The sequence below is a fragment of the Hirundo rustica genome, chromosome 18 (assembly GCF_015227805.2).
Source record: "Hirundo rustica isolate bHirRus1 chromosome 18, bHirRus1.pri.v3, whole genome shotgun sequence".
Taxonomy (NCBI): Eukaryota; Metazoa; Chordata; class Aves; order Passeriformes; family Hirundinidae; genus Hirundo; species Hirundo rustica.
This window is the reverse complement of record NC_053467.1, coordinates 6,752,097-6,824,185: the sequence shown is the minus strand read 5'-3', so window position 1 is coordinate 6,824,185 and position 72,089 is coordinate 6,752,097.

Genomic DNA, 72,089 nt, shown 5'->3' with positions numbered 1-72,089 from the left:
TTTCTGTCCTGCCATGACTGCAGTTTATTTGAATTTGGTGGATCTCTTGCAATGAGATGGTTTTTGCTACAGTGGTGATATCCAGACCTCAGACAGCAATGGCAAGCTAATTTTGGAGATGACTGCATTCATTCTTGGGTATAATTTGGGAGATTTCTGCATTCTCTGGAAGAGAATTCACTTCCCTCATTACATTACATAGTCCCCATCCCCATGCTGAGTGTCTGATGAGGGATGCAATCTGTCCTCTTCAAATGAAGAACTTGTCTTACTCCTCTCCCCATCATTCACAATTTGAGAGGAGAGACAGACAAACAGTGAATTTTGAAAGTAAACTGAGTAGTTTATAAGACTTCGATAAAGACAGGACCTTGCACAAAGATGCCATTTATTCATATACTGCACAATAGTCAATTTTACCCTTTTACTAAGGACTTGTTATAGATTAGGTTGAATCAGTTTTGGATACCTTGGGAGCATATTTTTTTTAAAATCTATGGCTCTTCAATATAGTTTCATTTTTCAAGTGGTTAATCTCTTCTGCTTAGCATGACCATAATTTTCTTTCCCCTTAAGATTGACAAGTTATATTATATTGCTTCAGTACTTGTTCTACTTTTGGGGCTCAAATACATCATGCCAAACCACTGGGAAAGAGAAACAAATGTATTCCATCTTAATTCCTAGATTTCAGATTAAACATTTTATTCCACACACTCTAATAAAATGTGTGTGTTTATTCATCAAATCTGGAATTTATATTGTAAAAAGAATATCTACATTAAAAATTGCAGTCATTACAAAGCCCTGAAAAATTACAATTTAGGATTTTTTTTCCACGTCAATAATCCCATCTCTCTCACTTATTTAAAAAAAAAAAAAAAAAAAAAAAAAAACACACCAAACCCAGCAAGAAAGAACATTTCCTGACTTCCCAAAGGAATAATTATTTTAGTGATGTCACTGACAGTTGGCATGGAATAGACACAGAAATTGAATTTCCTTGTTTTCTCCTGGACACTCCCATAGTAAATAATTCCTGCCCCAGCACTTGGATACTGAAATGGAGCTAGTCCTCACTGGCTGCTCTGCTAACACCACTTAACCACCAAATATTTCAGTGCAAAAGAACCATTTGTCAGAGCTCCAACTATACAATTTGTTTTAATCTAATCAGCTTTTAATAAATTGTTGTACAAAACTTTCTTATTTGTAGTAAGTAAGATATGTAGAAGTGATAATGTCCTCATTTTGCTTCTCTAATCAATCATAAGTTGATGACTTAAGCAAATAATCTAGTTCATAAAACAGTGTGTGGTGAGTTTGTGAGGAGAACATCCATCAAAGTCAGGGATGGATGATTTTTATAATTTGCTGCTGTTGCTGCACTTTTTCTTGCATTAAACTTTAAGAAGTTAATGGCAAGATGGATTTTATCCCACATATCTCTTCTGTTCCTGTGGCCAGACATCACTGATAATGCAGTCAGATGAGAAGCAGAAGAAATCCAACAGTTTCCCAACAACATCCACTAGATTTGGCTCTTAAATATCTCTTAAATTGAGTCCCTGCTGTGGCCAACCCTGCCTGCAGGTGCTCCCAGTCTCTCCCCCTACAGCTGCTGCTGGTAGCACAGCTGGGTCAGAGGACACCCCCATCAGATCTGTTCAAGTGTTTTAAAGGGAATGCTTACTTCAGTAATGGGTAACAGGGAAAACAGTCACTGTGAGATGCAAAAAATCCATTAAAATCCATTAAGAGCCTCTGGGCTCTACCTGTCCATAATCTTGGATACCTGATACCATTCCTTGCCCTTGGGATGCTCTCAAGCACTTCAGGGTTTCCCTTTGTGGTCCCTGGGGTGGCTTCCACTGCTGCTAAAATGATGTCTCCAGCCAAAGATCTTGTGGGTTGGCCCCTTGGGAAGTTCTGGCTCAATTACAGTAAAACACTGTGTCATTATTCCTCTCATATATGCATAAATATTAATTATTAAAACTCAAAGGCAAATTGAGTTGGTTTCACTGGGTTTTGCTTTGTTATTCTGCAGTAATATTAATGTCCACTGCCAGCCTCAACTAATGAAAATGTCAGAGGATGTAAGAAAGTGTGTGCCTGGCTTACTGAGAGTCTAAAAATATAAAACTCTAAATGCAGCACCCTTGTAAAGGCTAAATATATTTTCTAATTTTCATGATGACTTGCTACTCTAAACATCATATTTCTGCAGTTTATATTAAATCCATCCTCTCAATCTTTTGAAACAAGACTTAGTACAATCACAGCGGCAACAGGCAATCTACTCTTATTTTCCTGTGTGTCTTTCTGTGTACCTGGGCTCCAAATATTGTTCCCAATCCATATTAAAAGTTTCTCTGTAGCCTGAGCATGGTTCATCCTCACTTGGTAACACCAAGTAGTTTAGAAGTGACAGCAATAAAAAGGGAACTACAGAGAGATGCTGGAGAGGCAGCTGGTAGGACACTGACTCTTCTATGAGCTGTGTACGGTTAGAAAAATAGATAAGAAAATAGGATCTATTTGCAATTAGAGAAAAATTTTATCTGGAAGTCATTAGTACACAGCAAATCTATACGTTGCCAGTGTCACTTCTGCTGTTGCTACACAGTGTTAGACAGCAGCAGGAGCTGCACAGGGCAGCACGCACAGGGCATTCTCAGCATGAGGAGATGGCAAGGAATGAGTTTATCAGAGTCTTTCAAGCCCCCAACTTTCAGCAGAAGAATAATTAATAACCTTCCCCTTTTGCTCTCCTCTCCTCTGGTCTCACACCAGTCAAATGTCAGCTCTAATATTCCCCCTCTACCTCTACTTGCTGTGTATTTAAATGTAGGAGTTTAAAATTACCAGTTTAGAACATTTTACTTTGTATTTCTGTCAATCATTACCCAACAAGCACAACAAGGAAGAGCACAGCCCTGAGATTCCAGAGTTGTCTGATGACTAAGATTTCACATCCTTGCTGGAAAATAAAACAGGGAAAGGCATATTCTGAATTGAAACCAAACTGCACGCCCTGGAAGTGATGCTTGTAGTCAAATATTTACATATGCTTGTCTCTGCAAATATTAGGGCTTTAGAGTGAAAGTCAAACAAAACCTTGGTAATGTGGATCTCATAAAGCTCTATGAGCATAGAAACATCTAAACCAGGATGCTCTAATTAATGCAAGTGGTAGAGGTGGGCGAGGAAGAACTAGTCTAGAAAGGACTGTTTTATTCCAAGCTGGTAGAATTCTATGCAAAACCATGTATTTATGTATTTATGGTTTGATTTTTCTCAGCTTGTTCATGCCAAGCAAGATACAACAGAAAAGAATTCTGTACTGCTCTTTATCTAACTGAAAAACTCAAAATAAGGACAAATAACTGGATATATTAAAGATATATCACTCTTTGCAAAATTATTCAGGTATTCTAACACCACATGCCAACAAACACAAAGAATTAATCTCTGACACAAATTTTACACAACATTTTGCGGGAAAACTAAGGGATTTTTTGATTTTATTTAAAATATACGTATCATTAACAAAGCCACATGTTATATTCAGGAGTTACATTAGAAGTATGTGAGCATCCATAGATCCAGGCTAACCTGTTTAAGTGCAATTATGTCCAATAAATTTACATAAAGTGATCTTTGCAACTGATTTAGAACCTACTGGAAAGGAAAACTAAGCATAAAACTAAACCTCTAGAAAGAACACCAGCCACAACTGGTGGATTTTTAAATATTATTATGTAACTCCTGTCAGCAACCTTTTATTCCCCAGCACCATTTTGACCAGCCTGCTGTACTAATATTTGTCAGCACCCAGGTGTTGATAAATTCAAAATGAATGAGAACTTCATGAGACATTGATGTTGATGGAGAAACTTTGTCGAGCAAGCAAAGAGAAGAAACACAAGGTGATATGGAGATAAATGTCACAGGCTGGCCCTGGCTAGCAAGCCCCCTGCCTGGCAGCCAGAGACTCCTCACCTGGATCTTTCCTCAGGAAGAGCAGCAACAAGGAAACCATCAAAGCTGTGATTGATAGGCCTGAAATAACCAACCCCATTTCAGTAATCCCAACAGGGTTTGCTGAGCCATTAAGTTCCCCTTTATGACTCTTCTCTTCTTTTGAGCCCTGACTGAGCTTTGCTCCTCACAGGCCAGGGGCTGAGGTAATTTGGATTGCACAGGGATGGGAGGGGGAAGAGCTATGCCAGCCAAGGGTGGCGTGGGCAGAGGAAGGGGAAGATGGTCCAGGGCTGGCCAGGGAAGCACATCTCAAAACACGTGCATATCTGTCTGTCAAAAAAAATTCTAGTCACTGCCAGGGAAAGTAAAGTCTCTCATTTAAACTGGATGGAAAGAGTTGATGTTTGCCATTCCAACTTAAGGACTAAAGTTTATTTTCTCTTTCCTTGAATGATTTTTTTATTGTACCCAAACCCTTTGCTTATTCCAAACTATGACACTGAAATACCAAAAGTATATAATGAGCTTTTTTTCCTCAGCTGGTGACTGCTTTTCAACAGGAAAAAGTGCTACTCCTGCATATAAATCCCTTGCAGAGAACTTTGGGATCACCCTCAATGAACAGTGCATATTCAACAGCTTTGCAAAATTGGGACCTGTGGAAATAAAGTGTAAAACAGTGTTGTGGGAAGATTTAAACTCCTTAAAAAGGGTTTACAGCCTTCTGCAAACTTCTGATTATGAAGAGGGGGCAAGAATGCAGGCACTAAGATACCAGAAGCCTACAAAAACTTCCTGATCTTGACCTTGGATTACAATTTGACATCACAATATCCCTGTGTTTGTATTCCTCTGTTCTTGTATGAAAGAAGAGTGGATTGAAACCACATGAAGTCTGACAGGGAAAGTGTTAATGCTTTTCTCTCAGTCTCTGTGGTAGAACAGGTCTCACTGGATCTGCACATTTTGTATCAACTCAAGGTTAGTAAACAGGCTTCAGCAACAGCTCCACAATGACTTTAATCCAGGGAGACATAGGATTTAATTTGACAACTTGCTTTTTATTGTGAGACAAATAGTCCTTCAATACCACAGAAAACTTGAGGAAAATGGGAAGCAGTGGGACTGGCTACCTCAGGACAGAGGCTGGGGAGCATCACACTTGGTCCTGGGGCTCACCTGCATTTCATGCCTTAGTTTCCATATGTTAATTTGTTCAAGGGAAAAAAACAAACAAACAAACAACAAAACAACCAAACAAAAACCCAGGCAGAATTCAGGCTCTTGTTGAAAAAGATCAAGAAGGGAGTTTTCACTGGAGCTGTTGTAGCAGACAAGCCAAACCTGGTAGATGAGACTGCACTAAACCCCTTGGTGAAGCTGATTCTTTGAACTTGTCACTCTTTGAACTGCAGATCCTGCTGCAGGGCCCTGTAAACCAGCACGTCCTCTGTCGTTCTTTGGGTTTATACAGGAGTACTTTGGCTGCCATCCCAAGCCAAATTATTTTATATATTATTTTATATATTATTTTATATATATATATAATATTATATATATATTATATATCCCAAGCTGGATGATTGAATGTATTTTAACTTACTGTCATATTTAATTAGTCAGCATGTACATAATACATCCATCAAAATGTTGCAACTTCTAGACAAAAAACCACAAACAAGAAACTTGCTAATGGAATAATAAGTTTTCTGCAATTAAAAAAAAGAAATGAGGGAACATGGGAAATACTTAGCTGTCACTTAAAAGTCTCTGTGTAATTGCCATGTGGTAAAATAAAGATCTATAGCTCAGGGCTGGGACAAGCCACATCAAATTCTGTATTCTTCTAAAAGAGGAGGTGAAAAGTGAATAGTTTACCCCTCCGGCCATTCTGTGGCTAGGATTATGCACAGGAGGGGATCTGCCAGTGACAGGGAACAGGCAGCCAGCTCATGACTGAGAACAGTAAAGCCACATTCTGAGGATCACCAGCTCAGGTGCCCCTTCCCACTATTGAGTTCTGGGGTGGGGACTGTCAGGGTGAAGAGCCCCAGCCTGGAGTTTCTGGAATCTACTCAGGGAGCCTGTGGCACAAGAAAGACTCACACCAGTCTTCTACAAACATTAAATCTCCTTTTGGTGTTTTGGAGAAGCAGGATCAGCTCTGCCAAGGGAAGAGAGGCTCAGAGAGGCATGGTGGGGGAGCAAGCAGAGAAAACATCTTAAATTATGCCCAGCCAGGGCTTCTGTGTTGTGGCAGATGGATGAAGACCTCTCCACCTATATTTTCTACTGGGCCATTTCTATTTTTCCTTTGTCTTATTAGGCTTTTTCTCTTGCTGGGCTGTGGAATAATGTTGCTCCTCCTGAGTGGCCTAGGTCTGCATACAAAATACCACATTACCTGGAGCACAAAATACAGGCACCATTTTTACAGCAGTGAGCCAAGTCTTTACACTGCTCCATGCAGGACAGACAGGTAGCTCCAGGCTAGGAGGCTGTTCCTGTGTTTTAAACAAAACAATGTGAAAGCTCACTATGCACAATGAAGTGAGGAGCTGCCTTTTTTTCATCCTTCAGACTCTCCTCACAGAAAGAGTATTTTAAGCCAGACCCAGGCAGTTAAAAGGAGCTGTCACCAGCACGATTAAGGATTTTCCCAGGTCAGAGACCTCCCCTGCTTAACAGAAAAAACCACTTTTCTACTGTCAGAAATCAAACTTAAAGAATCTGCGGCATCATCTGCAGCGTTTATGGCTCTGTACTTAACAAAGCTGCTAGACAAGTCCAGCGTCCTTTACAGCAACGTGGGAGGTCTGTCAGGTTTTGTTAAGGGCAAGAAATGTGACATTTATACTTAACACAGATTCTGTCCCCAGGTTCAGAGCTGATGGAATGCAGTTTGTGGGCTCTCTGATTCTTGTTTCTTTTGTTCTTTCTCACTGGTATCTGACCCACTTTCTCATTATGGACATTTCTTTCTTCCCTGTTCTATAAAACTCCAGTGAAAACAGCAGAGCCTGCTGCCTAGACACTGGTAATCATCCAAGCTGATGCACTTCCCTTTCAGTCTGTGGAGTTATTCATGCTCTTGACATACTAAATGTAATTTATTTTATGCAGTATAAGTGTTTCTGGATGACAAAAGCACACTCTAAGCAGTCTTGTTTTCCTATCTGATTCTCTCCCTGCAGGAACAGTACACATTAGGCAGTCTCAGGGCTCAGGACTCATTGCTCAAGTGCTGTCTCTGCTCCTGTTCACATCATGCCCTGTCCCAGCTATTCCAAGCCCTGATCCCCATGGCTGTAGGATGCTGCAGCTCTGCCACTCTCCTTTTCACCCTTCCCTTTTGTGTTATACAGGGACATGTGTCTGCAGGGAACAGAGAAATCTCTGCCTGCTCTAGGAGTTAACTCAGTGCCACAGACAGGCTGGGCTAATAAACAGAACCAGAGCCAGCAAGGAGCACTCCCACCCCAGGGAGACTTCAGCATCTCTACACTGCTAATTCTTTTTAAACTAACACTTCAGGAAGTAAATGTAGGGAAGAACTTGGCCACACCACTGTAATCCCAGACTAGCTGATAAATCCTGTTACATGCTGCCAAGAAATATTTACCCGGACTTGGAGAATCTAGTGGCACAAGCTGGACAGGCTTGCTTGCTGCAGTCAGGCTCAAATGCTGCCCAGAGAGGTGCAGGAGTTCTGCATTGCACAGGCACGTAGCCACCAGGAGCTATAGAAAGCACATCCCATCTTTCCCTATATCCAGTCAGGTGAAAAGAAAAATTTATTAACCTAATTTCATTATTATGTTTGTGAAACTTACAAACACATCCCTGAAGTCAGAGGTAGATGAAGACAGTATGTGGTCTACTGGTTAAGCATTGCTGGATTCTGAACAAATTTATGTTAATAGCTTGGACACATATTTGGAATGTGATTCTTGTTTTAGGTCAGTTTAATTTATCAAGCAACAAAGGAATTGTTTTCAGGTTTACCACAGTATTTAGCACTGTCAGTTTAAGTTATGGGTGTTCTGCTTGTAACAGAAAATAATTATTCCAATTGTGCTCTAAAATAAGTTAAATGCTCCTTTCTGTTGTGATATCAAATGTTTTGTTGGCACAGGAACAAGAATCTGGAATGAAAATGTGAATTTGCATTCACATTTTTAAGAGGCAATATTCATAGCCCAGAGAAATGCTCCTGGTTGTTTTCAATTCCCATTATCCCAAATTAGAACAACATGGCCCAACTTGCAGAAAAAGCACCCTTTGTATTGTCTGACCATTGGGGTGAAATATTCCGTGATGACTGCATTTATGTTCAGTGAAAACAAAACCCACCAAAATCTCAACATTTCTTTCAAGGCTTACAGCTGGTAGCACTGTCACTCAGGAATTTGCAAACAATGTGCTGACCTCCAGAAGAATACTAATAGCCCAAGAAGCACAACCATTTAAGGAAGGAGTAAGTATGACCTATCAGTTCTTTTCAGTCTTTAAGCCTTATCAGTTTTTATAGTTTGCATCATAATATTTTTGATTTCTCTCCTTTTTATGTTGTTTTCTTTTTTTCCTCTTATTTTAATTTGATCTGAACAGGTCAAGGATCTTGTAATAGCAATGCTTTCCCGATGATTCACTCAGCCCATTTCCCCGACTCTCAAGTCAGAAGAGTTTATTCTTCCTCTGCTCTGAGACAGAAGGATTCCCTTTAAAGCTCAGACTTCTTTAAGGAAAGGAAAAGAGAGACTCTGAAAGTACTTGGCTGCTTCAAACTGCAAATCACTCAGGAAAACTCTGTCTTGGAATCGATTCATCTTAAACAAGGTAACTTGAAAGGAAGGATGGTGAAGGAGAAGGTGTGAATTTAAGACTTAATTTTTTCCCGTAAAACAGCCGATATTTGACTCATTGTGTTGAGAGCTCTTTGCTTGAGGCAACACCAGTATTTCTGTACTTCTGAACTAATTTTATATACATGTCTTCTCAATAATTAGTTTTGCCTTCAAGCTCCTTTTAAAAATATGGGGCAAAAGAGGAGCAAAACTAACTACAGTGTATAATTTATTATAATTTCTACTTTTTGTTTAAATAGGTCTGTAAAATTCTGACTGAAGAAAGAACTCCTTTTAAAAAAATGGAATTAAGCTGCAAGCCATTTTTAAAATCAAAAGTTCCATGGTCAAAAAAAGAAAAAAAAAAGTAATCTAGCTACAATTTTAAAACTCTTTCCTTTAACCTCAAATCCATTCTCCATAAGTCAACTGAGCAATAAAGCCAAAGCAGTATTTAGTTACTGGGGATATATGAGACCCTGCTCATAATGTTCCTCTCTGTCATTTTTTGAATAGCAAAAAGATTTCACACTTTTTTTTTTTACCCTTTCCTTTGACTGAAGAATAGCTGTCACACTTTCCTTCCAGTTCACATTGTACTGATTTATTTTATTTTCCCTGTGCAACAGCAGAAACAGATTATCACATTCCAGAATCCCAGAGCAGCCTCATTTCTCTTTTGGATTCTCTGTGTCTATATTCTACCCACAGCAGGAACCACACCAGAGTACATTGATACTCTGTGTCCTAGTTGCAGCTGGGATGGAATTGATTTTTTTCTCTGTAGCTGAGTTGAGGGTTTAGAATGAAAATAATGTTGATAACCTTATTCATGATAGCAATTATATATTATGTTGTAGTCATTGCTAAGGATCCCCTTCTCGGAGTCAAAGACTTTGCAGTCTCTCAGGCTCTGCCAGAGAGCAGGTGCTCAGGAAGCTACGAGAGAGCACAGCCAGGACAACTGACCCAAACTGGCCACAGCGATATTCTACACCCTGGAGCATCCTGTCCAGTATAGGAACAGGGGACAGTTGTCTGGGAAGCACTGGTTGCTGCTGGGGATGGGCTGGGCAACCCTGAGTGACTGTGTGGGGCATCATTTGTCCTTTTTTGGGTTGCATTCCTCTCTATCTTTTCCCTGGTTTTATTATATTTTAAGGAGGAGCAGAATTTTTGTAGTAATTTTTTTGGAAATCTATCACTAAACTTCTCCCCACATGCAAAGATGGTTTGAGGGGTTTTTTGCACCAGATTTCACTCTAAGTGATGTGAACCAAAACTTGTCCTTTGTGCCTATACCACAGTAAAGTCACAGTTCCCAGCAACTGGATTGGGGTCTCCTAATGGCAGGAGAAATACACATCAGCCATCCAGAAATTATGCTTACCATATAGATTTTACACACTACACAAAGGAGAAGGGAGAAGGAAATCAAAACCACAAGCAAGGTAAGATTCAGCACCCTGACAGCTGCAAGATCAGAGCAGCATCTCTGAAGAGAGCACACAAACTTGTAACAAGCTGCAGTGACGCTGTTTACGTAAACGATGCCATTCTTAAATAGTTGTCTGAAACAGTTCTGTGATTAGAGATTATTGAGGTTTCCTAATATACTTGACTTTATCTCCCTGGGTAAGAGACTGCAGCAGAGCCTGAGGCTGCTGTTTCACTGCAAGCAGAAAAAAAAAAAAACCAAAAAAAACCAAACCAAAAATATAACCAGGCTGAAAAAGGATAAAAAAATACGTGCCTATTATTTTTGTCTTGGTTTCTTTTTATAATTACTAAGTCATGTCAACCTTAAACACTGCTGCTGCCATCACAACAGCTGTGGGATCAGCAGTGAGACTAGAATCCAGGGTTCTGGTCCTTTGTGAATACAAAACCCTAGCAGCCAAGGAGGATGTGTTTGTGCAGGCTTATGTGTCTGTGCAGGCACAAAATAAAAGAAGTATCTGATTTAGATACTTCGAGGGCAGAACATGGACTGCACTTGAAGAACAACCACAAGCCATTTGTAAAGCACAGAGCTGGCAGACAAACTTGCATTGCATGGAAACATCCTCTGTGTCTCATTTCACTGAGTAAAATCAAAACAAGGTGGGAATCTGACAAACTAGATCAATAATTACTATTGATAATGACAGTATCAACAGCCAGAGTCCCATCAGAGGAAAGGTTTGATCAGCATGAGTTGTGTTTCCTCCTATCAGCAGAGGGAAGGACGTGAAGGTGTCAGTGCTGTACTCAAAGACCACCATTATCTTGGAATATCTGCCAGGATCAATTCAGTTAAGATGCTTTGCTTCGGTTTATCTGTGCAAAAATTTACATTATCACACTGCAAGCACAGGGGTAGATCCATTGCCGTGAGAGAAAAAGCCATAATGACTCTGACTGATCTATTTTGGTACACGAACAGACTCAGAGCTGGAAAGAACCACAGTACTGAGCAAAAGATTTCAAAATATTCTGCTACTTGTGTAAGCTCTGCTGTATCAGAGACAGAAATCACAGCTGATCCTCCAGACAAGATCAGAGACTGTTTAACATCTCACAACAAAACTAAAACCTACACATTAATTAGGGCTCGGAAAGGAGAATGTTGTATTCATTTAAACTGGGGAAGTACATCAGAAACTGAAATGGATGTAAATGGATGGAACCTGGCTCTTAGAAAATAATCTGCATATATTTAATGACTACGGATGCCTTAGATTCCAAATTTTATGCCCCACTCAGAAGGACATTTCTAGGAGAAGACACTGTTACCTCACAGGAGAGGGGAAATTGGAAAAAATAAGTGCTCAGAAGTGCTCCTGCAAAGATCTGAGTTACTGTCTTCTTGGCCACCTGTCTATTCTCCTTTCCCTAATTACCTTGAGTAGGATCAGAAAAAAAGGCAGCCTGGATGTGGGTCAGAAATAAAACCAACAGTCCCATCTCATTGATGATGTTTGGCTTTGGAGACTGAGATGAAAGACGTTATACAAGAAGTTATTATTGCTTTTATTTTTCTCTCTCTTCCCCTTTGCTGTTGCCCTATGAAAAGATGACAGCTGAAATACTGACTCTTAATATAAAAAAGTATATTCAGCTCTTTGGGAGTGCAGAAAAAACTGAGGAACAGAAAATATAGTGAGTCGTTAGAAATGGCATAAACAACACAGCACATGATGCAATGTAACCATCATAGCCCAAATGCACTGAATTATCATTTCCTTCATTTAAGTGCTAATCAATTCATATTACTGTGAAATCAGCATTTTGGAAAATCTTCAGTTAATGCATTTTTGCAATGACCCTACATTAATTTTGGAATTGCAATAAGCTCTATGGCACTGCACAAGACCACCATGTTTTTGGAAAAAGGAAATTGATATTAGATTGTGTTCTTGATGCTATCCAGGATTTCTGGTAAGAAAGGAAAACAAATATTTACCTCATTATATGCACAAAATCATGAAAAATAATATATAATGATTGAAGTATTGATGAAATTCTGCATACCTCGAAATATGGAAAGATTCTGGAAATTACCTTAAAAATGCTGAGACAAAAGGATCTGACCAAGCAAGATGATTATTACATATGCTTATCAGAAAATAATACTCTACACTTCTCAGTGATTATCTTTAAAACCCCAGACTCAGTTAGAGTTGAGAGAGAGGCATCAGTACGACACAGAATAGTTACAACCCCCATGATGATGGGTTGATTTGTTTGTGGAGTTTTCCCTTGTGGGTCTCATATATAAAAAATAGACCAACTTACCTATTTCTGACAGGACAACATTCCAGGGCAGTTCCAAATGTATTCACCAAGCAGAAGAAATATTGCAATAAACCAAGAATAAAATTTCTTTAATACTATTTCCTCAGCAGAGGCTGCAATGTTTTGGATATACACCGAAAGCATAAGGCAGAGCTTATTATACCAGCTTATCTTCAAGTTTAGCCTCACTTCAAGTTTAATTTAAAAATTCCTATAAAGTTTCTAACAACTCATTATCAAGGCTTTTTTTTGAATTTTTTTTTTATTTGCTGTGGATGTATAATATTACAGAGCAATCCAACCAAGCAGCAAGTTTTTACTCACATCAAAGGGAGAATTTAGACTTTAGAGTTTAGAGTTTAGTTCCACGCTGTTTCTACATGAAAAGATTTACAAGTCCCATATAAAGAAGTGACAGTAAATATATTTGGAACTAAAATTTGATCTAAGTCAGCAGACAGATCCCAGTGGGTGTTGTCCCCCTGGTTCCACAGAGCTATTAGGAAAAAATGATCTATAGTTAACAGCTGAGGACTAAACGAGGACACAAGTAAATAACTCTCGGTTTTCAGTTCTGAGATTCAGGTGGTTTTAGAGTCTTTTTGCCTTCTGCAAAACTCTGAGCCAGACATAAAAAAAGAGATGGAGTCTTCAGGTTCTGATTTTTCAAGGTTGCGTGCTTTGTTTATTGTTTCTTATCTTACAATTTTCTCAGTGCCCAACAAAGGTCTGTGCAGCTGCTCGGGCATCTGGCGACTCCCCGACTCCTCCCGGACTGGGCTGTCGCTGTCTTTTATACTAATTGTTACGTGTCCTTTATTTATCATTATTTGCCAATACCTATCTCTTATACTAAAAAGGTCATCCTTACTTTGACCCAATCTCTTTAAACTACTTTGTGCCACCGTCACTGCAAAAAATGGAGTGAGGGAAAAAGAAAGAAGCAGGAGACAACGCCCCAAATCCTCCATCTTGCTCCCATTCACTTCCATACTAAAAACCCAAACCTACTGTTTTCTCACCCTGTGATAAGCTAAACTACTATCTTTCACACTCTTGAGGCCTGCAATCTTTCCCGCAGTGCAGGAAGCCTTTCCCATGGACTGAGATCAAAGCCAATGTCCCTCTGGGCTCTGGGCCAGGGTCCCAGACCCCCCTGTCCAGGTCTCTGACCCTCCAGGGCAGCCAAAGGAATGCCCTGGACTCCAACAATAACTTTTCTGCAGGGTGGGGTGACACGTTATGACTTTGCTCTGCATATCTGGTCGATGGCAGCTTTGCTACACAGGCTGAGCTGAAGTGTTGGTGGATGTCCCATCCCCTGGCAGGTTTGAAAAGAGCTTTGCTGGGCTGGCAGCACCCAGGAGGAGAATTCAGCAACAACAAAACAGAAAGAAAAAAGAAAAAAAAAAAAAAAAAAAAAAAAAAAAAAAAAAAAAAAAAAAAAAAGAACAATTTTTAATTTTAAAAAGGAAGATTATTTATGGTACTTGCAATCACACAAGCTGGTTAAAAAGCAAACCTCCTCCAAATCAGCAGCACTATGAGCCACAAACTGATCTGCAAGTTTACAGCAGGCTTATCTGAATGACCTGAATGACTTTTGCAGCTGCTGTGTCCCTGGTCCAGCCCCAATCCAGAGTCATCCTCCTCTCCTGACTTGCGAGTTGGATGCACTGAAGGTGAGTGTCAGATGAAGAGTCTGCTGAAGTGCACATTATACCCTTGAAAACAGAACCAAAAAATTTGTGAGCACCAATGATTTTGTGCTTAACTGGAGTTGGGAATGCTCCTTCAGCAAGAGCAGGACTTCAGAATGAGTTGGTTTAGCCCTCTGAGACCTCAGCTCACTGCTCCAGGGAGCTTCTGTCCCTGGCTTCACAACAGTTGCTGCTAATGCCAAATGCCAGGACAAAACCTAGAAGGTATTTTATAAAAGCCTGCAGTGGGACATTGGAAAATGTAGAACACTTTGGGGTCATTGAACAGTGACAGAGGGACACCAGCAGCATGATGGGCAATCCTGGGTCAAAAACTGTGTATCTGGATTATGTCAGAAAGTCACATACCAATCTTTGGGAGATTTTCCTTATGGTACCACTCCCTTCTGAGGCCTTCCCTGTCTGAACTGTAAGGGACAGCTTTTTTTTTTTTTTTTTTGTGTGTGTGTGTGTGTGTGTGTGTGTGTGTGTGTGTGTGTGTTAGCAGTGGGTACAACAAACATCCCCATGAGTGATGCTTTCAAATAATTAAATAAAACTGATACACAGGGTGTGATTGAAGTCAAATATGTTCTCCAAACTTACCAAGGTTGCAGGCTTAGTGCACTTATTATACTGTAATAAAAATGGAGTCTGGTGTTCATAAAATGAAGCAATAGATATTCCCCTGGTTTAGCTCCTTGTGACAGCTGGTGTCAGACAAAGGATTGTGTGAAAATTTCTGTATTGTAATGAAAATAGGTTATGCTAAACCACAACTATACTGTACAGGTTAAAGAAAAAAAATCTCAAGAAGCACAATTACTGGTGTAGATAAACCAGTATAAAAATCTTATTTTAGTCTGGGTATTTTCCATAGTATATTTTATCTTATATCTATTTATGCTTTATGCTTCTATGTAAGCACTTATGGTGCTTACTGCCCTGGGTGAATTGCCAAATGTTGGTCTAAGACTAAGAATTTATGCAAACCTTACATAGACAGGTGTGAGAACTCCTCAAGAGGATTGAACTGAATAGCAGTTTCAACCTGAAAATTTCTTTGCTTGCAGGTTTCAGATTCTTGTAGAAAACAGGTCTCATGATGTGGCACAGTGGGAGCTCTCCAACACAGACAAAAGAGCAAATATTAATATTTACATTTTGAAAACACAATGTGCATGTGCATCTTGACAACAAATAAAGTCAGCTGTGGCAAAAATCAATCTTTCAACAGGAAATTTATATGAAATATTCAACAGCAGGGAACAGTACCTTTCTGTGCATATGACCACTTTCTTATCTGAGGAAGCAGAGATCAGCAGTAAGGGAAACAGAATTGAGAGGGAGGTCTACTACTGCTTTAATGGCTCTTTATTGTCAGTTATTCCCTGGAGAGCCCCAGCACAGGGCTGACAGCCATGGGAGAGAATAATGCTGGAAAAAGTCCACTGGGTGTCTCCAGTTTCAGGAGGTGACAAAGCTAAGTGGAAGCCCTGCTAATGAGAGAGGCACACATGTCGGGTGATAAAAATCAAAATATAGTTTCTTTCTTTTCAGAGTTTGAGACAAATGTAGGCTTTCCATTAATATTGGAAACAGTGCCATAAAGCCATTTAGCTGGAAGGATGAACATGGGATCACTGCTACAGTCACTCCAACCTGTGCCTAGGTGAAAATTTTCAGCACAATTCTTGACAGAACACCTCTGGCCTTTCATGTACAGTGACCACTCACTGAGATGACAGATATCCATACCCCCAACTGCAGACACCTTACACATATAACAACTTCCTAAACAATTTTTTGACACTTTGATCTTCATTGGAAGAAGTCTGCTGTTAACTAATGTTCCAGATTAACGACTCCAAACAAAAGGCAAGAAGGGTAGGAAGGTTTTCTGTTCCTTGGCTGTTGCTGATTGATTTTATGAAACAAAAATATGTCTAGCAGTACTTAGAGTCATTAATATTTTGGAACTAAAATGTCTTGTTGGGAAATCAATATGGCAATATTTAAACATCATGTAAAGTAAAGAAAAAGGTAGATAATATGATGAACTTAAAGAAAATCAATAGAGTGTTCAAACATGACAGTAAAAGACTAAATAGAAGAACTACTTAGAGGACAAGTTATCCACCTACAGTGTTAACCACCATTCATTGCTGCTGTTTCCTACATCATTTACATAAGTGGAACATCCACTCTTTGAAATGACACTAACACAACAAACAGTACAACAGGGTAGTAGTTCCAGACTAATCCCTGGATTAGTCTGGAAAAAAAATCTCACCAGCACAGAATACAAAAGCCTACATTAATTATTCTGCATGTGGATGAAAAGAAAGCCCATCATATATGCAGGAGCCAAGGATGAGGAGGAATGAAAAAAGAGAAGCCAAGTGATGTTCTATGTCATAGGAATCATGAAGCATTTTTAACTACAGTTAAATCAGTGTTGACTGTGTAGACAAACAAAACTGGGTATTGGGGAATTGTCCAAACAAATTAAATGAATGCTCCACTGGACTGGAAGAACACAGCTGAGTCTGCCACTGGGGATGTGAGTGGTTACTCTGCCTTAATTCTGATTGTGGCCTGGCTTGGTTTGGATTCCCAGTGAGCTTCAGTTTATCACTACATTGACATCTGCTGGCCATAAAGGAACTCTCACAGCAGTCTACTGATTTACAGACAGGCTGAGCCTTTCATTTTATATCTTATTTTCTGTAATTTTATTTGAGCATACCTTTGACATAACTATGGTATAATTTACAGTTCCACAGGATGTCACCAAAATAACTGTAATAAATGCTTTCCTCATGGAAGATCTGAAAAGACACTTGCTGTACACTTCTGAATAGCCCCAAACCTTATAAGGTCCACCAATATTTCTATTTTGACAAGATCACTAAATAAACAAGTAAAAAGTTATGCCAAAAAACATTTTATGGGCTATTACATTGTTTCAGTCATCCTTAGATGCCATTAGAGTCTTGTACAGTTTTAAACATAAATATTTTGTGATTTGATTTTTCTTTTCTTTTATGCAATTTAAGCTAGCAAAGCCATTATTGCAAGCATGGGAATTGCACAATTGGGAAATCTGTCTTGCTGAGAGGAGAATCTGATCTAATATATTTTCATTTATTTTAATATATGCCATGTGTAAAAAGCAGAATTTAAACTAAGAGTTTAATATGCAAAGCAGGGAACAAACTTTTCATTTGAAGCTTTCACTCTCTTTTATATCATAAAATGGATTTGTCCTGGAGCCTAGGACAGGGTAAATACTAAAAATAAGGGTAATTTGGACTCAGGAATGGCTTATTTCTGTTCACTCTGTATTGAAATATCTACTCAGCTTGTGTCACCCAAATAAAAACTCACACACAAAAATCTCACAGACTCGATGAGACAATGTCACATCTTAAAAAGTGAAATTTATTGCAGTAAATTAACTTAAAAACTTAGCAAAGTACCATGTTTGCATATACTCCAACCTTACTCCATTAAACTTTGGGCAGTACGTAGATCAGTCTCAGAAAAAAAACCCACATGTGTATTTTAATCTCATCAGTATTTCACAGGTTAAAGTCTCCAAAACCTGCAAAGGCCCCAAACTCTGCCAGGCCTAGCCTAAGCAATAGATCCCTCAAATCTCAAAGCACTGCCTGTGCTACCATGGACAGAGAAGACAGGAAAATATTTCCTGCTTTGATTCTAGTTTTTTATTTATTTTGTCTAAGGTAAATGTGTACACTTTGACACTACTTCCAGTGTTCTGTTTCCAGACTGGTGGCCACAGTGTCGAGTGTACAAAAATCCAAGTTTTTCTAGCTAAAGGAAAGCTGCAGCCACACTGTTTCTCTCTCTGTCCTGCCCCCTGCAGAGAGCTTGCACAGCTGAAAACTCCAGCATCAGCCACATCACAGGGTGGAAAACAGTAACCCCAGGTACAATGGGAGGTACCACTTGCCTGTCATAAAGTGATGTAAAAGAGCTGGGTCTCTTTCTACAGGTGTAACACTGGAAAACAGTGGAGTTATTTCAGCCAGTGACACCTGTGTCACAAAGGGCCACAAGGTCTGAGCTTTAGGGGCACAGGGGAAGCCCAGAAAATCCTGCCAGTGGTTGTGATCTGTAATTGCTGCTAAAATCAGTGTGAGCTCTGTTTGCTCCCCCAGATGCCTCCACAGGCAGGAAAACTTACAGTTCATGGGGGAAAAAATATATATATTCCAAGTTCCTTAGGCAAGCTTTCCAGACAGCAGATAACCGTATTTCCTCTTTCTGCTCTCCACTCATTCTTCCATATATCAAAGCTGTATTAGGAAAATGGGAATGATGGGACTCCCATAAGATCAGAAAAAGCAAATGCATGATACAATTCAGAAGCAGGAAGAAAAACTGCAAAGTCACTCTGAGAGAAAAGTCCTCCTTACACACCAGTGATTCATAAAGATCAAGTCACTGAGACCTCCTCATGAATGGATCATTACTAGCTTATTTCTGCATAAAACCTTCCAGGAGGTGTGTGTGTGTGACATTTTAAATCTTCACATAAAATCAGTGCAGGGTATATGAATGCAGGTTCACAGCTTTTGGCAGCTACATCTATACAGCTAATATGTCTGTACATTATTTTATCAATTATTAACATGGAAAATCAACAGCCCTCTTTCAGAGTGATTTCTGAGCTTTTCCTTTTCAAATGGCCTGACTGATATCTTGGAATTTTGTTACCTCAGGGCTCATAAAACCTCTCAACATTTTCATCATCAGCTTCTCAGTGACTATAAATCTTTGCTTCTGTGTATTCTAAACCCAAGGTGTACTACCCCACTTTAGGAATATTTTAGGGATGGTTTTTATTGATGTGAGTCTCACTTTAGTTTCATCAGCTCTGTTGGGGAATTAGATTACAACTTGGGAGCAATGTTTTATTCAGAAAACAATATCTGCAAAATCGGGCTTTATTTCACATGGGTAATGTAGATATTGATGGTCTGATTTCTTGTCTGTGGCATGTTTTAGAATGTAAAGGATGGATATAACAAGTGAATGTGAAGAATTGCACCTTGTCATAACCTTGTGTAGGAGCATAATGGGAAACCTATAGACCAGCATGGCTTCAGTATTAATTAGGAACTCCTTGGGATCTTAAGGCAACACAGAGCTCCTAATTTTGTCAGTAAAATCTAGTCCATATTGAAATGGAACAAAAATTTGCTTTGTAATGGTTGTAATTTACATATCACTTGGAAAATACTCTGATTTGCATGTCCTCAGCAAATTAAAGATAAGCATCATGTGTGGTTGCATTGTGATAGCAACATAAAGGCAGGACAAGGAACAGAAACCTTTAGATAAGCATATAGTTATGAAAAAAAAAAATTTCTGGAAGCTCTGGGCCTGAGGATAATATTATTAAAAACCAATTATGAGTTACCTGACTCTTTAAAATTTCTGACTATGTGAGTGAGTTCCAGGTACAGAGCCAATACTGAAAACTACAAAAAAAAAAAAAAAAAAAAAAAAAAAACCAACAAAAAAAAAAAAAAAAAAAAAAAATATCGTAGGACTATATAGAAACCTCAATTACATGGCAGGGAAAGAGTTTTGTTTGGTATGTTCTGTGCACATGTGTCATTACAGCTTTGGTGTCTGTACATCAGAACGTGTTTTTATCATTCAATGACTACCTTATTTTTATTGCATCCTCATTCATATCTTCTCCCTTAGAATAATTTTTTCCACACTACGTATTTAATCACCTTCAATTTAACACTTCATTGATCCTTATGCAAAGTCAGAGGCATATTACTCTTGAAAAAGAGACAATTGCCATATTAATTTACTGCACCTTTCTCAAATATATTTGATCAGTTCTTGAACAAAATAGAACAGTTATAGCTTAGTGGAGCAATGCTGATTTACATCATATGAGTCGCTGTTCTGTTCTTAGATCACTTTTGTTGGGAATAGATTTTTTTGCAAAGGTAATAACTTGGAAAAATTCCTACAAGAGTAGAACGAAAAATAGTATTTGCTTTCCTTTCCTTCTTTTTAGCTACCTGACTAAATCTGCCAGAAAATCTACAACTTTTGATTGCAATGGGCAAACATTTCCAACTCTTACTTTTGAGGTCATGCACCAGCTGTTACAGAAAAGCAGAAAAAAACACAAATATTTTTTGACTCTACACTGACCTTTATTGTATGAACTCATTAGTACATATAAAACATCATGATATCTCTATCTTGGGAGAAGATATTAATCTTTCTGGTTAAAGATGCCTTATATCCAAGGTCATATTTTTCTGGATGTTGGAAGACATTGCAGGAAAAACACCATTCAGCACAGAAACCCTTCAATTCATTAACATTTTTGGAGAGACAAAAGAGGGATCACCTCCTCAGAACTCTGCATCTTGGGAATGAGTTCTATGACTGCAACTCACAGGAGTAAAAGCTCCAAAATCCCTATTGGAAATTAAAAACTGGATCAGGCAGATCCCTGGGGCATTTCAGAGGATATTTTGCTTATGTTCTCTGGAAGCAGCACATCTGAGACAAATGCACATCCTGACAGGGCAATGATTTAACATGACTTAACCTTCACCTTTAAGCATCTGAATGAAATACACAGGCATTTAATTGACATAATAGAAAGTTTTATGTTTGTTATTGATTAACACACTTACTAAAGGTCGACTAGTATTTCAAGCACTTTGCAAATACAGTATGTATTCTAATGATCCTGAAGAACTTGTAATTATTTTGTTAAATGTCAATTAAATGCAGAAACATTTCTTACCCACCTGAACCTGTATGTTACAAACTGTATAACTTTGTGTTTTATTGTTCCTCTAATTTTCAGACTATTACTTGGCAAATAGATTGACCTCTCATGTTAAATTGCAATACCGTGTTCAATTTGAGTTGGCTTAAAACCAATAAAAGACAGTCTATCAATCCTGTGCTTCACATGTGCGACCGCTTGGGAGAAAAGGGACATTTCCATACTGCAGGGAGGATTTTGGTAGTGGTTCAAACCAAGTAATTTAGAGACAAAGCTATTTATCCTCATCAGTAGCACTGTCTGAACTTACTGCAAGTTCTTGAGTGTTCCCTCCCTTTTGGGAGCTCTGCTCTCAGAGAAACCTTCTGAAGTAGGAGGTTTTTCTAGGGACAGTTAACATCAAAGTGTCTGCTTAGGGAAATCTAGACCATAGCCATTGAGCGTTTGGGGCCTGCCAAACCAAAACTGCCCTAGAATTCTTTTAAGTTTACATGAGCTCAAGCTCTAGATCCCCTCTTTCAAATCCTCCAGTGCGGTGGTGCGAGAACTGTTTTATTAAGTTTTTATAAGAAGTTTTATGTTATGGTTCAGTTCACTGTATCCCCAGTTCTGTAACAGTCCATCCCCTTTTGAATTTTCTGTATAACAAGGTGTTGTATGTCAATCATCCCACCCCCCACCTATCCGTGTCCATCCCCTCTCCCCCCCCCCCCTGCCCAACTCTGGGGCAGCCTGTCTATCACTTCGGGACCCGTCCCAAGATTGGGAAATCTCAGAGGGAGAGCGTCGAGTGATAGGTGTCAATGGTCAAAGGCTTGGAGGTGGATACTCCTTGTTGCCCCCTGAATCCCCTGATTTGTTAGCTTGTTGTAACCTACCCTGAACCCTCCCCCGCTTATAAGATGAAGAGATGAAGATTCAAACTCTCTCTGGCCTGCGGTTTGGACTGAATAAACATCTTCTAACCTGCCTAGCCGAGAGCCATCCTTTTCCTACTGCTGCTGCTGTCACAACACTACTTGGTCCAGCTGCTGCTGAGAAGCCGAGCCAGCAGGTAAAGATAACCTGCTTGCATACCCGGACTGAAAGCGTCCTGGTCGCTGTGCAGATCTGAGCCAGCCAGAGGCCAGCGTCCGCCCGGTGCAGAAGGAGCACAGCCACACTCCAGTTCTGCCGATTGCACATTTTTGGACACAATGATTTCGTAGCGACAGATTGCATGGGACAGTAGTAGTTTTTTGCCATTTACCACGGTAAGATTTTAATTTTAAAATGTAATATGTATGAATTCAGTATTTGCATTCACTCTTCACTCAAACAGGGCTGGTTTTCAAATTAGGAACTGCATCAAGACAGTTCAAAAAGCCTGTTTTCCTCTAAGGCAAGTGGAAATAAGTCAATAGATCTGAAAGTAACATTTACTACCTTCATCTGACTTATCAAGCTGGGCAGCCAAGCAGAATCAGTGCTGCTTTTCTGCTCTACATTCTGCCCACCTTCAAGGCATTAATACAACCTAAACTACAGATATTTGGAGACCAGTAAAAGTCTAAATCTTGCAGCAAAAGGCACTACTGAAACAATGATGCTCTTTATTGATTAGCTGCTAATTGTCAGCTTCTTGAGACCTGACTGTAAACCTACCCAGTTAAAGGTCAAGCACAAATTCCTTCCAAATGGGATTAGCAATAAAAACAACAAAACTGGGGCAGTTTGCAGTGTGTTGTTTCATTATAACTCCCCTGGGATCAGAATTGTCAATGGCAAAAGGGAAGTGAAGGCATGCTAATGAGGGATTCAGCTTTGTTTCAGCTGCCAAGGGGATATTCTGTTAGAAAATTCTGGTTCTGTGCTTGGCTTCTCTCCCAGGGCTGTGCAGGTCACTGTCACCTGACAGTTGTCAGTCTCACAATGGAAATAACTGCCTTTCTTCTCTAAATTGCCACTGGGCTGTGCTTAAACTGTGAAATTTTATTCATCTTGGGTAAGATGATAAAACTCAGCCTTGTCTTACCTGGGGGTGGAGGGCTGCTTTTCAGAATGCTGGTTTTATTTTAAATATTTTTATTTCATATGTACCTAAACACTTTTTGTATCTGCTCTGTCTCATATAGTGTTATAAATGCTAAAAAAAAAAAAAAAAAAAAAAAAAAAAATCCCAACCCTTAATATTTTTTAAGACTTTGAAGATTAGGGAGTCTTTAGAAATTCTCAGATGTCCTCATTGACTCTTCTATTCTTTGACAGAGCAAGATCAAGCATTTATTTCTTCTCACTTTCACAGTTCCACTTCCTGGCTGTATTTCTGCTCCCATTTCTGTTTGCAATGCACACCCCTCCTCCTGCTCCACCTCATTCCCCCACTCCTCAGCCCCAGCCCTTTGCATCTCCAGTGCTTTTCAGAGAGGCCTTTCAGGGATGGCTTTTTGAAGTCAGTCTCAGAGACCAATTTTTGAAGGTATATAGCATTTCTTTGCATACTTTCTTCTGGGACTGAATTAGCAAAAGGTTCTAGGAACCTCTCACATGTAGGTCCTTAGAGAGTATTTCAGCAGGCACTGGTTAAATGGGATACAGCTCCAAAAAGGCTCTCTCATCCTAAACTTACCAAACTGTTGCCAAATGGAGAATTCAGAACTCCCTTAGTGAGGTTTCTATCCAAGGGATGTATATTTGTGTATATATACAGTGATTGTACTGCTAATATGCATTAATCTGGTTTCTGAGCAGTACCATGAATTTAGGATTATGACATGATAATATTCCAGATGGTTATAAACACAGACATATTAAGTGAGCAAAAGATAATTAGAGATACAGGTAGAAAAATAGATAGTCAAGGCTTTCATGTAATTACTTGACCTAGATGTCAAAATCTGGCAACATTACTCATATTTTCTTTACTTCTCCTTTCCACCTCCTTCCCTCCTTCTCTCACCAAATATATCAGCTCCTATGGGCACTGGCCTTTGTGGACATGTGTTACTGCTGCTCTTGAGAAGATGAAGATCCAGCCCACTGGTATCTTCATAGTAAAATATTCAGTTGAACTGTGAAGTAAATTAGAACTGGAAGTTTGTGCCACAGTTAGATTCAGTTTGGAATAGCTCCTCTCTCCCTCTGTATCCTTAAATAATTCTGCAAAACAAAATATGCTCTCAGAACCCTCAACCCCTCCTCTCATGCCCCTAAATCAAAGCACTTCACACTTACTCCCTCTCTGCCATAAAAAACTCCCCCAGCTTTGCTCATATTGGATAGAGTAATAGATGTTTTCTATTCCCCAGGTATGACTGAAATCCTGTTTTCATGGAAATGTGGATATTCAAAAATGCACTCCCTTCTGCCAAGAAAAGAACAACCCTCCATAAACTTATTCATAAACACACAGAGAAGTGATAGTTGAAAAAATCATTCTGGGTATTTCCGATACATGTTGACATGAATTGTGTTCATTTTTTAAATGTATCAGTTTGTGCAAGAGAGCAGTTCATGGCACCACCAGCCTGCATTTAATAACCTGATAGAGCTGATTGAGGTGCTGGAAAGAATTGCTGTTCCATTTTAGCAGGCAGGGTTAAACTGATGTGCATGTGATTTTCCACACCAGGCTTATATCCAAGTTATCCAAGTGTTGCAGAAAGTTAAATTAATGCCTGCTGCAATGGCTGATGGATCCATTTCATGCCTACATGCATGCTCTTCAGTCCCTCTAAATGTTAATAGCAATTCCTTTTACTTTTGTATTTCCACTGTGGTAAGTCTCAATCCCAGTATTATTCCAGTTCAAATCTGTGACTAGGGGGTTACTTTTTACCACTAATAAACAAAGATTGATGCTTGATGCTGCTCATCCATTCATAAGTGCTCCTGTGCTATGATTGGGTTCTGACCAAAATTAAGACTGAAAGAGTAATTTCTCATCCTTCCAAGCACTGTTTTGCCTAGTCATGGTCAATAAAACAAGCAAAAATCATATATTTTCTGCCCTTGCTCTTGAATTCCTGAGATTTCAGCCCAGGAGCAGGACCATAATGATTTCTGTAACTGCCATTGTATTGCACATAGCAATCGACGCCTCTTGTGGCATCCAAACACTTGGAATTGCAGTGCAAGTGAAGAAAATGCATGGAAACAGGGTGAAAAAGCCACCCTAACTCACTTTCAAGGTCTGGCAAAAGCTGAAATAAACTTTGTCTGATCCCAAGGGGTTAAACATTGTCAAGGCAATGGAGTGAGAAAAGCAATGGAACTCTCAAAACAGGTGACTTGTTTTTATGCCGTTGCTGCTTCTAGGTCCCAAACTTTTCAGAAAGTCATGGAATTAACTCAGAAAGTGTGCTGGTAAACGTGTATTTGAGTTAAGTTGCTCATTGCTGCTTCTAGGTCCCGAACTTTTCAGAAAGTCATGGAATTAACTCAGAAAGCGCGCTGGTAAACATGTATTTGAGTTATGTTGCTCAATCTGCCCTGAGCTGCTGTTTTCAGGGGTTCTGTTACATGCCTGCAAGTGCTTGCAATTTGTACTGAGACTAATTGACCTTGCACTGCAGTTATTGAACACTGTGAATCATGTCAGTTTTGTTTACTTTGAAAATATATATATATATATATATATATATATATTTAGAGAGAGAGAGAGAGAGAGAGAGAGAGAGTGTGTGTAAGGATTTGAGGCTGGATACTGAATCACATATTAGATGTTATTTTTAAAAGCTCCCTTGTTTCTCCTAACCTCTCTTCCTATTATTCCCAAGGAAGAAAATGAAAACAAACTCCAGCCATCTATTCCCTTATACCATCATTCACTGGTGTTACCTTACTTGTCAAAACAACTCCTTCAAAGTGTTTATTCCTACCTCAATAAGAAGAAATAAGCTACAGATACACTCCAGGCCTTGGAGGTTTGTTTCATTCTGCTGATACTGCAAAGGAAAGTGGTGGTGGTTTTGACACCAGCAGGAATTCATTGAGACAGTCTCAATCATGCATGTCACCCTTTGGCTGTCACCTTCAACAGCTGCTACCTGGCTGTGCACCATGGAAGCCTCCAGCACTTCTGTCCTTCACAAGACTCAAATAATTCAGCCAAATAATAACTTGTGAGAGTTTGATGTAGAGGGAAGTCTCAGACATGTCAAATGAAATTACTTTTCTGTGGTTAAATGCAAACCCACTCTTGGTGCCTGCATGGACAAGGATGCTCTCCCAAACCTGGGATTTTGTTAAAGCACACGCAGTAAGTGATGGGGTGTCCACTGGCATTGATGTGTCACAGGCAGCACTCCCAATGTTACTGTCAAACAGAGTTAGCTAATATTTAATTATTACAGAGGTAACAACAGAAAGGTAGGGACACTCTTTACCTGGAGCAGCATTTTCCAGTACCAATTTCCAAAGTATAAACACTCACTAATAAAGACTTTATAGCTGCCACATCAAAAACTCTCTCATTGTGGAAATTTTAATGCCATAATCCTGCCAGGTCAAATCAGAAAACACACATGGAATGAAAAGTTGAAAAATTCAGCCAAAAAGTTTTGAAAACCTCAACCAAGCTGAATTTTCTCAACACTGAAGGATTCACACTAGAATAGAGGAATACACTTAATTGACTCCAACCTCTTGTCCAAGGTCAGGGAATAGGGGAAAAAAACATGAACAGAACACTCTGAGTGAAATAGCCTGAAATCTTCTTCTTATATTGCAGGCTTACCCTCAGGAAGAAATGGATTTCTACAACTAATGCAGGCCACATGGAAGAGCCCCTGTTCCTTTTACTTCTCAAATATGGGCTGTAACCGCCCCCCCCCCCCCCCCAGCTCAAATCCATTGCACTAACTACCCGCAGACTACCAACTTGTTCATGTTATGACCTGTCAAAAGGTCACTGCAGACTCACCTATTCCATGGTTTTAACTTCATTCTACTTCCCTTGTGGATACCAGTGCACCTCCTAAACCAAAGCACCTGAGCCTACATTGGAGGAATCTCCCTTAATCGGGACAAGTCCCTTCATGTTAGAAGGAGAAGAAGATGCCTCCTCCCTGAGTCCTTTAGTTGTATTCAAATGTACCCCAGTTCTGCTCTCTCAGTTGGCCCATGGGCCTCCCCACCCCTTTCTCCCTCATATGTCCTTCCCCTCTAGTATTCTCCCTTCCTCGAGACCCCATTGGCCCTGATTTAGTGCAAAACTCCCCATGTTCCGCCCCTGTTGGTTCTCCTTGTACTCTACCCTGTCTCTGCACCACTTTCTTCCCCACCCATTGGACCCTGTTCCCAGTTCCACCCCTGCTACCCCATATATAAACTCTGGTCCCTCCCTTGTGCCCCCATCTTCATCCCTGGACCCCTTCACGTGAAGGTAGAACAAAAACTTCTCCATGGAACTCTATACGAAGACCTTTCCCTTTCTTACTGCTGAGGGATTTATTACAGCTATCCAGTGTGAGTGTTAAATGATTGTGTTGGTGTGCCTGTGACTCCTGGCAGCTCTCCACTTGAGGACGCTTCCAGAAGGCTGCAGTACCCTCCACCTCCATCCACCACAACATACCCTTATGAAAATTATTCTTAAAAAGATAGAGATCAATATCTTCCCTAAAACCACCCCAGAAACTACTAGAGAGCTGAAACCTTTCTTCTCTAAAACAAAGCCATCCAACTAGAATAAACAGATTTTTTTTTTTTAAAGGATCATACCTTCTATTGAGAAAGAGCCAGGAAGCTGATGGTTGAATTCTTAAACCCACATAATTTAAATTATTGCCCCACACTGTTCTGATGGAATATTTATTAAGCAGGTGGGACCTACAGTTTAGGTTTTTAATTACTGGAAGTCGTCAGGTTGATTGTAATTTAATTTAATTTTTTTCCATGCTTTTTTAATTGGTTGCTTTTTTAATTAAATATTCCATTATAAGATATTTGCAATTAAACCTTTTTAAAATTGCTTTAATTTTAAATGTTGCACTTGTTGGCCTCTATTAATTAATCTTTTTTTCCTTGATGCACAGCTGTTTTAATGCCCTTAATGAGAAGCAGTAAATAACATCATTAATTTTCTCTTTATTGAAATTTATTTGCTTTAGTTATTTTGTTGCAGTCAAGCGTATGGTCAGGAAGTGTTATCTTCATCACAAACAACCAAGCACAGTAGACTCAAAACTCTGATAAAACAGTTTGTTTGGAAAGCAGGAAATTAAAATTACAAGCACAAGGTATGAATGAAGCAAAGAAATTTTTCTGTTTTAAGAGAAGTTTTCTTTTAAATTAATTTGCTTTATTTTTCAGGCTTCAGACTTTTTGTGGCACTTTCCTGGAAACTCTAATTTAACATTAGTGTTCAAGGTCAAATCTAATGTTTAAATTAACGATCTCACTGAAGTCAGACCCTAAGATCACAATCTTTGGAAAATTTGGTTCAGAACCCAAATTATGGGCTGTGTGGGATTTAACTCGATTCACTGCACTGTTGTTTCATAATAAAATTATCTGGAGGGATTGCATTCAAAATGCATAATTAAATAAAATATATAGAAATCCAAACCCAAAGCAGTGCTATACACAAGGAGATGAATCAGTAACTTAAATGTCATCAGCAATGTTCCATCTTCTTCCCTTGTTCCTGCTGCACAATTTATGGGATTTGAAATACCTGCTTAGGCAGCTGTTCTGGAGCATTTCATGCGACTTTCCCAGCCCAGCTGCAGACCTATGAGCTGTGTTTGCCTCATGTCCAAGTGCCTGCCTTGTTGATGGCTCCAGCCTTGGAATAGAATCAGTGAGATTTCCACCTGTGTAAGTGAGAGGACTTCTGTAAATCTTTCACACAAGCGGTTGGGGGAGTCTTCTATCAAATTTTGGCTCACATTTATTCCTGTTGGCCTGCAATGCATTTTTTGAAAAGGAAAGAACAAACAGGTACTTGTGTAATTCTTAATGACTGATGAATCTACTGTTGCATGGGAAAAGCACAATGTCACTTCACAAAATAACTGAGTACTTCTGCAGCAATATCTACTTGTTTTTTGAATTGTCCTGTTGAATTGTATTGTTATTTTCTGAGTTCTCTTTTTCTTTTCTTGGATGGAAAGGGGGATGAAATAACATTTTCCAGATCCAAATACCTGTTGTATTTTGTCAGTAAGAGATGTAGAAATTCAAACTCAAAGACCACACGCATTCTATGCCATATGCAAGCAACATATTATTTTTTAGTTATCTAAAAATTTTAAGTTTTCAGGATGCTTGTACAAGATAAAAAAGGTAACACTTTTTGATACTAAATGCTTTATTACAATCTGTGATCTTGTAAGGATGACTGATTTATTTGATGCGCAAATCTGGAGCATGTGGAAATACAGAGACAATATATTTAGGGTTATATTCTGTCAAGCACAGAGTACTGGTCTCAGTTTAGATAGAGCCTTATCTCTATGCATGTAAGTAGTTGAACTGATTTTAATGAGACTTTTAACATGCTTTTAAATGCCTTGACAAATAAGGGTCTCAATCTTCCCTACCTTGCAAACCCAAGCTAAATAGCAGGTTTATTAATACTTAATACTTGCCTCCCAGATACCTATCACAATGACAAGTGTGGATTACAACAAAGCTATTAAGAAACCAGCCTAAATCTCCAGGCTCCAGGCAGGAGATAAAGACAGCGTGGAAATGGGTAACATTCCCTGGCAAATGGGAGTATCCAAAGACAGTAACTGCTTTCTCCAGCTGTTACCACTCATGAGGAATGAGGCCACAACTCACACAGTGCCATTAGCTTGGCAAGGCAAGTGAAGTGCTTTAGTTACCACCTGTCCTAGCCAAACAGCCAGGAAGTTTTGGTGGTTTTTTGTTTTGGTTTGGTTTGGTTTTGTGGGTTTTTTTTTTGTTTGTTTTTGGGGTTTTGTTTGTTTGTTTGTTTTTGTTTTGTTTTGTTTTGTTTTGTTTGCTTGTTTGTTTTTTTCTGGAGGGTAAAAAATGTGGTGCATGTGGGGCTTTAAGGACTTTGAACCTCTGGAAAGGAAAACTCACACCTCATGCTGAGATCTCATTAAAAAAGCGGTTAAAACCTGTCACTCAGAACACTGCTAGGGTAAAAGAGGGGGGTTTTACCAATTCTGAGACCATCTGAGATTTTAAAACAAGAAAGAGATTTTACTTTTTGCAAGGTCTCAACACTTTTATATGGTCAATTAGAGGGTTCTCCTTTGACCGGGCCACGCTGGATGAGGCTCTGAGCAACCTGGTCTAGTGGGAGATGTCCTTGTCATGGCAGGGGGTTGGAACTGGATGGTTGTAAGGTCCCTTCCAACCCTTCCTATGATTTTATTCTATGATTCTATGATGGTATTGAAGTATTACATTGCAATGCTAAATTTTGTGTTTCTTTTTTTGTGGAATATTAATGAGTTTCTTCACTCCCAATAAATGTCCAAACACTGGCTAAAAAATGACAAAAATGACAGAGTTTTTTAGTCTGTGAACTCAGTTAAATGACACTTTGTCTTACAGCTCTGTGCAGTGTTTGAAGTAAGATCCCACTACAACTCAGTTCCCACTGCAAACATTTGGAGAAGACTCCTCATTCCTCAGACCCTGATGCACTTTTGTTACGATGCCACCAAGGTGAGGACCTGAGCTTGGCTGGACCTTAATACAAACACACTTACGATTGTCATGAACACACACTTGATGCACTTAATAAAGTGAAACCAGGTGAAGGTTCCAGGTCTTGATCAGACAGGGCCCATCAACTGGGTCTTTCCAAAATAATTACAGGATCTGTCCATTGGAAATTTCCTTCCAGATCCGTGGCCTATTGAACTAAACTAAATTATTAAAGTTGTGACTGTCAATGACAACACTGTTTTAACAGTCACCAATTGGATACAAAAAATAGCTTTCCTGGACAAGGGAATACCATGGATGACAGGACCTAGGAGTGAGATCACAGGAACAACTGTGGAACAGAGGACTGTGAGTCACTGAAAACCGATATAATCACGGACAAAGACCCTCTAACTAATTAAAGTTAGAAAGTGGCATGTTTATTCACCAGCGGACAGCACGGGAGTCATCTCCGAAAGGCGTGGCCACCCCAAACAAGGTTCTTTGTTCTCTATTTATTTTCCAAGTTCTTACATACAATACATATGCATAACCCCAGCACCTCCCATCCACGCTCTGTATTAAATTGAGGCTATCAGTCCTTCACGCGTGCGCAGTTCTTCTCTTGAATTGGGTCGGTGGTCCCAAATTGGGTCAGTGGTCTCAAAGGATGACATCAGGAGAGTTTTCATCAGGTCTCTGTGACCCTCTGGCATGATCCAAGGTCCCGTGGTTCGTTATTGATTGGTATAAAGTCCAGGTGCTGGCCATTGTTCTTACGGGTTTCAATCTGTTCTTACAATGGTTCACTTACTCTACTTTCTTCCATAAACATACTCAAAATATGACAATTAACTCTAGCCTAAGCATCTAATAATCATTAACCTACCACTTACTAATCTTACATTTTGATCAATATAAATTGCTTCTAACCCTTAGCTAATCTTAACTCTTTAAAATCATAATTCAGCTGGAACAAGACTCAAAATGAAAACTGCCTGCAGATTCAAAATACTTTCTGTGTCCTGCCAGAGATCTAACACGTGCTCACAAGGGGTCAAACCCTGCAACAGGAGATTGAGGGAGACTATGAAGTCTCCATTCTTGGAAATATGCAAAACCCAGCATAATCCGGAGGATCCTTCCACAGCTGACCCTGCTCCAAGCAAGGACTATTTGGTCTCCAGAGCTCCCTTCCAACCCTACTAATCCTATGCAGAGATATTTAGTAAGATTCTAAAAGCTATGAGTTATGAATTATGTCAGGGAATTGAGTAATATATTCTTAAATTCAGGGGGGACCTTTAATCTCCACTAGTCTCAAGGTGTCTTATAAACAACAGAAAATGTGAAACACTTCATGAGCATTTGAAATGCAGCCAATTCTGGGGTGAAATGTAGAACAGTTTAGTAGTTACCAAAAAACAAAAAAAAAAAAAACAACAGAAGCCAAAGAATGCCATATGCAACTGAAATTACTGGGGGAATTAGGTAGAAAGAATTTAATTATCCATGCTGGATTCTGGCCAGAGCTAAAAGTAAGCAGAAAGTCAGTGAAAGACCAGAACAAATTGATCTCATTACTCTTGCATTACTTGGATCTGCTTCTAAATGGAAACCTCTTTCCTGCGTCTCCTGGACTGATACTGTTCACATGTAGGTGTGTTCAAAAAGGTCATTTCACCACAAGTTAAAAACATAGGAAGCTGGTAACAAAGGCAGAGTCCCAGCCTGGGTTAAGATAGATTGGGATTTGATTCTCCTGCTCCTGTGGGTAGCAGAATTTTGTCTTCACTGAAGCTGCCTCTCCTGAGATTTGAAAGTGAAGTGAGTTGCACCATATAAGCCAATTAATAAATATTCACTGCTCTCTATAGAACACCAGAATTTTGCATGCAATGAACACATATGAACTACCAAAAGGCTGATACTAAGAAGATAAAATTTAGTTTCTCTTAGTAGGCACAAAACACAAATATGAACTATTGTGAGGAAAGTAAATGGAAGGTATTGTGAGGGAGAAGGCAACAAATTTAGGTGTAATTATGTTTACTCTCCAAAAGTTAGGAACAGTTTGGAACCCAGCTCTAAAATAAAAAAAGATTAGAGAACAGTGAGAGGGTTACTGAAGAAATAAGAGCAAAAACCCCATGTAAAACATGGGCAGTGTTCAGAGAAGGCTGAATAAAGATTTCCAATGTGAGTGACAACAAAGGGTGGTGGGGAGGAAGAAAACAGCAGCTGCACAGAATCTTTGGGGATTCTCCTTTGGTTATCAGCATTGTTCCAGAGCTTATGTCCTCCAGAAAACACATAAGCAATATCCAAGGAATATTTTTCTTCAAATTAATTGTCTTGGGTTGCAATATAAGATGTAACCAAAAGCATGTATTCCATTACCATCTGTTGAAACTGGATGGGGAGGTGTTTTCTTTATCTCTTCCATGATCCATCCTCCTTCTGGGGGATATCTTCTGTTAATGGGCCATTAAGGCTCACCCCATGATTGATAAAATTACGTCATCCCACTGGGAGATGTTCCACCCAGGGGAAGGAGCCCATCATTCCTATCTGGATATAATCTGAGATTCAGAACACCAGGACAGCCTGTTTCATCTGGATTCGCAGAGGAAGACTGGACCCATCTCACCACCTCTGGACCTTCAGAGGAAAACTGCACCCTTCTACAGGATCATAGCTTCAACAGAACCACATCTGGCACTCCAGGAGGTCTTAATGGGACTGCTACCAACACCCTGATCAACAGGGTGTTGGGTTGTATTCTGACTCTGTCAGTGTTTTCTTTTTTGTTTGTTTGCTTTTTTTTGCACTACTACATTTTTATTTTTAATATTCCCAGTAAAGAACTGTTATTTCTATTCCCGTATCTTTGCCTGAAAGCCCCATAATTTCAAAATTATAATAATTTGGAGGGAGGGGGGTTACATTCTCCATCCAAGGGAAGCTATAGCTTTCCCTTGCAGACACCTGTCTTCCTAAACCAAGACATTAATTTTCCCCTTTTTTGCAAAAATAACATAAAACACATTCATTAGAGAACCCTCAACCCCCCAAGGCCAAACCCACTTTCAGCCAGAGCTGATCTCTTACCCATTATCAGGCTTCCAGCAATGAATACTGTATTATTTCAGCAGCAAATCCTTGTACCTGACAAACAGCCAGCATTGTGCTACCGGAGGAGAGAATAAATGAAAAATAGAAAGATTTCGGTGAGGAAAGGTGAGAAAAATCATAAATAGTGTTCTGTTTCTTAAGTAAATACAATAATGCATCAGTTCTGAAGTGGCATTAGGAAGGCAGAAAATTTTGGTGCTGGATTCTTTAATACTACATCTTTCAATCCGTATTAATGTAGAGCTTTTCAATAAACACAAACATAAATCTCTGATGGCAAAAGCGAAGAGGAGCACACACCTCCTTGTCTCCCATAACGAAAGCTTTAACAAGGAGGAGGTTTTCAGGGATTCTGCACTGAAGTCCTGAGAGTGGGGTTTTGAAGGATGAAAATGCAACTGCATATCTTGCCAGCAATTGCAGAAGACATACCACTTGTTTGTGAAAAACCAAAAAGGAACAAAGAGCAGAATCTGGCCCATCTTCTGGCCTGACAGAGGGCACTTTCAACTCTTTGTGCACCTACACAAAGGCCTGAGGATGACTGCTCAAGTGGAATACAGGCCTGATGTTCCTCAGGTAGCTGGAAGAGCTCCTTTACTACACAAGAGTTTTACTACTGAGACATTCCCACATTTTAAGTGAGAATTACTCACCTTTCTTAAACAGCTCCATGAAAACAGAAATTACTGTTTGGATGAACAATGCCAATGATTAATTACCCCACTGTTGAAAAGCTGGCCTTTTATTTCCAATTTGAATGCTTTTAGCTCTCATTTTCAGAGACTGGATCATGTTATGCCTTTCCTGGATAAATTGAAGAGTCTTTGAGAGGAGTAAACATCATTGAGCACCTCTTCCTTGGAGCTTGGCAGTATGTGCAGGGCATGTAGGCACAGATTCCAAATTAACCAGTTCAGGAAACAGCAACAAGGAGTTGGGCAGATGAACAAGCTCTCTAGGAATTCAGATTGCAGGTAAAAGTCAATCTCTCCTACTCTTAGCCAGAGTGAAGTGTATCTAAACACTGTCCCTGACAACCCCATCCCCAAATTTCAGCCTTACCCCAACAGAGTTTCCCACCTGCACTTCACTGACTCACAGGTCATTTGAGAACCAAAGCAGTACAGAAAATTATTCTATTCAGAATTAACCAAGAGTGGCCATATTTGTGCTACAAAACAACATGGCCCCAGGTGGTAACGTGGTGTTTCAGAGATGTACAGATGTCCTACCTGGGAGGCAGGGAAGTGAAAAGCCCTGGACAGTGTCCTCAGAGAGGGAGCAGGGTCTGTTTTGCTGTGTGCAGAACAACTCATTGCATGTGCAAAAGCTCTGCCAGTGAGGGAAGGCCCCTCCCTCCTCAGCCCCATCCCAGCTCTGACAGATTGGAGCTGGCAGGACCAAACTGTGCAAACCTGAGGGAGTTGAGCTTGTTTATTATGGAGAAAAGGAGGTGCAGGGGAGAACTCATCACTCTCTGCAACTCCCAGACAGGAGGATGCTGCCAGGTGAGGGTCAGATTCTGCTCCCAGGGAACAGAAACAAGAGGACACAGACTCGAGCTGTGCCAGGGGAGATTCAGGTTGGACATTAGGAAGAAATTCTTCACAGAATGAGTGATTGGGCATTGGAATGGGCTGCCCAGGGAGGTGTGACCATCCCTGGAGGTGTTTAAGGACAGATTGGATGTTGCACTCAGTACCATGGACTGGGTGGCAGGACGGTGTTGGGTCACAGGTTGGACTGGATGATCTCAAAGGTCTTTACCAACCTCATTCATTCTGTGATTCTGTGATTGGGAAACAAGTTCCCACTGCTGTGGCTTCCTATCCTGAACTGGTGGGGTTCCTGTATTCCCAAGGGCTCACCCATCAGCACGGAAGCTTGTTCTGCTGCAGTCACAGCAGAAAAAAATCATCCTGTTTTTCCCTCTTTATTGTACTGTGCCTATTTACCCACCTGAAAACATTGATTTGTCTCTGTGCATGTGCATGTTTTTATCCACATGTGCTCTGCTTGTTGTCCATCCCAGGCAAATCTTTATTCTTTGAGCATCCCCAAAAGCATGTTCCACTTAGAGCCATAATTTCTAATGGGGTGTTGCAAAATCACTGCAGTTAATGGAGTTACCACAAAGTACAGACAGATCAGGCCTCTACTGGGTGTTGGCAATTGTCTCATTAAGTACAAGCATTTATCAACTGTGGATTTATGTAGAAAAAAAAAAAATTAAAAATCAACAAGCTGTCCTGACTGTTCTAAGAATAGAAAAATGTAGAAGACAAAGAATAAAAGGAAAACATGTGAAATTAAAAATAAATTAAATAATATTAAAAAATCAATCTTTCTTCCTTTTTGCCATTTCACTTATTGATTCCAGCTTCCCCGCTAAAATAAAACAGCAGTAGGATTGTTAGAAAAAAACATAGGTGGATTAAATAAAATTAGATTTTAAAAAATTCAGGTGATAAAGCTGATTAGATAAACAAGACAGATAAATCAATAGAGAGATGAATGTCAGATACCAGTTTTACTGTCTGGGGATTCACAGAGCTTCTTCTATTAGAATTTAAACGTGCCTTAGAGATTTCTCAGAAGCTGCCACATCTGACAAAATTACCTCAAAATTACTTGCCAGCATTGGTGGATCCAAATCCAGAGGCACCTACTTTAATGCTATCCTTGGAAAGAATATGCTCCATTACAGAAATCATGCTGACAAACACCACGCCTCACCTCTGCAACTGCAGGCCAGAGAAGGTTCTGTGAGGAAATAAATATTCCTTTATGTTGAATGAGAAATATATATCAGATCTCTTGCTCCAACTACAAGTCATTAAATTGGCTTTATTACCCTTTTCTCTCAAACTTCCTGACTTATCAGGATGAGTTAATTCTCTGGTGAAACACTGCCAGCTTGGTCATGCTCCAGTCCTCCCCCAGCCCTCCAAATCTATCAAAGCTGCTGTTTGACCAGCATATCAGCGGGTTCCTTTTCTTCTGAAGCAGCCCCTGAGCTGCAATGTGGGGTACTCTGAACACATTCCAGGCTACTCCATGGGTAGAACTGATGACTCTTCCCCACTGAGAGAACGTCAAAGCCATTTAAGTTTTCTGGGTCACATTAAAAATATGTTGCCCAGCTGCAAGCATTGGATTACAGCCAGCACAGTCACCGTGTGGGCTGTGTCAAGATTTATGATGTCCTTTAACAAATCATTTTCTAGCTGTTAAGCTCTTGAGATTTGTAAATAATGTGGCAGTTAAGTGCACTGCAATCACGCAGCATCTGCACTGAGTTTTAAAACAAAGTTTCTGCTTTTAGAAGAGAGGAGGAGGATGTCTGCACACCCCTCCAGTGAAGAATGAAGTACATTCTGTGTCAGTAAGAAAAAGAAACACCTTCTGATGAAAGAGTGTTTGGGTGGATGGATTAATTTTCCAAAAGCACTGTGGACCACTAATGGGACAACTTTGTCCCTCTGGGGGATACCTGCAGATTGAAAGGATCTTTGTCATCCACTTCTTGAAGGACATTGCCTGCAATGCCCAAACTCTTGGGTTGGCAAAGGTGAAACCAAATGACTGATGATGGTTTTCCTACAAAAGTTCTGTGCCATCATTGTGAAGAACAGTCAGGTCATGTTCCAGACATCATTTCCATTTAATTCCTGTGTTATGGGTTTGATCCACAGTCATCCAGGACAACCTGCCCTGCTGAATCCTGGGACATCTCATAAATCTCAGGTTGCTTCCACTCATGACTTTATAGTCTTCACAAATATATAATGAGCAGCACCATCAGTTTCTGCTGCTTCCAAATAAAAACAGCACTCTAAGCCACATTAGCACTAATGTAGTGTTACCCACCTTGAGTCCCAAGTCTATTTTTAAGAATGATTTATGGAGAAAAATTGATATGCTTAATTAACTTGAGTATCCTGTGGTAAATGTTATTATAGAACCCTGGTCTAAATTAAACAAAATTAAATCCTGATAAAAATGTACTATCCTGAAGTCCCCCAATGAGCCTACGCTTTAACAGAAGAGAGGTAAAAACCATTGGTTTAAAACTGAATGAATCTCTTTCTTGCACTATTAATTTTAGTCCTTTAGTTTCATACTTCAGGTTTTTGCAGATTATGCTTATTTAATTTTTTAATAATTGTATTTAAATTAGCTGTTTGATATGTGATAAGAATACCTTGACAGATACGTTTCTAATTTGACCTGCAGGATTTAACTTCAGAAAGTTGCACACAGTTTGATGTCTTTTCATCCCTTCCTCCTTGTCCAGGCTTCCTCTGTGCCACACACTTTCCTCTCACGCCTTTGATATCCCAAGAAGGCAGACAGCAACAAATATTCAGCTCCAATCATGCCAATGCATATTTATTTGTATTTTAAGTGGCATTAGAAGAAAGTTATTCTAAGTCAGCTTAGAGAAAAACATACTTTAAAAAAATCACTGTGTTAAATGTGTATCTGGGCTCAGCACAAAAATCACCCTGTTCTGAGCAGAGAATGCCCCCTATAGTGCCTTTCTTTTTACCTGCAGAGCAGGAGAGCTCAGGAGCACTCAGGGAGAACAGCTCTGATGATGAAGTACAGAGAAAAAAACTCTTCAGAGCACATGAAAGCAGCAAGACATAAGTTCTGTACACACATCAAGTTTGTTCAGCTCATATCAGAGCAAGATTTTCCAAGAGAGCTCACCTACATTTTACCTTTTCAATTAGAACATATTTTCAGCATCAAAATTTCCATTTTTTGAATTGTAACCAAATCCCTAGTCATAAAAAGACAGCAAACCAAGAGAAAAGCAAAACATTGTTTAGAGAGTAGGAAGTAGTCTAAATTTGCTGAAATTAAAGCTCTGCAGAAGCTGACCATGCCCATGTTCTCATAATTTCTGTGCCGTGGGTCACTCAGGTGGATACTGTATCCTTTCATCAGACAGAAAAACACAACATGAAACCCATCCCTTTCCTGAGGTCCCAATGGGAAGGATGGAAGTAAAGCCTTGGGGTCTGGTTACTTGCAAAGGAGTTTGGATGCAACCTCAGTGCTGTGAAATAGTCAGGTCCTGCCCTTTTACTGCTGTAAGTTTTCCACTAACAGTCATGCTTTTTTTTTGGATGTCCTAAAATATATTAGGAGTAGGGTTAAAAAAAACCAAACAAAACACTCATTCTGTAATACAACAAACATTCCAGTCTTAAAATGGAACAAGTACTGAGGGTCAGGCTGCTTTGATTATTGTTGGTAAAGAAACCTTGCTAAACTATTTCGGAGGTATCAAAGAAATAACTGTATGTGACACTCAGTGCCTTGGTCCTGTTAACAGGGTGGCAAATGAGACGAAGTTTGGACTTGATCTCAGAGGTCTTTTCCAACCTCAATGATTCTGTTTTTCTATGAATTTGAATAGATGCTCATTTCTTCCATATGCTCTTATTCCTCATAAGACTCCATATGCTAGCTCCAGAGTTGCCTTAACTTTTCTAATTTTGGTAGTGATACTATTGAATTGTCTCCAGTCTAAAGATTATTATAAAATACTGTTATTATGGCTTCTCAAAATAATTTAATAATGTCCTAGGGTGACTTTATGATGCTTGTATCCCTAATTGTCTGTTCTGTTTGTGCTGTGTATTGAGTTCCGTGCCTTTAAGACTGGTTCTAAGAGCAAGGAGAAGCGTGGAGTTTTATTTGAGAAAACTGCCTGACTCCTACACATTCTCCTCTGGACGGGGTGTTTGGCAGAGGCTTGGAGAGACTGCAGGACAGAGATATTTTTGCTTTTAGTCAGTTTCAGCTAGCTAGGGCAGAGAAGTTCCCTGGACTGTTTTTTTCCTTTTTTCTTGGAACTGTTTAAACCTGCTCTGGACTGAAAACCCAGGGGAGCACCTGCGGCCCACCAGGGCCTGGACCTCGGCATTTTCCAGCAGCGCCAGAGAGACTGGGACTGAGGAGAGACTGAGAGAGAACCGAGCTACACCCACGGCAAGAACTTTCTCAATTTGCCATCTCACTCTAGAACGAGAGGTTTTATTGTTTCATATTATTCATTCTTTATACTTGTATGCACTTTGTTTGTTATGAGACATAAACTTTAGAGAATTAAGGATTTTTTAGAGGGGTTAAGATTTTAGTTAGAGGTAAGCTTTGCTGAAATTAACTATAGTAGATAAGTAGGCTTTGCTGAAATTAAAAGTTAGTAATTAACTAAGAGAAATTGAGTTTGGGATCACTCTTCCATATTAGAATAACTGATTACTTGTCAACTTTGTTTGGTTAGCTGGGCTTATAATGAAGAATATTGAAACTGATGAATAGCTTTTAGGAACACAAGACAATTGTAGGCCTTCTCTACCCAGAAACTCATTGAACGGTCATGAAGACATGAAGTGGGAGTCCTACCAAAGGTTCATTTATCACATTTGCATTGAAAACGTAGAAAGGTCAGAGCGAGGAAGACTTCTTTACTTCCTCATTTTGGGGACCCCTCCCCATGAAAAGGACCACCGACCCATTTCAAGGAACAAATTACGCATGCTTAATAGCTTTTGAGCTAATTACCATATGAAGCGGGGAATGGGAGGTACCAAGGTTATGAATATGCATTTGTGTTTTAGGTAGTCAATGCTTTTGTAAATAAAAGGACTCTGTAATCACCTGTAAATTACGGTGTGAATTTGGGAGCTATCCCGCACACTGTCCGGCGCCGTAATAAACATACACTTTCTAACTTTAAACTGTTAGAGAGTTTTTGTCCGTCATAGTTGGGTATCGATATTAGATCAATACCCATATTTTCTTTAATAAGTCAGTTAAGTAAAATATTTTTTTCCACTTTTCTCTGAAGAAGTTTTTACCGGACCAATTGAAAAGAAGGGCCATTTGGGTTTGCTTCCCAGAGGGATCCCATTCAGGGGTTTTCTCCCAAATTTGTCCCTAAACCAGGACACAGGACTTAAAAGATGAACATCTGTTAGTGAGTTATAGTACAAACAATGAGAAATGCCAACTCATTGTTAAAAGTATTGCATGATCCTTAACATACTTGATTACTGACCAGTTCTTTTACTTTTCACTTTATTTTTTCTGTCACTCCAAATGGATTCTGTTTGCAGCCTGCTGCAATTCCCTGTTTTCCCTGTTTCCACTGAGGGGCAAGGTGGTTTAGGGTTTGAAAAAGTTTTGGTGAGGCTTATGTTCCTCAACATCTATTGTGTCCTAACCACAGAGTTATTTCGTAGGGTGGCTGCAAAGAAACCTGGGCAGGTCAGTCAGGGGTGTTCCAATCTTTTTCCTGATCCTGGGATGATCCTGCAGCACAACACACCCCCTGTGTCACAGCAGCTCTTGAAAAGGATAATCCAAGGCCCCACAACCCTGCTGAAATTTCCACTTCCATCAGTGGACAACTTTTTGTCACAGCTAGTGAGTGAGCCCGCCAGGGGAGGGACTATGTTTGACCTGTTGTTTGCAAATAGAGATGGGATGGTGGGAGATGTGGTGGTTGGAGGCCGCTTGGGGCACAGTGATCATGAAATTATAGAGTTCTCAAAATTTGATGAAATCAGGAGGAACATCAATAACACTTTTACACTGGACTTCTGGAGGGCAGACTTTGGCCTGCTCAAGAGACTTACTTGGTGAGTTCCTTGGGAAGCAGCTCTTGAAAACAAAGGAGTTTACAAAAGACAGGCATGCTTCAAAACAGAGATCTTGAGGGCACAGGAACAGACTGTCCATGTGTACTGAAAGATGAGTTGACAAGGCAAATGTCCAGCCTGGATGGGCAACAAGGTTTTGAAGGAATTTAGGAATAAAAAAAGGATGTATCATCTCTGGAAGACGGGTCAGGTCTCTCAGGAAGTATTTAAGGGAGTTGCTAAGGCATGTAGGAAAAAAATTAGAGAGGCCAAAGCTCAGGTAGAACTTAATTTGGCAACTTTTGTGAAAGATAATAACAAATGTTTTTATAAATATATTGACAGCAAAAGAAAGGGCAAGACCAAACTTTGTTCTTTATTGGACAAGGAAGGGAACTTAGTAACTGCAGATGAGGAGAAGGCAGAAGTGCTTAATGCCTTCTTTGCCTCAGTCTTTAGTGGGAAGATGGCTTGTCCTCAGGACAATTGTCCTCCTGGGTTGGTAGATGGTGTCAGGGAGCAGAATGGTCTCCCTCTTATCCAGGAGGAGGCAGTCAGAGAACTGCTGAGATGCTTGGATGTTCCTAAATTTATGGGCCCAGATGGGTCCCACCCTAGGGTGATGAGGGAGTTGGCAGATGAGCTTGCAAAACCACTCTCCATCATTTACCAACAATCTTGGTTCACTGGTGAGGTTCCAGATGACTGGAAGCTGGCCAATGTGAAACTCATTCACAAAAATGGTAGGAAGGAGGATCCTGGTAATTACATGCCAGTTGGCCTGACCTCAGTACCCAGTAAGGTAATGGAAAAGTTTATACTGAGTGCTATCATGCACCACTTAAAGGATGGCCAGGGTATCAGACCCAGCCAGCATGGGTTTAGGAGGGGTAGGTCCTGTTTGACCAAGCTGATCTCCATTCATGACCAAATGATCCACCTAGTGGATGTAGGAAAGACAAAAGTTATAAAATGTGCAGGCAGTAAAATGCAGAAATAATAATAATAATTAAAAAAAAAAAAAAAAAGGAATGTAAAATTCCCAAAATACCTATTGCTGAGATAAAATAAAGCTGACTTTGCAGGAGAATTTTCAGGAGCTCCGGAGCACTTGGGAAGTATGTTCAGGAAAGCAGAGAGGCACAAATTTGTTTCTGCACAGGGAAATCACTTTCGTCTTCTGAGGCTGAAAATGAGGGCATTCTGTTTGAGAACAGTATCTGAGCTTTAAAAAAACCCTCCACATCATTCAGGACAGGTATGACATGTGATAACACAACAATACAGGACAAAACATTATTTTTTAACATTCTTGTGATAATGTCTGGACTGCTATCTTAAATCTCCTCCTATTCCAAAGTTCAGCCTGGCTTAGTTCTGCTCTTCCTCAGATTCATCCCCCACTGATCATTCAGGAAGCATCGGGATTTTTCCTTCCTTTCAGTCATATATATATATATATTCTTTTTTTTTAGTTCAACAGCTGCACTGCCAGTGAATTGCACAAGGTGTGGCTTCTCCCCATTCATGCAAGGGAAGCTTTTTAAAGGACAAAAAGGGATAAAACCGGACCACCCACAGGCATGGGCCAGTCAATCAGCCCACAGTTTTCTGTCCTGCCTTCCCAAAAAGCCCAGCCTGGAGGGAAGGTCACAAAGCCAGGCTGGTGTCAGACATATAGCAAAGCCAGCGAGGACATAACCCATTAAAAACTCAAAGAGAATCAACATAAAATAAAACAATAGGCAGGGGGCGGAGGAACAACTCATATAGACCTGGAAGCTCAGTAAGATCATGTGAAAACTTTAGATCCCCAAAGAGGTACTGAATGGCAGAAAGGAATGACTTACCTGCTCACGGGTAATTTCTGACCAGCACAGCAAAGGCAAAACACCTCCTTTTCCCTCTCCTCCACTGTATTTTTCTCCCTTTTCCATCTCTGTTCCCTCTGGAGGGTTAGCTGAGCAGCACTCCCCACTCCATGGGCAGCCTACATTAAGTGCAGGGGAAAAAACCAGTCAAACTCCAAACGAAAGGAATTACCTCCCCTCTGCCTCACTTTGCCACCGCAGGAACTCCACAGAGAGCCAGGAAGTTTTTCCTGAGGGAGCAAGCACCCTGCCTACAAACCCATTCTTATCAAACAAGGAGAGCCTGGCTCTGCTTATTTGTGTTAATTACCACAGTTTCTGACAAAGGAAGATGTCTTCTTTCCCAAAAGTGTTTGCTTTCATGTTTGGAGAAGGAAAACAAAGAGAAAAATGACAAGCACATATTAATCTGTCGAGGCAATTGCTCTGTGCAGCGTGGGGTGAACAGACAGCCCTTAGACCTCTCATGGAAGCTGCAGTCACTGGCAAATGGTAATACACGCTCAAAGCAAATAGATTAAGATCAAAAACATCTGTATAGAATGCCACAAGATATTACAGATACACAGATGTTTTCCTCTCAATGGCAAACCAAACCAAAACAACAACCCCCCCCCCCAAAACAAAGCAACCCCCGACACACACAACCCCCCCCAAAAAAACCAAAAAAACAAAAAAAACCCCAAGAACCAGCCCCCCCCCAAAAAAAAACCAAAAACAAAAACAAAAAAAACCCAAAAAACAGCCTATCAACACAATTCTATATACAGCCTCAAACAAAACGTTAGCTAGAAATTGTTCATTCTGTGCTTGGAAAATTCACTTTGGCACATGAGAGCTTCTTAGTCCAGTGATATCCAGCAGGAAAAACATCTTCATGCCTCCAGTTAATTCGAGCTCTTTTCTAAGAGCCCTGCTTAATTATCTATCCATGCTTAGGTGTGTAATCCTGTAATTTGACTCATCTCTTCCTTATGATCAGACAGCATTTTGACCATGCACCTATTTTATACATTTTTCATTAGCAAATAAGGGAGGGTTCTATGTATTTATGTCCACACACATCTGTATATGATCATACTTACATGCAGGAAGGTGAAAAATTACAGTGAAGAGTTGAGTGTAATGGCAAGATCTCAGAGTAAATCACAGGGCAAATGACCATCACTGAATATCATGAAAACCTGTCGTTTATCAGCAAAGACAAATGATGGACATTTTCACAAATTACAAGAAATTATGCATCTTATCTCTTCCAAGACCTTGGAAATGCATTTGTTTGCAAATCCAGACTGGAAGGACTGAAAGCCCTGGGGTTAATAATGAGATACTTAAACCCAAGGAAAAAAAGAAACAGATGTTCAGTAACACCAATATTTCTCGTTGCACTGGCACTACAAAGAAATTATTTCTTCCAACTAGAAAATATTCCTTCAATATACATCTACAAACATCTCTTATCGTGTATTTTAGAGTTTTCATGGAAACTTAAATTAAATAGGTTGGAAGGAAAAGAAACATAATAAAATTAGTTTATCTCAGTTGAAATTCAATAATTCTCCTTGTGGGGGGAGGCTTGGGGTTCAGGAGGGCATCAAAATCAGTCAACAAATAGATTTATAGTTTAAGCTTTAGAAGCTTGAGAAGTACAACAGAAGTAAATGAAGCACAACAGGAAACTGTCACTTGTGACAGAGCCAGAGCTGGTGCCCTGTGGTAATCTTGGAGTTTCTAGAAGAGTCCAAGTGACAAGAAGATGGCAGATTGTGCCCACAACCCTTATTATTTAGATAGTATCAAATACAGGATAGTTATTTTGAAAGAAATATGATCTGTTAATTTAGCACCACTGTATTTCCCAGCCCTAAACTCTAGCAAGTCAGAGCTATGGAGAAAATGGTTCCTAAGAAGCCTGAACAAACCAGGATTAGAAATAGATTTTTCCGGTTTTGGTATAATTTTCCTCACAAGAAGTCTCCTTTAATATTTAAGGTGAAAGCTCCTAGGTTCAGATAAAAATCAAATATTAATCTCCATTTCAAGAAACATTATTCCTTTTTACAAAATTTCCCAGAGTGAGGTATTGAGCAAAAAAGAGAATCTAATCTGAAATGTTAGTCTAGGTTTCTTTCTCATGTCTGAACCTCAGCCCACATTTACCAGTTCTAACAAGAACACACCAGTTCCCACTGTGATTTGTCTTCAGAAATGAGGCCTTATGATGCTCATTTTTCAGCTTCCTCCAGAATATATCTGGAAAAGTCAAAATCCCAGGCTTGTCATATCTGTCAAGCTGATGTTGCTTTGAGACGTCTGAGTTACTATGGTTAACTTAATCACAATATAATGCTTCCAGTTTGTTTGTGGCCACAGAACATTCGACTCAAAATTAAAATTGAACAAAGCAGAGCAATATGCTGCATTGTTTCATTAATTTCTCCAAACTAAGCACAGTAGTAATACAATTTAAATACGAAGTAAGCTCACTTAAGTGGCACCCAGGAGAAGATTTCTGCACAGATAACTGATACCTGGAGAAAATCCTGTCATGCTCTGAAACACAACAATGATTATCTTGCTGCAATAAAGAGCAGAATGGAAATTTCCTCACCCAACAAGTCTGTACTAAGTGGCTTTGACATTACAGATAACGATTACTGTAATCCTTGTCACCAGACACTGCCTGTCACCTCTGCCACAGAAACACCTTCCCAATAAAACACTGCACAAAGGATCCTGCCAGGCGAGGAACAAAAGTAGGTCATGATCAGTCCTTGCAAAGCAGTCAAATAAACCTGCAAGGCAACCAGTGAACAAAGCCAGTGTTAGACGAGCCAGGATTAATTGCTTTTTTTTTCTGTCCTAAATACTTCACCTTGTCTCTAGTTTCTGAAAGGTTTATTTTCTGTGGATAGAGAAACCAGTTTTCTTCATCAGGAACAGCATTAACACTATCCTGGTCAGGTAAAACAGGTGTGACAGTGCTGGTCATGCCTTGCAGCTCCGATGCTGTGTCTGCAAACACATGATGTCTTTATGCTGAAATATTTTTGAGGTTTTTTTTGCTTGGTTACATTTATTTTTTGGAAGGTGTTTTTTGATTTTTTTTTTGGGGGGGGTGGTTGTGTTTTATTTTTGTTTTCTTTTCATTTTTGAACTTGTCTGGGTCAAGGAGATTAGCACACTACACAGAAAGCTGATCTAGCTTAATCACTGTCTCCTTTAAAATTAAGTAAGTAACTAAAAAAGTAAGCCTAAGGGCTTCTTCTAGACCCATTCTTAAAAAAAATGTATCTGCATCTTAAGCCCAGGTCCTCACAGTTTCTTCTGAGCTCTTCCAATAATAAATATTATTTTCATTCAGGATATACTGTCAGAGAACTGCTGCATCCAGAGGAACAGCTCATTCAAACCATTGGCACAGCAGCACTCTAGGCAATAAAAACCCCACTTTGCCCATCTCTGTATCTTATTGCAGCAATTCAGTCTCTGTACATTCTGTAATAAACACCAATCAGCCACATATATTTGTGTTTTGACTTTCCTGGCATTAATAACACAATGAATAAACAGATCCTGCAATACCAAAGCCGTGCCTTACTCCATTTGCTTCAGACATTTCAAACATACTCTCTGAAAAGTGGGCAAGTTGAGCCAGTCTCCTCTGTATCAAAGAGCTTTTGAATCCCTGATCCAGGAAGAGGTTATTCTCTGCATGTATCAATCTGCCACAGTGGGAAATCAATGCTCCCCACTGCAGGCTGAAACTTCCGGCCAAAACTCGTGCTGTGCCTTGTGTAAAAAAGTTACCCTTTAAGTTTGCAATTCTGTTTACAAATAGCCGCAGAGTTCACTGCCACATACCCAGGTTTAAATAAAGAAGGGGAAAAGAAAAGAAAAGAAAAGAAAAGAAAAGAAAAGAAAAGAAAAGAAAAGAAAAGAAAAGAAAAGAAAAGAAAAGAAAAGAAAAGAAAAGAAAAGAAAAGAAAAGAAAAGAAAAGAAAAGAAAAGAAAAAAGAAAAGAAAAGGACCCTTCAAAGCTGAACTAAAGCGTATGATGATAATATTGAACAAACCGCACATGAAAGTCTGTTTGCTAAATAACATATCACTATAGCAGTGCTGTAATGGGCAACAAAAATCTTGCGATTTTCTGCAGCAAGCTTTCCTAAGGAGCACTACAGAATTTATCAGCTGTTGAGAAGCAATGACTCTAAGCTGCTTTTTCAGCAAATAGGCCCCCTGTATTAGCCATCCCTGCTCATGTTAAGCTCTCCTGCCGAATGTACATGGTTCAACAATTGTCAAAAACAACAGGGGATTTGGAAACCCCTTTGTTTCGGAGGTGCCTGTGAGGCTGAATGGAGAAAGATCCTCCACAATCAAGCTCAATTTTTAGGAGCACCCTCATCTCTCTGAACAGAAGAAATGAGCTGCAGAGGATTTCACCACAGGGGCAGCACAGTCTCAGAGAAGGTCACAGGGAGAGGCTGCAGAAACAACATCATCAGGGGTTTTGAAGATTCAGAAATGGTCGAACTGGCCTGATGCAGCACAGCCAGCCCCATTTAAAGCAAAAGGCTGGAGCACAGCCCTCCAGGAGTACACTCTAGTCACCATTTCTGTAGTTAAAGAATCTTTTGTTCTGTTACCAGATGAACTAATGAAGGTGACACAGGGCCATGGTTTTCCTCTGCGTTTCTCCAGTGCCTACATCAATGTTTGCAAACCTCATGATTATGTCCCACGAGAGGCAGGATTAGAGTTGTTCCTATTTCTAACACCAAGAGCCTCTTCTAAAAGTTGGCAAGTCAGAGTCTACTGTATATAATAATGGATTCAGAAAAATCACGAATACAGTATATAAATCCAGATTTTCAGAGCCCTTCAATACATGCCTGAGAACTTGAGTCTTGTGACTGAGACCACGCAAATACCAGGTGATCCAGAGTGTCATATTCCCAGAGATGGGGGACTACTTGGCAATATTTGACTTCCAGGAAAAGAAAAATGTAAATGAAGTAAAAAACAAGAGAAGATTATGTCATTATGTCTAGCATGGCTTGCTAAAGGCTTCAGGGAGGGAAAAAAAAAAGAAAAAAAAAGAAAACATGAACAACTTGTGAAAACCAGACCTTTGATTTGGTAGAGCAGATAAGGATCAAAGTATGCTGCAAATAACAGGAGAAGAAAAAGTTAACATATCTTTCAAAATGAAACAGCTTTTCTTAAACAAAACCTTGTGATAATACGATTGCTTCTAATGAGAATGTTGTAATTAGCTTAATGAAGAGCTAATTTTAAGAGTTTTGCAGAAAGAAATCCAAAGGACTTATTCAAATTATCAGTAAAAGGATTTAGTATAATTTCCACCTTTGAGATGATGCATAGGGAGGCGACTGTTGGCAAATTTATATTTCTATGGAATGCAAAAAGAAGGATAAAATCCTCCTAGAGTCTGTGCCTTCTGTGCCTGTCACTGCAAAAGGAGAAATCAGGAACTAAACACAAAGGCAGGAAGAACAACCTTTTTTGCACACCAATGTAATCAAGCACAATTAGATCCAGACATCACCCACTCATCCTGCAAACATACAATGCTGTCCTCTAATAGGAATCCACTCATTACTGAAACTATGCCTACAGTGAATCCAGCACCAGAGGTGTAGGAAAAACTGTGACTAATTAAGCAATCATATGACCACACATTTACACACATGAATAATGGGTAAACTTCTAATCACTGATAATTCTTGAATGAAAGTTGAGTGAAAATAAAATGTTGATGCATGGAGAAAAAGCATTTAGACATAAAATATTCTCATTTTATGTTATTGGAAATCCATGCTATCAGTGGATAGGCTTCTGTTTACAGGGGGAGCATGTGCCATATGGGATTATAATTGTTAAAGTTGTTAAGGCTTATGTTCAGCAGAAGACCCCGGAGGAAGGCACAGCTGCAGGCTGGATGGTTGGAAGTCGGTTGAGGGGTCAGAGATAGCTATGACTCGTGGACAGCAGCACTGCAGCTGAGCAGCCATTGGGTGCCCTTTGTCTGTTAAGTTTTGGTTTTGACTCATTGAGATTAAAGGTATAAAAGGGGAGTGATTTCTACAATAAGTGATCTCCTTTGGATACATAAGTGGGTCCGTGTCTCTTTGTTGGCCATTGCTACAGGAGCAGACTTGCTGGAATTGCTTACATGATTTATCTTCTTGGTGGTAAGTGTGCTGCTCTGATATTTTAGCCTCACTTGCAATGCTGAACTTTCCTTTTTGTACCATTTATAATTATGCCACAATATCTCACTAATGGGACATTTTAAAGTCATGAACATCTAGATCTTGCACCAGCATCATGTGGGTTCCATGGCTCTTTGCTTAAAAGAACAGTGGCATTCTTAAAGACTCTACGTACTGTGTGTGACATTTTCAAACAGGTGAAGCTGCTCATATCCACCCATGCAATTAAACAATTTGCTGTTTCACAGAGCTGAAAACATTTTCCTGCTGGAAATATCAGTGGCAACTAAGGAGCTTCAACAATAAAACTGGAACCTATTGTGTTGCCTTCCATTAGTGGCCCTGTTCTTTGAGCAATTAAATATGACAAAACAAACACTGGCACTGCCAAACCCCAGAAAAATAAGAGAGAAAGCATCAGAGCACAGACAGGAAAAACATAATTTTTGTTTGTTTTTTCCTAAGATGTTCACTGACTCTACACATGAGCACACACACATATGAAGCCCAGCACAGACTGGGAGAGAAACAGCTGTCTCGTGGAACTGAGGCTTAAAATGCTGCTTGTACCACACTTCTCCCACTGAGGAGCAGAATTCTCTCTGCTCACAGAGGAGCAGTAGGAGAAGCCCAGTCCCTTCATAACAACATTCCTGAGAATCACCAATATTCCACCCTGTGAGCACTGTTAATGGTTCTTAATGTCAGCCAGTTCAACTACATCATATAGGTATTTTTCCTTAGATAATGCTGCTGTTGAGTTTGTTATAAAATACTAAATAAGCATCACTGAATGAGACAAACTCTAGGAATATCTATCTTCCATCAACTGTACTTTTCTTCCTAAACCTTCTTGAGGTGTTTATTCAACTAGAAACTCCTTGTGGGCAGAGAATAAATCAGACTAAATTTGAACAGCGATTTAGTCTGTCATTTTGTAAAAAAATCATGTTAAATTAGTTACTGGATCTTCCTGGCATCCTAAACTATTCCTACAAAACTTAGAGAGTCCCAGTACACCCAATACTTTGAGTCTATTTCTAAAGGAATATTTTGCAAATTTGAAGTTTTATGGCTGATATAGCCCTTGGAAAAAAAATCTGAGCACATCCAGCTTGTCTACATAGCCTTGTCTGCAGATTCTGCAGGTTCTTCTTGAAAAAAACATTAACTCCCTATGAAAGAACTACCAATTGTTATCAATTGGAAAGAAAAAAAAGGTAGTGAGATGAGTCAAAGCTGCCTCAACTGCTCATTCCACTGGGTTTGGGAAGAATTTTGAGGTAATGGCAATTTTGCCTTCTTTTAGTGCAGCCAGGGCTTGCCTCTTACTATTTGAATGAGTGAATTCAGCAGCTGCACAGCAATGTCCACCTACAGACACCCATGCAGACACATAACAACTGCCTGCAAGTGCCAGAACCTCAAAGATAAATAAATTTATATTTCAATGTTAGTTCAGTATTAAGAAAAAAACCCCATAATAATAACTCAACCAGGTGGTAGAGGTGGGAATGTGCTTCAGCAAACTGGTATTTTGAAGCTGAAACCCCCTCCACACCTATAAACTGATAATTTACTGTACAATGATCCATTTTTATGGATGCCATCATTATATGGAAACAACCCCGCTCTCTTTTTTACATGGCCATTCATTTTTAATTGCATGGGCCACAGAGATATTTATTCATTTCCATTACAGATGTAGGTGTGTATCAGCATGTGCAAGACCCACTGCAAATATATCATGCACCTGCAGTGTACATTAGGAAAGCTATCCAACAAGTAAGCCTGAAATCCACATTTGCAGTTTAGCAGGGAATAAAAATCAGGCTGACTCAGTAAAAGGTGCTTTGATGCTGATTCCCTGCACTTATTGCCAAGAGCAACTATTCCTGTTTGGGAAAACTGAAAGCTTTCTCTCCTATAAAATACATGTGAGAAAGAGGGAATAAATATATGTGAGCAGCAGGTTGATGTAAGTCAGGGAAGCACATGAGAAGGAGCCACCAGCAAGGAAAATGAGCTCTGGATGCAGGCAGAGAATGGCTGCCTGCATTTAGACTCCCCCTGGCCCTGGATGGGCTCAGGCTTAGGATGAAGCTGAACTGGGAACCTGTGGCGAGACTTCCAGACTTTCCTGTTTATATCCAAGTGCTGTCGTGGCTCTAACTTGGAGCCAATGGCCACCGAGGATGGGGAAGGGATGTACTGAGCATTAAGTGGAGGATTTGTGCCTCTAATGAGGACAGAGAGGGGTGCACAGGGCTACAGTGCTGCCCCAAAGGGAAAGATTTATCTTCCTGACAGATAGCAAAAGAGAGTAATGACTTTTTTTCTCCCCAGCAGCTTTCTTCAGTGTCTTGTTTCAACTCAGCATGAACTCCATTCCTCCAATTTGTTTTTCTTTTTGTGGTTCTATTTAGCCCAACCTTGCCTCCTATAGATTCTAGGTTTCTTTGTGCTTGTGGTTTTGTTTTTGGGATGGGATGAGTATTCAGATTTCAGATTCAGTATTCAGATTTGAGATCCTAGTAACTTTGGGTTTGGCTAAAGACAGGAGTTAAGGAAACAAAATATCTGACAGCCCAATGGTAAGATGTTGGTGTAGAGTCTGAGCACCACTGAAATTACTATTTTTTACTTCAGGACAATGGTTTCTAAACCATCCAGCTACTTTAAATTTGCCAGTATAATAAAATGTCGCAAAAGTTCCTTGTGCTATAGTTTTTCCTTGATAGTGTTTCAAAATGGTATTTTTGTGGAACATTTGAGCTTTAGTTGCTATTGTTATAGATGATTAACGAGATGGTCAGCTCTCACAATTAAGGGATGAATATTATGTGTATGTTAAGAGAAGTTTTATAGATGCATAGCTATGTTATTTTTGTATGTTCTCCTCACAGTCTGCTTTCCCTTCCCCATCCTATTACTGTCATTGGTCCAGGCATTTGGGGGAGGGCAAGGTCATTCATTACTTGGTGGCACAGCATGGCAACACCTGACCTCCAATCCAGTTGTAAGAAAGTGATTGACACCAGTGGATGGCAGAGAATGGCTTGACTGACAAGACTTTGGGAAGGGCCAAGGGTATAAAAAACCAGATCAGTTTTGTAGATGAGCTTGTAGCTGCTGATCAGGGAGACTCCCAGTGCTGCTCTTTCTCCTTAATCAGTCTTTTCTTGCATTTTGTTAAGGTTTAATAAATCTTTTAAATTTTAAAAGTGAGTGTTGTTTCTCACACTCTGATTCCACTTCTGACTATGCACGGCAGCCCAACGCAGACACAAGAGGATTTTTCTTTTTTCAGAGGCTTGACAGTATAAGACAAGTAAATGAGTTTCAAAGCTCAAAAAAAATACTTTATCCTAAATTCCTGGTAGCTTTCCTTCTCAGAAGAATGTCAGCATTTTGAAGTGTGTTGAAAATGTTTTGCTAGTGATATTTCAGTTGAAGACATCCAGCATTTCATTCAACTTCAGCACAGACAAATCCTTGTCAAGGCACAAGTCCACCACACAAAGGAGAAGGGTTTGTTCTCCAAAGGACGAATCCAGTTGGCACAGGGCTACAAAGCTTCTAGCATGCCCCCTATAAGTTCTAGGCAATAATTACTTCGAAATGCTTCCAGGTATCAGGACTTTCAGGCCTCTGAATATGCACAAACCACAAGGCAGCTGCAGATTCAAGTCATACACCTGGATGTTCCCAGGTACACCAAAGGGCACAAGCCTAGCACACACAGAGTTGAATTCCTCCGTCCATAAAAAAAAATAAGGGAGATGCTTTGTGAATAAGCCTGTGTCCATATGGAAAGCCTGAAGTAAGTACTATACTCCAAAATTTTTTTCTTTATATGTAATGGGAAGATTTTTGGAAACAACACGTTTTTAAGGTCTCATTAATAACACAGATCTCAGCCTTATTTTGGCACATCTATTTCCAGTAACTTTCTTTAGACAGGCATCTTCCATATGCAATAGAATTTATCAGCATCTTTAGGAAAAACAAGTAAAATGGCTTTTAAAAACTTTTAAAATTTTTAATTACAAATACATGGGCTTTTGGAGCTTAAGTCCAAGAACTGGTTCACTGAGGCCCTGCTTTCCACTGATGTGTATACTGATGATTCTGCTACATTCCATGAAAGATAAAATGCAGAGTATTTCAATATGCTGCTTCTCCTTTAGGAATTCATTTGCTGACAAATAGTTACTCTGTCAAGAATTACAACCATATAGGGAGACAGCAAAATAATTTTTCTAACTTCTTCCTTTGCACAGTACATATCTGCAGTGCTTGCACTGTGCAAGCTGTTAAAGAAAATAAAATATAAATCCCCAAATTCAGGGCGAGCATTTATGGGATATATGCTGCCAGACCCAGGCTCTAAGGTGAAATCACTGTCTTTAAAGGACTATAAAATTGCTTTAAATTATCCTATGCTTCTAACAAAAAAGTGTATTCAGAATATACATGATGAACTCCAGTGCAAATGAGCTGTACATGTACAGTTTAGCCCTGCTAATCCCTGTAAATGAAGCTCATTGCCTTGTCTTCCCCATTTCATGTTGGGTTTGGAAACAAATAGTTTTGAGTTTTATAAATAACCAAAGTGTTCTTGAACAGCACCTTTTTTGACTTACTCCCCTGTATTTCTATTAGTGAAAAACATGACAGAGCACAGAAAGAGAGAAAGGAACAAAAATTCAGGACAAAGAATTGTCAAACACAGCTTTTCCTCAAAAAGCTGAATCATATAATGCTTAACAGTCCCTTTTTCAATTAAGTAAGACATGGAAGGTTATGTCATATTGTATTCATACAAAAATATAACAGCATAAAGTTAATCCTGATTTTATTTTCCAGTTAACCTGGAACAATGAATATGAACAATGTGCTTGTTTATATTACTTAAACAGTAGGCATTTTTTCTGCTTTGAAACACTTCACTCATCAGTAGATGTGAACTCTCATGATATAAATAATCTGTTAATCTATTCCCTATTGAAGCCAAGATCTGATTTCTTAGTAATTTATGGCACATGCCAAGTAATACTGAAATACGTTATTATTATAGAACACAGACCTTGAAGCTTGACAAGTAATGACAAGTATGGGGAAAAATATGTCAGCATGTTTCTGGTGTGAAATTTATAGACTATTGAAGTTTTTAATTTCAAATTGGTAACTGTACAATAAAAGGCATTGTCTTTTGAAAGATATCTGTTTCACAATTGATAACTTACTATGGACTTCCATAGCATGTTTCTGAAAACCTATAACATATGGAATAGATAACATTCATTGAAATATAACAAGATCATGACTTGGAAAGGACACAAATCTCAGGGGGCCTATGGAGAAATTAATTACTTTAAATGATTGGTGTTATGGAGAATAAAATTACCAATTACTGCAGTAAAAATAAAGAGACACATCAGATGTGTCATCCCCTGCACAGGCAGAACCCCAAATGCACAGTGGGATTTGGTGCCCCAGTGTTCAAGAGGCAAACACCCAGGGATGTGGCTGTGCAAGGTCCTGCAGGGATGGCAGTGTTGGGATGTTCCATGATGCTTTTCCTGCCTGCCATCTGTCCTGCCTTGTTTTTGGGGAGCAGTGAAACCTGTCCATTAACCAGAGAGATCAAACTGGCTGCAAGGGGACATTTAGCTCATTTCTGAATGCAAGATGAATTAGCCTTTATTTCACAGGTTAGTTCGTACTCCCTAAAGTCCAAAGATTATACTTATTCAAACTATGACTAAGAGCCAAAGACGTGATAATTGAATCAAAAAAGGCAGAAGCCTTGCAACTGTTGTAATAAGTCAGCTGAGACTCTATTTTCTTCAAGCCAACTATTTTCACAACTAATTTTATACAGTTTTTACAGACCTCGTGTGCAACTTTAATTGGTTAATAGCTTTCTTGCCAATTACTCTATTGGTCAGTAAAAGGTATTTTACTTGTCTATCAAATCTCTCTATTCTTATATTGTTTACATATTTTCTTTACTGATTCTCATGGGACAAATCCCTTATTATTGCATTTGTTTTTCAACCCAAGAATAGGTTGTTATGCTAACAAGATTGTTTTTGCATGGGAACTTGCAAATTTCTTAACTACACTTAGAAGAGATGACAGGCTAGCTATTAATTTAATAGAGCAGGCCTGATTTTATGAGGCCTTTTTTTTTCTTCATAATTCTTCTGCCTGTCTACGACATTGCAACAGTGATACAATGTGAGAATGGCAAAACATGAGGGAACATGTGGTTTTTCTGCCTTGGGCAGGAACATCCATACCACAGCCAAAGCAGAGAGACAGACCTGGCAGCACTGGAGCAGCACTAAAGCTACACCCAGTTCTTCTGAGAGCTGGAATCAGTCACAGAAGGGTTTGGGATGGATCTTAAAGTTTATGCAGTTCCAACCTCCTGTCCTGGGACACCTTCCACAATCCAGGTTGCTCCAAACCCCATCCACCCTGGCCTTGGACACTTCCAGGGATGGGGCAGCCACAGCTTCTCTGGACAACCTGTTCTAGGGCCTCACCACTCTCACAGAGAACCATTCCTTCCTAATATCCCATCTATACCCGCCCTCTTTCACTTTGAAGCCATTCCTCCTAGTCCTGTGTACCTATTTCACTGAAATCCAGCATGAGCTAAGCACAGGAAAGCTGGTAAGGAGTGCTGGAGTCCAGGGCATTCATTTGGCTGCCCTGGAGGGTCAGGGACCTAGACAGGGGGGTCTGGGACCCTGGAACAGAGCCCAGAGGGACATTGGCTTTGATCCCAGTCCATAGGAAAGGTTTCCTGCACTGCTGAATACCTTCTATGCAATGCAAACCATCACATACCTACAGGAGATTTCTAAAAGTCCATGTGCCACATCACTCAGCTCTGCAGGATTATTGATTACAGGTGACTGTCCAGGTTGGCAAAGTAGACACTACAGCCTGTAAAACAGTGCACTATCCTGGCTGCAGCCCCAGGTCCAAGTGCAATCCCAGCAGATCAGCACCATGTAACCCATGCCCCTTCACAGCACAACCACCACCTTCTACTCCTTCTGCTGATTTCTCTTCAAGCTTTCCCACTGTTGTTTCCCCCAGTGAGATAACACCAATACAAATCTACCTGCCGTAATATGGATTTTCAAGTAAAAACAAAGTGCTAATGCCATTACAAAGTTCACAATGATCTGGGACCCTCTCCATGGCCAGTGACAGCTCATAGGCCACAAGCACCCCTGTGAAAACTCCAAGGCCTGAAGCTCAGCAGTTCTGCACCCAGCCCAGCTGCCTATTGCTGATTACACTCACCAAAAAGCTGGTTCCCTTCCCCATCTCGCTCTCTTGGAGATTCTATGGCATTGTGATTCATTTCATTCTCATAACTCAGTCCAAGGTGATGCCAAATATGACAAAAAGGCAACTCCTTGTGACCACACTTGTGTTTGTCACCTCTGCACAGATAAAATTGGCCCTAACAGCTACCAGCTCAACCAGCCTAGCATCTTAGAGAGTAGAAGTAAACAAGTCCCCAGGTGTGTTACTGATAGGTCAGATTCAAGTTCAAACAGGGGATCCCAGCCAATCCCTTTGAAGTATGAATGCACCCATACTATTGGCCAATGAGCTGGGCTGAGTTAAAATCCTTAAGCAATCACATAGGTAAGGACGGGAAATTTGAAGCCCCTATAAAAGAGGGCACCCGACAATAAAATTCAGCTGTTGCTGCATGATCTCAGTGTGTTCTTGTCACATTCCAGTCTCCAACATCAGCAACATTTCCCCATTGTGTCCATGCCCTGGTGGCTGCCCTGTGGACCTCCATCTGGTTTGTGTTCTCCTATCATTCTCACACACATCCAAAACCCCCAGTGATTCCCATATCAGCTCTGAGCAGCACAGACTACTTTTTTCTTTTTTTTTTTTTTTTCCTCCCATTTTTATGTCAAACAAAATGTCAGCAGGTAACTGTCCTTGCTTCTCTGATGCCATTCTGAAATGTAGCAATGCTAAATATAAACTGATTTAAATACCTTTCGGAGGTATTTCATTATCTTGACTTTTTTTTTTTTTTTTTTTTTTTTTTTTTTTTTTTTTTTTTTTTAACAAACCTTTTGTAATGAGACAAATGGACTAGCAGCACTATGCCAAAGAATATATTATATTGAAAGTACCTTAAAATCCTACGTCCAATTGCTATGAATTATTGACTAAAGAATATGCATTGAGTGTAATAAAAATAGATTTCACACACACCATCACCCTGTCCAGCTGTACTATCTTCTGATAAGGCCATTTCAGAAGTAAAGGTAATTTTAGATAAGCTCGCTTTAAAAATAATCACAGCAATGACATAGAAATGATGATTAAGTGTGTATCTCATAGTTCCTTTTAATTCTGTAAGAAAAGTTCATGCATTTCCCTTATTTGCAGAGGTAGCTTTCTCAGGAGCACCAAGGCTCCAATCTGGACACCTGGCTGGGCAACTGGAGCTCAGAGAGGTTATTTTTGAAATACAGATTTATGTTTTTATTGGGATCTCAGCAACATTCTCTCTTTCCAAAGCTGCTTGAAGCATCTTTAGCCTTTATTACACACCTGTCTGCATCCATTGGCTCCTAGAATCCTGTCTAAAAACCTGTCTGAATATTTTGTGTTTTCATGGCCTGAAAAGCTCCTTTTTAGAATACAGGTTCACGGCTAATTTCCCCCGCATCACAGTTAGAGTTGGTAATTTCAGATTGCAATCAATAGATTTAGTTTTGTTTTTGCCTCTCAAAATAATGCTCTGACATTTTGCTCTTTGGGTTTTTTCTAAAGATAAATGATCAGATAATGCATTATCTAAAGCAGAAGTTATTGTTACTGAAAGCACCACTACCCAGAGCTTTAATTCTCAATAACCACTGCTTATTATAAGTCAGAAAGTAGAAAAAAAGTAATTGTTATGTCTGTAATGGTTTGCAGGGATTTATTCTGTTTGGATGCAACTGAAATTGCAATATTGTTGCTGAATGCATATCAGTGGTACACTTAAGCATAAAGGATCAGGGATTTTAGGATGGAGAGCACTTCAAATTCTGTTTCTCAATGTACAAGTGTTTATGCTCCTCTCATGGGCAAGTGAATTAAACTGAGTATGCTTGTACTGTACATGTAGGCACCATAAAACAGGCAAGGCAAAAATTATTCTGTTGTAAACCCATGGAACAAGCATGTAAATAGTTTCAATTGTTCCTCACTGTGTTAAATCCAAGTTCACACGACTAAGAAGGTTTGTACCACTCTATAAACACCTTGTACCACAGTACAGTCCCAGCAGAAGGGATGTCTGAGTTTTGAGTTGTCATTTCTGAGTCTTGAGGTGATGTGGTTTGATTATTATGAGCACTCTGAGGCATGTGTTATACATAAATGTCATCCTGTTGCAGTATCAGCACCTGAGGAAGCTGTAGGTGCACTGGCACTGATGGAAGACTGCCAGGGCAGTCCATGACATAAAACTGGCCAGGTTTGAGCATTGTGGTGTCACAAGTGCTGTTTCCTCATTTCCTGAATCTTTATCTCCCTCAGCACTTAACCACGTAAACAGACTTCCACAGGGCTCCCAGAACTCATCCTGGCTCTTACTGCTACCACAAAGCCATGCCAGCTCTACCCTTTTCTCTAATATTTATCCAACCTCTTTTTAAAAACTTCAGAGTAAGGAACATAACAGGCTCTCTGCATTATTTGTGCAAGTCCTTATGTATACACAGAAGTGGAGTTCCCTCTGAGTATCTCAGCTAAATCTCCCACTGTTATTATCTGAATAGTGATTCTAATGGCATTTTGGATGAAAGGAATATGCTTCTTGCCCTGGTGTGAAGAACGCTAAATGACATTTGTCACTTTGCTTCCTAGTGACTGCCAACTTTTTATGACATATAGGGCAGTAAATGAAAATTTACTGAAAGACTTCTGTGGAATAACAAGGAGTCCCATAAAGTTTCTGTCCATGAATCAAAGAAACCACTTACCACAGCTAAGTGCAGCTTTTCTGTACAGACAAATATTGTTTTCCTAGAGGATGAAAATAAAGGCACATTTAAAATAGATGAGCTTCCATCAGATTAAATTCAGAGGTGGAAGAAACAATCCAGGTAAATTAATAAATTAGCTAAGCTTCTCAAATGAGCTTTGAGATTTAGATGTGGCTGAATAGAGCTTTTCTGCATGCATCAGAGGAATGTCTGGAGATTCAACTAGACTAGAGATTCATTTGAAAAGCCCTTGCAATTTCAATGGATTATTCAGCTGAAGAATGGACAAGTTGTTATTCTTACGGTAAACATGGATATAACTTCCAAAGTCTTTCAGAGTTATAATCTGTTTGCACAGAATAATGACACCACACACACACACACACACACATAAACACACACACACACACACACACACACACACACCCCCCCCCAAAAAACCACAAACAAACAAAAAAAAACCACCAAAAAAACAAAAACAAAAACAAAAAGACGCAAATGCTGGTTCGGATAAGATATTGAAAAGCTAAATAAATGCCATTAAACATGGCAAATGCATTCAAAAATAAAACTCACTGCCAGCAATACTCCATTTCATTACTGAGGAGGATATTTCATAGGTATCCCCTTTCTTAGCTGTGTATTTCCCCTTGAGCTGTTTATGCCCTTAAAATATAATTAGACAAAGACTGTAAATGCAGTAGTGGAATTCAAAATCAGAGTAATTCAATGAGGGTTTAGAAAGGTTTGAAACTGGTAAACCGTTCATTACTCTTATTTTAGATGCTATTTAAATCTCACAATTCAAGCAAGCGATGTTTTAGTCTAAGGGAAAATCTCAATTGGCCTGAAAAGATCTGCTCTCCTGGATCTAAATCAAAGACAAAGTCAAATCACAAAGCAAGGTATTTTTTCAGACTGAGGATGAGCCAGGAACAACAAACTTTCACAAATTTGCCAGTTTCTTTTGAACAGAAACCATGCTCTGACACAGAGATAGGAAATGGGAAAGAGAAAAGGGAGATCTCTGATTTTGGAGCAGGATCATCCACTTCACACAAGTGTACATGATCACTGTCCTAAAGGAAAAATTACTTGGTTTCTTTTTAGTACAGGGAGGTGTTTTTTTGGTGAAGTTTGAGTATAGCAGAAATGGAAAAAGCAACAGATTTCAGAAATCCTAATTTCCCTAAATAAAACCCATCCTGACAGCTCCCATGAATGACATGTCTATTAGCTCGAAAGCGTCAGTCCCAGCAAGATGCAATTTATGAACATCTGGACTTCTTTGCAGTCATTTCTATTGTCACTTTCAGGTATTCAAAAATGTCTCCTGTGGTTTCTGAATGACCACAGATAACCTGTGTTAGAAAAGCCCAGTAACTGAAGGAAGGCCAAAGCAGTTTCATATTATTTGCATATAACAAAATCACAAACTTCATGACTTCACTGTGGGTCACTCAGCACTCTAGTCCTTGGGGCTCTACACCTAAACCAGTCTTTCTTTTTCACAGCTGCAAGGTAAAGACATTAAAAAAGAAAATTTTATATATATATATTTGTAAAAATATAAATCAGAAATTAGGGAAAAGTGTAGCACTAAACAAAATAAAGTTTTGCAGATGATGTTCCTGCCTGGAAAGATCTACAAAGACATGTTCTCCTCTGCCTGAAATTGTTGTGATTTTGGAAAATTATCTTCTGGTACATAACTCCAGCTCTTTGATTAAATCCTATCTCAAGCATATGTTACCATTAATGCCCTAATTTTTCAGACTCTAAGCACGTACATAAGCACAGTAAATCACAGGATTATTTATATGTGAATACCAGCACAGCATGTGAAGTTAAGCCTTTTTAAGATCAAGGTCTACAAAGTTCTTTGTGGTTATTACAGATCCTAGGACATATTTTTCTGGAACAGTAATTTCACTCAAGATACAATTCATTAACTGTAAATATGACTTATGGACAAAGAGGTGTCTCAAGTCAGTCCATATTTATTTCCCTACAGGACCAACACATAGTGGTGTCATTCAGAGCTGCCTGCAGGTTCTAGATAACACAAACAAGGGGATCATATCCACCTACGAGAGGTCCTCCAGCACTGTTGTAATTATTTAGGCAGTGCTCTCAGAATTCTTGAAATGACCATATTGTACAAATTATTAAATAACATTTTAATCAGCAACCACTGAACATTTGATAATAAACCCAAATATTTGAACTGGTCTAATTTCTTGTCCCTATTCTCCAGGAGAAAATACCATGGCCTACCAGAATGTTTAAAAAAAAAAAAAAAAAAAAAAAAAAAAAAAAAAAAAAAGTAGAGACTAGAATTTCACATGGGCAAGTGCTCTGAAGCATCAAGTCATACTTAAAACACCCTTCCTAGAATTACAAGAAAAGCAGTATAGTTCATCTTGTTAGAAATCAATCTGCTAAAGAAGGCAATTCTGTCAAGAATTATAACAGCATAAGGAGATATCAAAAGGAATAATTTATTTCTTTTTCTACAGAGAAGGATATTAACTTTAAGCTTTGCTTTGAAATGTTTTCCAATGCTATAGTGCCTGTGCAGCAGACAGAACCAGGACATCTTATAAACACATATAATCCCTCATTATGCAGCGCACTGATAGTTAGTGATGTGCAACCATTGTGGAGCAGCTCAGCAGCTGCTCAGCATCCAAAATTTGAATGAGACACTAAAGGCTGCCTAATCTGCTTTATGATTAACCAAACTTTAAACATATGGACATCTTGGGCCTGCCTGAGCTAGAGCTATTCCTGAATGGGAAAGAGTTATCCAGAATCAGAAAAATCCTTTTTGAAAATGTAGGCCTGAAAGAAGTTAGAGCTAAAGTTTTTACTAAATAGTGATACTAGTAATTTGTTGGGGGTTAGGTTTGTTCCTTTTTGTCTTAAAGAATTTTTCCCCATGAGTTACTAGGAAACAAAGTGCTGGTGCTTAGATAGTGCTTGACCCACACAAAAGATGTGGCCAGGAGGGAGATCACACAAAGTTTAGGGGAATGAAAAGGACAGGGCTGGGGGAGCTGAGGGTTCTTCCTTGCTCTCGGCATTGGAGAGGACAGTCAAGCTGTGGTTTGCTGCAGGAGAAGTCCACGGTCAACAGAAAGTCCAGTCCTAGGGGATTACCATCATCTGATCGTGTGCCTAGGAATTCTGAGCTCCTTCGCCTGCCCTGCTGGAGCTGGGCCAGCCCTGTCCAGCCATTGCAGCTTCTTCAGCAGTGCTCACTTTGCCGGGACACTTCCCCCTTGCCTGCTGGGGACACCCGCCGTTCCAACCACCAGCTCCGGAGTTTCCACCATTCCAGCTTAGTGCTCTTGAGGTCCCAAGAGATCAGACTGCCCTGGGCTTTTGTAAAACAAAGTCCCTTGAGGTTCCTGGTTCTGTTTATTATTAATGCTGTAGTTGTTGTTGATTGTTTGCCTTGTTATACTTACTAGTAAAGAACTGTTATTCCTTTCCCCATAGCTCTGACTGAAAAGCCTCTTTAGTCTTCTAAATTATAATAACCTGGAGGGAAGGGATTAGAATTCCCCATTCCTAGATAGGCCCCGCCCCTCCCTAGCAAATACCCGTCTTCCAAACCAAGACATAATAATAGATATTTATGCAATGTCACGGTGTCCACTGCATGCCTGGAAGGCGCTGGCCATGCGCTAGCTCAGTTCCCTCACCGTGGCTCACGTGCTCGAGATCGGGGTCATAAGTTAGACAGGCGGCCTCCTCCCTGTGGGGTCTTGGTTCCCCCACATGGCAATGGACCTGATGGTAAGCTTGACAACGGTGACCAACAGAAGAGCAACTCTCCGAGCAGGGATAATGAGGCTTTATTTAGAGGGAGACCAAGCGGGAGCTCCGCACCTGACTGCTGCTGCTCGAGAGAGCCCCAAACAATGGCCATACAACAGTTTATAAACCGGGGAGGACCAAGGGGTGTTAACAAAGGATTGACCAATCAGACTAGTTCTGGCTGTAACTGGGGGGTGTTAACATCTAACAGGGGAACCAATCACCAATGGGGAGTAGGGGATTTCCAGGACACCCGCCTATCACACAATAACCTCCCTGGAACTTTCCAGAATCCAGGGAAGGGCCCCAAAATGACAGACAGGGAAGGGCCCAAGAGGGAGAGAGAGAGGATTGACAACAACAGGTGAGGGTAGGGATGATTGACATAAAACAGCAGGTTACATAACAGGAGAGGAAAAACCCTTTGGGGGAATAGGGGGGTACACAAAACAAACCTTTTTACAAAAACTTCTTACAAAACCCAATAGATCAATTATACAAAAATGTTCCAAAACCTAATAAAACAACTTCTGCACCACTACAATGCAACAAATTCTTTTGGACTTCATGGTGTATGAGCACATCCACCATAACAAGGTGTATCAGAACGTAATTCTTGCCTAGTAGTGGTTTTACTGAGAATTACAGCAATTAAATATCTTCAGCACAATAAAAGACACTTTCTGTCATCTTGTGGAACAGTTTTAAGACATTACCAAAAGAACTCTAAAGAGCAAGTGACAGATATTAATTGCTGAATGTGCATCCTGCACAAAATGCTGAAACCTTTCTGAGGATAGGGAAGACTTTGGAGATGTGACACTGCAGGAACTGGGGGGTTTCTGGTGCTGTCACAGTATAAAGGGGAGGAGAGGGATGAGGGAATTTTTAGAAAAGGTTTTGATTACAAATTTCAAACTCGTTGACACATTAAATTATCAAAACAATCTCATTTTGCAATATTTTCCAGTACTTTCTCATTATTTGAGAGACAAATTTTTTTAAACAGTGGAAGTTGACATCAAAATATTTTTAAATGAACAGTGGGTTGCAGCACCCATGTCCCCAGAGTTTATTGAGGTTGGGCAGATATAACTGATATGCCATATACTTCTCTTTCAAATATAGAAGCAAGACATACAGAGGCTGCAAAGCTCCTAATTGCCCACTGATAGAATCTATGATCTTTTTATTGTACATTTTTATTCGTGGCAGTATTTCCCCTCCCTCAGGCAACTACACTACACCACATAAATCCCCATTAAAATTAAGGACAGAGTTTCCATGTGTACATCCCCATGTGTATTGTTTTCCATCTAAACTGTACTTACACTTGCCGAGAAATAGGACTCATCCTGTGTCTGAAGAGCATGAGTGGGTCTCAGGAGGCTTGGGATTTAGTGCGGTGTCAGACTGTACAGAACATTATAGGGAAAATAATTTTAAATTTCTGTTCCTGCACAAATGGTATAAATATCATTTGTATATGGCCCTGGTCCTGCAGATGGAAGTAAGGAAGACAAACAAAATACTTTCCCATCATGTTCAATTCCCTCCTGCGGTGCTTCTTTTCTATCTCAGATATCTGAAGCTTGCAGAGAGTTTTCAGATTTTAGCTCCTGGGACTGGCATCTGCGGAGTTAATTTTAAAGCTAAAAAAGCAAAAACACCTCTAGGCAAGCCCTTTATGAACAGTAAGCAGTGCCATTCATTTCTAATCCCTGCTTCTCTACACCCACAGGAAATAACTGTGAGAAATATGGGGTCTATGACTCACTTATGGTGTTTCCCTTGCATGGAGAATTGCTTTCCTTACCTATATGATCAGGATGTCCATTCCAGTTTTTCAATGCCTTTCAGACAGCAGCAGCAAGTCAAAAGAGAGGAAATTTTCTACCCTTACCCTCACAGGGGCAGATGCTGGGGTGGTTTTACCTCAAGTTCAGCTGTTGTCCTGCTGTTATTTGCCACCCTGCCCACTTTTGAGGCAGAGACCAACAACCCAATAGCCTGAGGAATCATCACCTCAGGACAGAGATTTCCTGATACAGTGCTACAGAATGAGGCAGCTGCTTGGACAGTAATGAATGGAAGATTGTGCAGAAAGTTATAAAGTAATTTCTATATGATTCTGGAAACATCATGTTTAGGTTAATTTCATTCCCACTCAGTTCGGTGCTGTGAGTGTCTGCATCTGTTAACTGGTAACTGGTTTTCCAATTATGGTGCTCATGGCAATAATCACTTTAAAACTACCAGAGTCATCCTCCTGTTGCTGCAAATGTAGAGTGTGGAAACCACTCTGAGGGGGATGGGAAGGTGTGGTGGAGGCAGGGACAGAACATGGGACATTCCTTCTCCCCTCCGCTCCTTCATACAAAGCCCATCCTGCTCTGTAGGAGCTTTCCGAGCTCCCAGATCCCCTCAAAAGTAGAAGAGGAGCGTTGGGAAGGTAGGAAAAACTTGCTGCCCCACCAAGCCTCACTAGGATTGCTGGCAGTCATTGTAACACAAAAATCAACCACACTTTTTTTTTTTTTTTTTTTTTTGCCCTGACACGCCCTCTGGGTACAGAAAGGTAAAATGCCCAATTACAAGCCCAAGCTACAACCTCTCACTGAATATTTTGCTCTTGTAAAATCTGCAATGAAGTTTCAGTTCTGTGTCACCCTTAAACCTTGTGCTGCAGAATCATCCTGGAGAATAAGAAAAATGATACAAGAGTTTTCTCAATTCTGGGAGCAATGTCCCATGGTTAGACCCACCCATCTAATGTTAATAGAGCAATCTAGGCATATCCAGAAGTATTGACACATGCCAGCACTGGAGTCCTTTAATGACACTGCTTCCTTTAGTCACCAGCTCCATAATCTACTAAACTGTGGAGTTGAAAGTTTCCAGGCTCATATTGTCTGATTTAAAAACTCTTGCACTTCTTTGATATATAGATGATAATCATAGGCTAAATTATATCCATGGCTCTCAACATCTGTATTTTCTTTTTGCCTTTTTTTTTTCTGTCTTTATATTTTATCAACTAACTCCCATCCAAGGTAGAACCACCAGATTATTCCATGCAGCACCACAATAACTGAAACATGCTGATGGTGTCTCTTTCACTTTTCCTTTGAAGCTGATAGACTCGATAAATCATAGATATTATTTTTGTTGCAGACAATTATTGAAACACACAAAACTGAGTCCTCACAGAATGAAAATCTGATGCTGAAGTACCCAGTTAACTGTGGGCACTTTGCATCCACTGCAGTTGAGGTTGTGGGGACTACTCTGCTCCCTCTCCCTTTGGTACCTCCACTAGATTGAATAGAAAGATGCAAGGAGCATTCATTCAATCCAGCATTCATTCAAAACTGTCAGATCTTATGAACTGACTCGTCTGTCTGCTATTTTCAGGCATTATTCATCCCAGATTTGTGATATTTTTTGAGTTCCTTGACTGAAATCCCTAGTTTTTAGCTACCACAGAAACTTCCTTGAGCCAAGAAAAATCATATTAAGATCTCCATTTGGTTTCAGACTTAGGGTCTCTGGAGTTTTTTCATAAGAAGAGAATCAAGCCTTCCTGCTTGCTATGGCAGTAAAAGTCACCCTCAGAGGGGCAGTACATTAGTATTGGGATATCCAAGAGAATCAGTTTACTACAGTGCTTATTCTTAATATTTTCTACCACAGCCAAGATTGCCAAAAGGCTTCGCATTTTTACTGATGAGATATTGGTAACATTCTGGCCTCAGCATCATGCAGGAACTGCACTTCCCTAAAACTGCTAAGCCTGAATAATATTTCACAGCCACTCAGAACAACTGCTGAGGAAGAACAACATAAAATGGAAAAATAAAGGCAGCATCGATAAAACTATGCATGAGAAGGGGAATATATTTACTTACAAACCAAGATTTTCAAAGGCAATTAGAGGAATTACATTCTGCCACCTAATTACAGCAAGAATGTGAGCTCTACAATGGCCACTCAAGTAGACCAGCCACAGTTTTGCTGTTAACTCCCTCCAGTTGGTGCTGAAACATGATGTCACCCATCAGCACTTTAAAACATCCTTCTCCAGTGTGTGGTGATTCACATACTTTTGCTAGCATTTGGTGGACTGATTAGCCTCCTCCAGAATTTTCATTTTCTGACTCATTTAATGAAATGTGGGCTTTATTCTAATACGTGCAGCAATCCTGTACTTAACTCCCAGCTACCTGCTTTTTTTTATATTTATAAATAGCAATTTGCCCATACAATTCATGTTGTGTTTGCAGCTCTCACAGCACTTTGCAAAGGATGTTTTCCCCATTTGCTACAAAAAGAGAAAGAATGAATACTCCCATTTACTCATTTGCTAAAATGCCCATTTTTTAGCCCATCATAATGGTGTGATGTACTCTCTTTCATCAGCTACCATTGTCATCCTAACAATGCTAAAGATGGCAACAAACCCAGCAGTAGCAGCAACTATTTCACATGTCAAAGCAGCAGGGAAAAGGACTCCAACCTGCACTCCAAAAAAGCTGCAAAATAAGAGATTTCGCATGCAGAGAAGCTCTAGAGCCACTTCAAACCCAAGCAATAAGACATGCCAGGAGATTTCCAGCTCTGATGTTTATCTAGTGCTTTACATCCTTGTCTTTTGTAGCAGAATGCATATCATGCTCAGATAAGCACAGTAATAAGCACAGGTGGAAAGATGTAATAGCATCTCTGGATCCTAAATAATACGTAGGAGATTCATTTGAGGGCAAGCTGGTTTCTACTACTATGGATCTGTTACATATCAGAAGAGCTAAAAATAATCCCTTTCCATCAGCTTTAAAGGAAAAATAAACCAGACTAAAATACAGCACGTTTACATTCAACATCCCGACATCAATAAAGTTTGGAGTCTTTCAGAAAATGTGAAATGAGTTTAATTTCAGCATTATTTGACTAAATCTTGCCCTCAGCTTTGCTTATATATGCCCTGGAAGAGACATGCGATCATAAATCAGAGGGTGTTGGGAAGCTGGGCTAGTTAAAAATCCAGCTAATAGAGACGGGGTGCCTCCTGTGAGTTTCAGCACGGATGCACTGTAGAAACAACAGCTAAAAAGCACAATTCCATTAATTACCTACAATCTTTACTAGGTTGTCTTTTCCAACGTATTTACTGCACCACACTGAGCATTTTAAAGTTCTTTATTATAAATGTCTCAAAAACCCAGGTCACAGTGCCCCCCTGTTTCTCCTATCAACTATTTCCTAGGGGCTTTAGAAGTAAGGTATAGAATTAAAAGAAAAGAGGGATCTCCTAAGAAAGAGCCACAGCCTGGAGGAACCCAGAGGATTCTTCAACATCTCACTGGAAAATTGTGGGGAACACAGTGAAGACCAGATACCTCTCTTACCATCATAGAACACTATCAGTATTTTCTATAACTGAATCAGATTAAAATTAAAACAGTTTCAATTAAATGGCAATGGATTTCAAATAAAGACGAAGTTTACATGTTTTCTTGAAGCATATTTCCATTCATGCCAACAGAGCTGAGAACTCCACATACTCAATAGCCGAACAACAAAAAGCAGAGACAGAACACAGGCCATCAAATTAAGACCCATCAGATCCTCAAGCTTTCCTGACAATTCAATCTATTAGTCTTGTGCTTCGTGTATTTTAAAAAAGACAATATGACAGGGAGAAAGACATACGAAATATTCTCCTCAGATGGTATAGAAAAATTGTAAATGGAACTGCAGAATTAGGCTTTTATGTCTGGGTTACTCTGATAAATCAGGTTACTGCCAGTCCCAGGTAATGTAAATCACATGGTGCAGTTTTGATGTGACAAATGCATTGATCCTTGCTGAGAGCTGCTTTGCATCATTTGAAATACACACCAAGCCAGGCTTAAGGGAAAATGCTCTTAACCTGAGATAAACTTCCCTATTGACTTAAGCCAAGTTCTGTTGCAAAATGCCAATCCTGAAACTTTCTTCCAGATTGTTTTGTAATTAACACCTTGCTCAGAGCTAATTCACAGTCTTTCAAACAAGCCAGTGAGACGCTTTGATCTCTCTCCTTCCACACCAGACGTTCTTGATGATGAGGAAAGCTTCCTCTGGTGTTTCTGTTTAAATACTTGTGGGACATGTTAACCAATAATAGCCTGGTTATATCTTCCCCTGTCTCTCTGGGGGTGAGAGAGCATCTCACCTTCCAAGTACATGTATGATTTGTCCCATATAACACCTGCTCTGTGACATGCCTGTGCTGTTCAAGTGAGTTGTGTTCTGCATCATTTGGACATCCCCGCTAACAGGGCTTGGAGTGTTTATTCATACATTTATTATGACATTCCAGACCTTTCCAGTGCGACCATTAGTTGCTCACACTGATAAAAAGCCAGCATAGCAATCCAGCTGAAAGCATTCAGGTTTACAGACTCCTTCTCCCCAAAATGGACACAGGAACTGGAGTATGAGAATCAGCTCTGCAGAAACCTCTTTTATAACAGACTCTTGAAGCCCAGGAAGTGCTTTGTAAGGTCTGGCCTGAAACATGGCATAGAAGCAAAAACTCTGTGTTCCCATTAGTACTAAACATATTGTGATCAACAGGAGAAAAGAGGTCCTCAGATGATCATGAACCTCCTGCACAGCTTCTGGCAGTGACTGCTTTTTGTTGTCACCTGGCAACTCATGTAACTCATGTGGGGTTGGATCCTGCACAAGCTACACAAAGGCTATAAGTGGTGCTTGTGCTTTTAGGAGTTATGTCACAGTGTCCAGTTCGCGCTGACCCGCGCGGCCACAGGCTAGCTCAGAGTCTCACTGCGGCAACGTGGTATGGTCGGAGCGGCGGACAAAGCGCACCGCTTCCTCCCTGTGGGAACTTGGATCCCACCGTCAGCAACGGGCACGTCGATGACGTAAGCGACCCCGGCAGCTAATGAAAGGCGGACTCTCCCGAGCAGGATGTAACATAGGTTTATTGAGGCAGAGGGATGCGGGGCTCTGCACGCTGCATCTGCTGCCCAGGAGAGACCCTGAGGCCAGGCACACGGCAGTTTTTAAGGGGGGGTGGAAATGGGGGTGGCGACAACCGGTCAGCCAGTTGCAGGAATCGGGGGGTTAACCGGGGGTGTGAACCATAGAACTGGGGACCAACCACAAAATGATGGGAGGGGGTCTCCCGGGCCCCAGCCTATCACTCGACACCCCTCCCGGAGTTTTCTAGAAGCCAGGGAAGGGTCTCCGAGTGACAGACAGGGCGACCACGAGGAGAGGGGGGGAATTGACAGCGACAGGTGCAGGGAAGGAATGAATGACAGAAAACATCTGGTTTTACAGTAGACAAAACAACCTAACTCATAAGGGAAAACCAATGCAGAACACAGGGGTATACAGTGGACTCAGCCATTATAAAAATAACTTTAAAATCTTACAGAAATAACTTAATAACTTAAAAAAACAATTCTCACACCACCACAGAGTTATACAAAATAGTCTTGTATTTAAGATGGTGATCTTGGCATCTACATCTCTCCAAAAGGGAGAAAATCCCCTGACTTACTGCACAAAATGCATCTCAGGTTTGGATCTCTCATGCAGAGCAGGAGCCCTAAGGGTGCAGAAACTTGATTGTGCAGCACATTTAAATTTTAATTTTATACCTATATATATATATATGTGATATCCAGATATAATTTGTTGCATTATGGCTCTACAGAGAAGAGACCAAAAATGACAATTCCACCTCACATGCCCAATTCTGTTCTCAGTTTTTTTTACAAACTTCTCAAAAGAAGCTGTTTTTACAGACTTTGGTTTCTGGACTGCTGGATGCAAGGCAGAGTGTGATTAACTTTAATCAAATGCCCTCTTCTGTTCTTGCAAATTATTCCTATGGAGAACATGTCCTACAAAAATTCCTGCATGCGCTGACTCCAACCTGCAATGTAACTGCACCAACTCAGAACTTCACAGTCTGTTCAAAACAGCACTTTTATCTAGCAGTTTGTTTTCATTCTTTCATTTTTTGTAGTGCCATCCACTTGACATTTTGTATAATTAATAACAATACAAAAATCTTTTAAATAAATCAAAACAATAAGATTGCTTTTCTCTGTTGCTGGCTTTTGTTGTTGTTATTGTTAATATGGAAAAGGTAAGTTGGAAGTACAGTTAAGTAGCCTAAAATCTTGATTCTGTTCCATGAGACACCAGATATCAGAACGATTGCCATTTTCTACTGATTACACACAAGGTAATCCACAGAGAGAAAAACAGGAGTAAAGAGATGGAAGACTGAAGGGAGTGTTTCACTACTGTTGCTGTTTTCTGAATGTTAATCAATAAGGCAATAAATAAACTGCTAAATTAAGCATATCTTAGCTGTGGATTTTGGTCATAATTCCTTAGAACACACTTATGCAGAGAAAGAAGTTGATTTTTATTGAATTTAAATTCAAATTTAAGCCTTGGAAACAAAATAGAGATCTTCAGTTAACACTGAAGGAATCCTTTCTTTCCACTTCAAGAACAGAATAAAAATGTCTTTCTGCTGCAGCATTCAGGAATCTAA